Here is a 72,089-nt window from a genome sequence, read left to right as displayed (position 1 = left end):
ATGTTCTGGCCGATAGGTGCACTCGAGCTGAAGAGGGAAGGAAGTACCCCGACGAGGATGCCGGTGCGGAAACCGACTCCACAGAAGACGACACCGCCGCCCCGACGAAGAAGGGTCGGCGCCGTAACAAAAAGCGCAAGGGCAAGGGTGTGCTTGCCGTCGAGGGATACGACGACACCGGCGCTGCCAAGAAGGCCAAGGCAAGCGACCCCGGTAAGGAAATTGCCGGTTGTGCCACTTGCCGAGCATTGGTGGCTGCCGACAAGCCAGGAAGCTCCGACAAGTAGTACTACAAGATCCACCGCACCAAGGGCCACGACCTTCAAAACTGCCAACAAGTTGAGCTGCTTGCTGAGAAGCAAAAAGATGAGTATGAGAGGTGGGGCAAGGAGAAAGGCCAGGACGGTGCTGAAGGATCCGGCAAGAAGCGTGGCGGCCAAGGAGGCCACTGTGGCAAACATAACCAGCAAGAGAGGCCCACCCGGGGCCGCGACAAGAAGCAGGAAGACAATGATCATGACAAGGACGACGAGTTTGGCGACCACGAGTTCCAGAAAGCTATAGAGGCCATGTGCGTCGACGATGGCGCCTCACTACACACCTCTCACCACCAACTCAAGCAGTGGGCACGTGAGATCACAGCAGTGGAGCCATCACTCGATGCGCGAAAGCCACTAAAGTGGTCCAGCACGCCTATCATCTTTGACATCGAGGACCACCCTGATCTCACTATTGCGATCGGGTGCTTGCCATTGTTGGTTTCACCAACAATCCGCAACCTCAAGGTGACAAAGATGCTAGTTGACGGCGGGGCCGGTCTGAACTTGATCTCGTCTGCTTTGGTGAAAAGGCTGCAGATTCCTGATGGAGACCTCGAGAAGACGAGCACGTTTCAAGGGGTCATATCAGGAAGGAGTCAGCCGAAGGGCAAGGTCACGCTGCCCATGACGTTTGCAGACGAGTTGAACTACAGGACAGAGAGGATTGTCTTTGATGTGGCCAAGATCCCCTTGCCCTATAACAGGATCCTCAGTCGCCCCGCACTGTCCAAGTTCATGGCGGCATCACATTCCGCCTACAACACACTGAAGATGCCCGGGCTGATGAACATCATCACCGTCCCCTCCGACAAGAAGGATGCACTGATCTGCGCTGACCAACTTTACCGGGAAGCAGTTGCAGCAACTGCTGCCAAGGCACCTGCTCCTGCCGATGAAGCCCTGGGAGGGAAGAAGACCGGTGAGACCTCTCGCACCCACTCCGGCAAGCGCACCTCTTTGGGGTGCTGCACCCCCCTCGAGGATGTGTGGCACCCCGGCTCAGAGAAATCCGGAACGCCCCGTATTCCAGCCCAGAGATCGAGGAGAATTCTTCTGGAATACGGCACTGCTTAGCATAGAACAAACCAACCTTCTATTATTACAAGAATATGATTACAAGGTCTCTGATATTACAATGAATAACATCGGTACGGCGACACTACGCCATCCTCAGTTACTCTATGCAAGCAGCGGAACAACTCGAAGTAGCGGAATAACTCTAGCAGCGGAACAACAAAGACGGTGGTGAACTCCACTCCACGGGGACTCTGGCTGGAACGCTTATCCTAGCTCGCACGAACGGAAACCATGACAAGCAAGCAATCAAATCCGGCATGACCTGCAAGCTGGCATGACACGCCAGGTCAGTACATTGAATGTACTTGCTAGCTCACAAATAACCAGAAGCATTCAAGACAGACAACAGCATGACAATTACAGGTTAAGCAGGAATTAACATGATATCATCAGCATCACATGGCATAACCAACATAAACATGATATAGCTATCCCAACATGAACATATTAATCCGACAATACTAGCATGCAACATAATGACACCATATGCACCACTTACTCTGCTCGGTTACCTCGTAACCAACACATGCATCACTTACCAACCTTGGACATCGCATGATCATCTCAGGATCAAATCAAGTTTGGTATAAACAATACCGTAGTAATCAGTAAATGACCACAAGGAGCTTGATCTTTACCCACGATTCTCGTACAACATCACGAGTATACAACAACTCGGTATCCTCGATACCATCGTGATCCTTACAGCGATCAAAACCATGACCAACACTTACTCTCAAACCATGATCCTTACGGTGATCACAACCTGACCAATACATGGCCCGTGATCCTTACGGCGATCACAACCCGACCAACACTTGGCCAATTTATCTCACTGTTATTAAGCACATTATTTTTATTACTATTGACTCATGGTGTGACCTTCTCTCGACCTGGGCCCTTAACCACGGGCGTGGATATCGATAGATTAATATACACTCTGTAGAGGTTAGTACATTGTACCCACACTACGGAACCCATGGCCTCACACTCCCATTCGTGTGGACCAACGGCGTTCCGACAAAACTGATCTACTGCCATGACACTCTCCCGGCCACTCCGACTCGCTCCTCACTGAGCTAGGTCATGGGTGGCCCCGTGCCTACCTCCAGACACAACGACCACCGTCGTGGCCCGATCCACTCTGGGACCCTTGCGCAAAATCAAATCAAAACCGGGCACACAAGGTTATGCTCCGCCTACCTGATCAGGGTAGCACGCGCCCATAACCTTCCCTCGTTGGAGGCACCGGGGAGGCACAACAATAGACCTAGTTAGGACCGTCCCATACCGGTAAGCGTGGTTGCAGTGGCCATCATCGATTCAGCGGCACCATGACTCAGCCAACAGGTGTTCAAGTTCAATTTAATCTGGTTAACTTGAATGCAAATATGCTGAGTCATGATAAAATAACATGATGCCAACCATAATACATGAACATGATATCAATATTATCATGAGAGTATCTCATAACTTTCCACCATCTCAATAATAACTCATATCCTCTGAAAATGACATACTGACTAGCATAACCATCACCAACATCAACATGTACTACTAACCAACATAATCAAATGAAAGGTAATACTAGCAGGTATAACATGATCACAGGGTATAAAACAACATAGCATAATAGTGAACATGCAAATCTGAACTTCACCGGAACAACGATAACCATCTTTTCAACGAACAAACATTTATTAAATATTCAAGTTGAAAACCATGGCTACTGCATGATTATCATTCAAGTGGGTATTGTGGCTTGCCAGGGGATGAAGAAAACACCGGGTAGAAGTGTGGTGAAACCGCAGAAAGAATTGCCGGAAAACGTTCTCTCTCGGAGGGGGCTGAATAAGGGCAAGGGCATAAAGGTCATTTTCACGGTGTCAAACCATAGTGAAAATGGAATCGACAGAACAGGCTCGACGAAAGAAAGAAGTGAGCGTTGGTTTCACCTCATTTGGAGTTACGGACAAAAAGATATGGAGGTTTGAAGTTCAGGGACTTTTCTGCAAAAAATATATTGACAGTCGGGTCCCTGAGTGGATAAGGCAGAAACGCAAAGTTAGAAATACGCTTTCAATCAGTGAAAGCATAAACTATAAATGCGCCTTCACTTATCTGACGAGGCGTTGGACTGGTCAAAGGGGCAGAGGCGGGGCCGGGCATCAGGGTCGCCGACAGGTGGGGCCGCGGGTCCCATGCGCAGGGTCAACACCCACCTGGCTCGTGTCTTCTTCTTCGCATGTGCTCGACGGAGCAGAGCAGGGGCACGGCTCCAGCGACGAGCCCCGGCGACTCCGGCCACCGTTGCCGGCGCTCCGGGCACCGACGAGCTCGGGGGAGAGTGCCACGTCCATCTAGGCTGGACACGGATACCGAGAAGGGCCGAAGCGACGAGGACATGGACTCCGGCAGAGATGGCTTCAGGTGGGGTTGGGCATCGTGGCTAGGGTGGCTCCGGCGAGGGGGAGAGGGCATGGGGAGGATCGCCGGAGTGAGGGGGTCTCACTGGTGGTGGAAGAACGATGAGGGAGGGCTCGGGTCGGCCGGATTTGAGCGAACCCGAACGGTGGCCATGGCGATGGTGAGGGGCACAGGGGGCTTCTCGAGCTCGGGGAAGAGCTTGGGCGGGGCTAGAGGAGAGCGGGGAGGCCAGTGGTGAGCTCGGGCTGCGCGGGAGGGGCTTAAATAGCCGCGGGTGAGGAAGGCCGAGCTGGCACCACCGGCGACGCGTGTCTGGCGCCGCGGACGCGTGTGCTCGTGCATGGGCTCGGAGGAAGGCGACGGCGACGCACAGGGAGGAGTTCACGGGGAGGAGGAGGCCAAAGGAGGGCAGGGAGGATGCGGCCGAGCGCCATTAAACCATGTCGGAGCACTGTGCTCCCATGGGCGCTCGTCGGCGAGCGTCAGTGAGCTATCTTCCGAAGGGGGAGAGGGGTCCATCAGAGTGGCGACGATGAGAGCTACCTACTGGACATGATCACGGGCGCAAAGACAGCGAGAGGGGAAGGGGCCCGAGCACAAACGGCCACTGGACACGCTCATGGCATGCCAAAACGGTGGTCACCACCAGTGCTGGCATGTCCTGGAGGCAAACAGCTGGCATTTGATGTCTAGTGGTAAGTCCTTCGAAGATGGGTTTGAAATGAGGTGGTAACTTGGTGAAATGGGCTCTGGTCAAAAAGAAATAACCCTCTGAAGTTTACTGCAGTAAACTTCATCAGCTCAACAAGGTCAACTGAGATCTGCTTGAGGCCAAACAAGATGTCTGGGATGTTTAGGATAGGAAGGACTACAGTCCTGGGGAGTTGGAGGGTAACTGGATCAAGATAAATCATAGATGCTTTACAACTACACTTTTGGTCCAGAAATGAAGATCACCAAGATGCACTCACCTGGAGTGTCCACTTGAGCTCAAATTGGGCAACGCTTAGTCATTAGGTCATATGAAGATGCTGTCAGAAGATCATGCTAAATAGACAAACCAAAATAGCACTTGCTTCACAAACATCTTTTCTGGTCAGAAACTTGAAATAATTATGGTGACCAAATGGATCAATGGAATGATGCCAAAATGGGTGGAGGGATGTTTTATGGGTATAAGAATGATCTGGTAATTTATCAGGATTTTTGAAGCAATATAAAATATACTTGCTTCACAACCTGAAAATATTGCCAGAATCAAAGATTTGCCCTTGTGCTCACATAGTTGATTGGATGGTGCTGAAAATGGGTGGAAGGGGTTAATATGAGAACATTAAGGAGTGTGCAAAAGTTAAACTCATTTGGTTACTCCTAGCTAGTACTTCCTTCACAATGCCTTCTGTTTGACAGAAACTTTGAAAATTCAATGAGGAAGATTGGATAGGCAAATAAACTTGAACTTGTGCATGGGGCAATTATTTGGACATATAAACATGCCCAAAAATGTTGGGAGTCAATAGGAGAAATATAAATGACACTTCCTTCACAAAGTGCCATTCAGGGCAGAATAGGAAATGAATTATCGGAGGATTATTTTTGAACATGGCAATGAAACTTTTTGCCATATTTGATCAATATATGACCCAAACAAATTATGAGAATTATTTGGGAATTTTTGGAGTGAGGGAAATATAGGTTGCTTCACAACCTAGGGCAATTTGAGTTATTCCTTTAATAGAAAAGGAATATTCCCAATAAAAAGAATATTGGGATTTGGGCTAGGATGGAAATGGAAAGGTCTAGGGTTGGATATGGCAAGCCACTCTGGAAGCAAAGAAGAGGTCATCTTCTTCAGTTTCCAGACCACAAAGCCACAGAAAAGAAAAACTCACGCAAAAACCTCAAAAAAACAAAAGAAAAAGAAAGGGCCAAAAATCAGGCTGTCACAAACCTTACCCCCTTAAAGAAATCTCATCCTCGAGATTTGGTTGCTCAGGGAACTAGTATGAATATACTGACCTCAAGGAGACCGTTTCCAACTCGGGTATCCATCTTCCTCTATTGTTGTTCCCATTAAATTCTTATCTGACTGGCCCTGGGGTGGTTTGATTCACTGTATCCTCCCTTTTGACAGATCTTACCTTGCTTGCTCATGCTTATATAGGCGCCAATTTCTTTTTAGATCTGCTGACTAGCTGAGTGTGATTATCACGACTGAAATATATGTCCGTCTCACAAATCCAAAAGTGATTTCCGCTGGGTGTGCCACCCGGCACTAACAACCTTTCATGGAATGATGATCAGAATTCTCTGATGAAAACTCAAGCTCTGACTCATTGCGTTGGGTTTCTCCACTAAATGCAGGTCCTTTGGGTTCCAACAGGGAGTTAAAACATAACCGTTTTCTGACAGATCCTGACTCATTGCAGAAATTTCCGAATCATGTTAACCGGTTCCACTGCTGCGAGTATCGGATCCATACCAAATATTTGATTGTCTCCTATTGCGGCCAGCATAAAGGGTTTGGCTTGTATAATAATATCTGCAGACTTGACTGACGGTGGTTCTGACGGAGAAATTTTGTTCACGACAGTCTATCCATGATGATTCATATAAGTGAGGACTCAGGCTTCCACACTGTTATTCCTCATGCCGATTACTCATGTTGTAGGCATATCCATGTGGATCAATACTGACTTAAACTGTCCAAGGATATGCACCATCCGGGGTTTCGTGCAACAATTTTCATACCTGCATCACTAGTCTTGCTCCTTCATTATTGTTTTCTTGGTCTGGATCCTTGGTTGAAAGAGCCGGGTCATATTGCTTCTTCATATGACCATAGGTATTGTCGGTGCAATTTTTCGGCAATTGTAGTTTATCCTCATAACCCTTTGTCACACTGTGGTGTATACTGGCTTTCTTCTATTAACCATCCTCACGTGGTTATCAGATCCTCATCCGAGTGACTTGTAAGATCTTGATGGTATGCTCATTGCATATATATGAGGACCTGGTTCCGAGACATACATGTATTCTGACTGATTCTTCATTCTGCCCAAAATGTTGCGGATCTGATTCTTGGGATTCACTGCCATATGCTGTCAATTCACAGCGTACTACCTTGTACCAAAGTCTTACTGAGGAATATTTTCTGGCTTGTGCTCGAAACTTTCATCGAACAACTTGCTGAAGAAGACTGAATATAGTTCTTCAGAAGCTTACCCCCGTAAAGTCTTTGCTGGGAAAAGACTCGGTACCTTATGCTGGAAGCTTTTGCGGTTGCTTATTGAAGAAGGCAGGGTACCTTGCACGAGAAATCATCCACGTATCATACTGAGGAAGATAGATGAATCTTGCCTTGGAAGCTTCTCTGGTATCTTGCGAGGGAAGATTGGGTTGCTTACACCAGAAGCTTCTTATTGTGATATGCGGACCGATTTCCACATATATAACCATCTGAATATTTCTGATGTTGATTTCTTGTATGAAACAGGGTTATACTGGACTATCCTCCTTTCTGAGTATATGCCATATTTTTGCTTGCTTCCAGGTACATCGAGTTCCAAAATCATCCTCAACAGAAATTTAAACTTGTATCTGAGCCATACCTTTGATAATATTCTGTCAAACTTGCACACAATTTATCTTCTTGTTGATTTAATCATTTTGTTGTGACGAGTGCATGCTAATGCAAACTTGATACTGAAGGTCCATCCAGGATTTCTTTTGCATCCAGACAAGATATTCCCAATTTTACTACAGTCAGCTGGTAATTCCATTCTGTTTAGCTAAGTTTCCAAATATATGCATTTCTTGCTGACTCTTCGGGTCCAGTGTCGGCTGACGAGCAACTTTAATAGGGGAAAATTTTGCAACACTGAAGGCCCAAAGAAAGGAACAACAGAAATGACTAAAACAAAAGCACACAAGCATTCTACTAATATAATTAATCAAGCAATCATCACATATTACTACTAGTCACACAATATGCATGCACACCTAAGCACACAAATCTCGCGGAAACTCCGGTATTGCGGTCTAATATGCTATGACGATGTGCACGAGGATGAATAAATGTGTGGAAGAATCAGTGTAAACAGTGCTACACCAAGTGCTAGCTTAGCCAGGTGGCAACCTGAACTAGCTCGGAGGCGAGGACGTACTTGGTAATCATGTAGTGGGGCACGAAGGTCGCAACCACATTATTATCAAGCGGACAGAAAAAGATCCGTACTCGTCCAAGAAGTAGGATAGCGGGGAAAACCTGAGGCTGCTGACATTGCCCTTTCTTGATAACTAAGATCATTAAGGGTTGCCAACACGACAAAATAAAAGAATGATCCAGGATAGACGCATGTCCATCACCGAAATGATAGGCGGGACTGAAAGAAAGACATCGGTGCGATACCTGAGCACCATTTTTGCAAACAGCGTCAGGATCACTTGGCATCATTCTGCTGGGACAGAAATGACACCAAACACCAAAAGAAAAAGGAACTGGAGAAATGCAAAGGTTGAGTTGTAGTGGATCCGAACCGATGCCAGCTACACTCACCAGATAAACCGTTAGTACAAATAATAATCTATATGCATGCTATGTGACAAACAAATGCAGCAATCAAGTGCAACAAACCAACTGGGGTCAATACTACTACTTTCTAACGTTCGCGCGGTCTAGGGCGTCCTACAGCCAGACCTGCTCTGATACCAAGCCTGTGGCACCCCGGCTCAGAGAAAACCGGAACGCCCCATATTCTAGTCCAGAGATCGAGGAGAAGTCTTCTGGAATACGGCACTGCTTAGCATAGAACAAACCAGCCTTCTATTATTACACGAATATGATTACAAGGTCTCCGATATTACAATGAATAACATCGATACGGCGACACTTCGCCATCCTCAGTTGCTCTATGCAAGTAGCGGAACAACTCGAAGTAGCGGAATAACTCTAGTAGTGGAACAACGAAGACGGTGGTGAACTCCACTCCGTAGGGACTTTGGCTGGAACGCTTATCCTAGCTCGCACGAACGGAAACCACGACAAGCAAGCAATCAAATCCGGCATGACCTGCAAGCTGGCATGACACGCCAGGTCAGTACATTGAATGTACTTGCAAGCTCACAAATAACCAGAAGCATTCAAGACAGACAACAGCATGACAATTATAGGTTAAGCAGGAATTAACATGATATCATCAGCATCACATGGCATAACCAACATAAACATGATACAGCTATCCCAACATGAACATATTAATCCGACAATACTAGCATGCAACATAATGACACCATATGCACCACTTACTCTGCTCGGTTACCTCGTAACCAACACATGCATCACTTACCAACCTTGGACATCGCATGATCATCTCAGGATCAAATCAAGTTTGGTATAAACAATACCGTAGTAATCAGTAAATGACCACAATGAGCTTGATCTTTACCCACGATTCTCGTATAACATCACGAATATACAACAACTCGGTATCCTTGATACCATCGTGATCCTTACGGCAATCACAACCATGACCAACACTTACTCTCAAATCGTGATCCTTACGGCGATCACAACCTGACCAATACATGGCCCATGATCCTTACGGCGATCACAACCCGACCAACACTTGGCCAACTTATCTCACTGTTATTAAGCACATTATTTTTACTATTGTCGACTCATGGTGTGACCTTCTCTCAACCTGGGCCCTTATCCGCGGGCGCGGCTATCGATAGATTAATATACACTCTGCAGAGGTTAGTACACTGTACCCACACTACGGAACCAATGGCCTCGCACTCCCATTCATGTGGACCAACGGCGTTCCGACAAACCGAACTACTGCCATGACACTCTCCCGGCCACTCTGACTCACTCCTCACTGAGCTAAGTCATGGGTGGCCCCATGCCTACCTCCAGACACAACGACCACCATCGTGGCCCGATCCACTCTGGGACCCTTGCGCAAAATCAAATCAAAACTGGGCACGCAAGGTTATGCTCCCCCTACCTGATCAGGGTAGCACGTGCCCATAACCTTGCCTCGTTGGAGGCACCGGGGAGGCACAACAATAGACCCAGTTAGGACCGTCCTATATCGGTAAGCGTGGTTGCACTGGTCAGCATCGATTCAGCGGCACCATGACTCAGCCAACAGGTGTTCAAGTTCAATTTAATCCAGTTAACTTGAATGAGAATATGCGGAGTCATGATAAAATAACATGATGCCAACCATAATACATGAACATGATATCAACATTATCATGAGAGTATCACATAACTTTCCACCATCTCAACAATAACTCATATCCTCTGAACATGACATACTGACTAGCATAACGATCACCAACATCAACATGTACTACTAACCAGCATAATCAAATGAAAGTTTGCCAGCAGAACAAATTTACCATCTTGCAGATCCAGACACGATCTACGTGTTCGATAAATAACCTTGGAGTATTTGGAGAAGGAACCCGCCTTGCAATGAAGAAGACAAGACTGCATGCCGGACTCATCGTCATTGAAGCCTGGTTCAGGGGCTACTAAGGGAGTCCTGGATTAGGGGTTATCCGGACAGCCGGACTATATACATCGTCCGGACTATCGAAGCGTGAAGATACAAGACTCAAGACTTCGGCCCGTGTCCGGATGGGACTCTCCTTTGCATGGAAGACAAGCTTGGTGATCCGGATATCATATTTCCTTCCTTGTAACCGACTCCATGTAAACCCTAGCCCTCTCCGGTGTCTATATAAACCGGAGAGGATGGTCCTTAGAAGGCCGATCACAATTACAATCATACCATCATAGGCTAGCTCTTTGGGTTTAGCCTCTACGATCTTGTGGTAGATCTACTCTTGTACTACTCATATCTTCAATATTAATCAAGCAGGAAGTAGGGTTTTACCTCCATCGAGAGGGCCCGAACCTGGGTAAACATTGTGTCCCTTGCTTCCTATTACCATCAGCCTAAGATGCACAGATCGGGACCCCCTACCCGAGATCCGCCGGTTTTGACACCGAGAGCGACCTCCAGGTGGACATTCTTCATGGCGTCGGCGGGCAGTCGCAGGGCCACCAATGCTTGAAAGAGGTTCCGACCATGGAGGACGATTAGGGTGGCAGGCAATGAGGAGCCCGGGCACGCGGGCTAGAGGAGTTCGGTGATGTTGTCCACGAGCTTCTTGAGGACAGTGAACTTGTTGGTGGTGGCAACAATCATATGGTCAAACTGCGAGTCATAGTTGGCGTCGACGGCGGCCATCCACCAGCTGGTCTCCAACACCGTCTAGAGACGATCCTTGGCACCATGCTGCAGGCCAGCGTCGTGGACCATCTGGCACAGCCGCTGGCCACTCGCGTGCATCGCTGCCATGGGTCTGGAGTGAGCACTTTTGTGCTTAGTGTAGGCGCTTAGGCAAATGCTTAGGTGCGTACGATGTGGTAGATGCATTGGAATGGAGGGGCGCCTTTATATGAGGGCAAACTATGTTGCATTCACATCATGCGGCCTCTTTTCTCGGTCCTCCTCCCATTACTTCCCTCATGCATTAATTGAAGGAGGATGCACTGGCCGTTCAACATTTCGAGAGCCGCTACCCCCTCCCTTGTCTGCATTAAAGCCGTATAGGGAACTGCGTCACCCTCTATCAAATCAAACAGTATTGCGCCGCCCGATGCACGCCCGGCTAAACACGCCTCCTCGCCTCCATCAAACCCCTCCGTTCAACCCGCATGCAAATCGAGAAACCTACTCCGGCCACACGTTCGTTCATGAGCGGCCCGGAATTAAACACAACACCGGCCGAGCTCCTCCCGTCCACCCTCAGTTTAAATGAGGCCAGACGCCGGCAGACAGCGGGCAAGAATCGCACCCCCTCCGCCGCTCCCCTATCTCCTCCTTCACCATTTTCTCCACTCTTCCGATGGCTTCCGAGGAGCCGTTCTCCGCTATACTACCCGGCTGGGTGGCCCGCCGAGCCCTCTGGATACGGGCGAGGCTGCTCGGTGCTTCACCAACCTTGCTTGGCCCGACGGAGCCAGTTTCCACCCAAAGCAGGTGCGTGGTTCAGCAACTCACTGCTCCAGTTCAGCCCGATGAGGAGTGGCGAGTTGCTCCACGCCGGCACGGCGGCGAGCACGCCGGTACTGGCGTAGTCGTTGTTGTGTTGTACCACGCCACCAGTGTCTGCGGTGGCCGTGCCTCCCGTGTCTATGAGCGTGCCTCCCGTGCCCGCAGCAGCGCCGTGTAGGCAGAGACAGAAGCTGGGTGCATGGAGAGCAACAAGTCGGTGGCCATCTTCTTCGTGTCTGCCGCCATCATCGAGGAGAAGTAGAACACCGGAGGCTGTCGCCACTTGGGTCCCATGAAGGCCACCGCCGAGGCGACGACTGCGCATTCAGGTGGTTTCTTTGTTGCTTTGTCTCTTCCGAGGACCTTCGTCGACCCTGCAAGTGTCTGCCGGACATGAGGAAGACAAAGGGATCCGCGGGCGGCCATTTAGATTAGGTACTCCCTCTCCAGCTGGCGGGAAATATTTGTTCTAAGAATGGATAAATTGTATGTATCTATAACTAAAATAAGTCTAGATACATCCATTTCTAGGACAAGTATTTTCGGACGGAGGGAGTATTAATTATACCAAGAGAGCCGGATTAGCACCGCTTAGTTCATGTAAATGTAATGAAATCCATCATGTTTATATGAAGATCCGGCTTTTTTATATGAAATCCTTCATGCTTATATGAAATCAGTCCGTGCATGCACGAATTTCATCTGGTTGGTTAGAGTTGTGAAAATGTATGCCGCTGGCATTTGATGTCGTCCTCCGCGGAAGGAAGCGGGAGGAAATTTGTCGGCTGCTGTTGGAGATGCTCTTATGCTAAAAATAATAGAGTGACATCCAATCCATTTGAGTTAATTGCGTGTATGATTGTCCCTCTATAAAAAGTTAATTGTATGTACATTGTACACGTGACTTGCAGGGTGGCTACAACTTCATATAGAAAGTTAAAAAGAAACAAGTACATCCTTAATTTTGTATTCTAAGTACTCTGTGGATTCCACTGTTAGTACAGTAGCGAAAGAAGTATATATTAAATAAGTAATATATAATATAAAAATCTAAAGTTAAAGACAGAATTCGAACTCAAGTCATCGCGTTGCGAGCATCCAGCGCTAACCAGTCCAGCACATTTTTATTGTAGGCCATGCTGGAGATATATCTCCATGTCTACTCTTATACTCCATCCGTTCCTAAATATTTGTCTTTTTCAGATTTCAAATGGTCTAACACATACGGATGTGTATGTAGACATATTTTAGAGTGTAGATTCACTCATTTTGCTCCGTATGTAGTCACTTGTCAAAATCTCTAAAAAGATAAATATTTAGGAACAGAGGGAGTAGAAAACAGATTTGGTGATGATGGTGTGCGTGCCATCCTGCAATATAGGCCGTCGGATTTATGTCTAACAAATAGGAAGGAAACTACGGCAATTTTGCAAAAATATACCCACACCCCTCTCCACGTTCGAAAATAAGGCCTTCCCTCATTCATCCTTTTCTCTCACAAGATAAACTACTCATACAAATGCATCTTGATGTTCCGTGCAATGCACGGGCATCTAGCTAGTTTCTTTTAAAATAGTTACTGTAATAATTGGGTTGAAGTGATATATTTTATGTCTGCCCCGAATGATTTCAGATTCACTAGTAGTAACAAAGAAAAGGTTGTCTTGTTAATTAACAGAAAACATGGTGAAAAATATCACATGAGGTCGGTGAAAATGAGGCACACTGGGTTCAGCGTCATCGTCACTATAGTTGTGCGTGCGCGAGAGTCTACATATCAAGGGGGCTACTGAGCGAGAGACATAGACACAATGTTTGAGAGAGAAACCAATTGATTGATTACGATCAGATCGAGTTGTCACCCTTCTGCTGTAATTGTTGGGGTTGGGGGGAGGGGGAGGGAGAGAAAGACGTATCGAGAATATGCGTGGTAGGCACAGAGGCACAGCTAGCGAGTGTGTGTGTGTGTTTGAAAGAGGAGTAGATAGATTACTATTAAGATCGAGGTGCCACCCTACTCCTTCGGTGTCGGGTAGTGTGTGTGTGTGTGTGTGTGTGTGTGTTGGAGAGAGAAGCCAGTGGATAGATTAGTATCAAGATCAAGGTGTCACCCTACTCCTTTGGTGTCGGGAAGTGTGTGTGTGGGGTGGGAGGGGGTGGCAGTGACACTTACATATCTCTACTCTTATAAAAAACAGAGTTGTGATGATGGTGTCCCTGCCATCCTGCAATATAGTCCATCCGATTTATATCCGACGGGTAGGAAGGAAACTATGGCAATTTTGCAAAAAGATACCCACACCCCTATCCACATTTGCAAATAAGGCATTCCCTCATTCATCCTTTTCTCCCACAAGATAAAGTACTCATACAAATGCATCTTGATGTTTCGTGCAATGCATGGGCATCTTGCTAGTAGGGAGAAGGAGTTTGTGTGACACATATCTAGCTATATTAAGGGATAGGTAGATAGCATGTGTGCGAGGCATACTTAAAGCATCACAAAGTTAAATAAACGGTGTGCATGCAAGTGTTGGAAAAAATGAAGCGAGAAACATTGTGTATGCGCGCACGCGCGTGTGCGTGCGTGCATGCATGCGTGTGTGTGTGTGTGTGTATGTGTGTGTGTGTGTGTGTGTGTGTGAGAGAGAGAGAGAGAGAGAGCGAAATCTCAAAACAAAAGGTGCTCTCCTGGAATCCCATTTTATGTATTCATATGGTTCCGGAACTCGAGTTAACCTTAGGCATATGTGTGAGAGACATAATTATACTTTGAGACATTAGTGGTTGTGGGTGGGCGGAATTAAAGGGTTGGGCGTGTTCGACAGAGAGAGCGTGTGTGTTTCTGTGTGAGAGACTTGTAGGACGGGGTAGAAAGACGAATCCTAACCTTGACGGAGGGAGAGAAATACATGAACTGCGCGTGTGTGATTCCGATGCCCATAGAGAAATGAGATATGTACGCATGTGAGAGAGATTGCACAATTCATTCACGTATCACTGTCTAGCGATCGTGGACGTGCATCGCTTGAACATAAATCAATATCTACTTCGTATCGTGGCCAAAGGTACAATATCGATTCAACGCTAAAGATTGGACACTCACATATCACATTTTTTTCTATCTAAATAAACCTTTTCAGTTGTGCATGCCAAAGTTACAGTGATGTTTCTTCAAACAACCAATGTAGCTATCATGTACATGCACCATTTTTACTCTTGCATTCAAATTCATTAGTCTTGGATGATTTAAGGTTCTATTATGATGTAATATATGTAATATTCATATATGAATTCAACGGGTACGCAATTTATGAAATGGAGGCTATGTAATCATATGAGGTAACACTTTTAAGTGGCAGACTACGATATCCATTTCTTTTTGTGAGCCTCTACACTAACACGTCAATGCATTATGTTTAAAGTAAATAACCAATGGCACTAAATTATCTATTTACACGAGAAATACATAGGCTGAGTGTTTGATCCCTTTTTTTGTGAACGCGCCTCTACACCGGTATGATTGGTCACGCCCGTGTGAACGTCCAAGTTATCGGCGCATCATCCCGAGTTATTGTCTTTTTTCTGGGGTGGACTTCACACCAGTTATTAACTGCTGACGCGTGCACCTTGTACATAGTCTCACATGACCTTCCCGCTAGCACGGTCCAAAATTAGTTGAAGCTGGATACGAACGATCCTGCGGGCGGCAAAATCTCCCGCCTCCTTCTAAAATTTCCGCAACCTAGTCTTTAGCATGCAAAATTCCCCTTTTGTCCTTGGTGCACGGAGACCAATAGTTACAATACCGCCCTCATCTACATAATAGGTCGGGGCTGCTTTGGTAACTTCCGGTTCCCCCCACCACACGGCACCCCCATTTCCTCTCCCCCTCCCGCAAAAACGACTAACTCCACAGCACCAGAGCATCTTACATCACGCCGTCCGTACTTCATCGGCCTTTCTACCCCTCACCTCTCGAAACCCTAGACTGCTCATCCACCGGCGTACCAGAGCCCATTCACTGCCAACGGTGTCCACCTTGTCAGATCTGCTTCTGTGGCCGCATCTACCCCTCCCACCTCCCCTAGAAACAAGTAGACTGCTCATCCACCACTGTACCACAGCCCATTCAGTGTCGGCCTTGTCCATGGCACCGGATATGCTTCGCCGGTACTCTCATCAACCGCAGCGCATATGCAGCGGCTCATTCGTACTCCCCACCGGAGATGCTTCGTCCACACACCCCTGAGCCGCCCCACCGACGCCCCCGTCGATGGCCTCTGATCCTCTTCGCCGACACCTTCCTCAACCCTAATGGAGCCGCTTCACCGACACCATCGTCAACCCTACCGGAGTAGCTTCGCCTATACCATTCTCAACCCTATCTGGGCCGCTTTGCCAACTGATAAGTCCATGGCCTCAGATCCGCTTCCTAGCACCCTCATCCAACCTACCGGAGCATCTTCTGACGCCCCGTCCATGGCCGCACATCTGCATCATCGACACCATCCTTAACCCAACCACCAGGGCAGCTCCACCGACGCCCTCGTCCACGGCCACAGATCCACTTTGCCCACACCGTAGTCCACCCTACCAGAGCTGCTCCACAAACACCCTACTCGACGGTTCTAGATCTCCTTACCGGACTCCGACAGCCAGTGTAGCATCATCACCCTTGACGTTTCTAACCTGATTCCCACCGTCTAGCAAGATGCCAAGCACCCGCCACGGCCTAGGTACTTGTCACCTTTAAACCCGTCCAGCATCACCTGCCCGATGTACTTCAAATATACTAACAAGTCACTGTTACCTGTTATGCAGCTGGCAAAAACTACAAGGACGATGTTCTTCTGGATCTAATAGCTTGGCCAACAAAGATCCTGGACTGAGGCATTGCTATGATCTTGTAAGTGCATCTCTCTCTCTTGTGTTGTTCTGTGCCTGCCAGCATGCTTTGCTAGGATTTCCGACCAGTAATCCCTTTGTGCAGATAATGATTTCTACTACTGGCTGCTAAATTAGATATGTAGATGTCATACATGATACTACCTCGTACCTCCGTTCCTAAATAAAATTCTTTCTAGAGATTCCACTATAGGCTACATACGGAGCAAAATGAGTGAATCTACACTCGAAAATGCATCTATATACATCTATATGTGGTCCATACTGGAATCTCTACAAAGACATATATTTAGGAACAGAGGCAGTACATTACACAAAATCATAGGTGGCATGTAGGAATTGCAGTGCACTACATTAGGCTCCCTTAGAGTGCCTGCTAGTCCAGCACACAAAGTCATGGCTAGTTTATGCTACACACACAATCATTAATTGGTGTTTTAAATATACACAAGGGATATGCAGTGTATTATCATGTAGAGATGTCTGAAATTATCCGTGTCAACTTGCAGATAGGGTTACACAATGAAAAAGTACAAGATGTATGTGGCAATTTCATGGAACATTGCAAAAAAAAGGAGAGGCGGCGGTGAGCCTATAAAGTGTGATATGGTAGGTCACTCCTCCATTGCAATCATCATGACATGTTATTTGTATGTCAGTTCTATTGGCTAAGTTTCTTAGGGACAGTTATTACGAGTTATCCTAAGAAAATAAGCACCTGTGAATATAAGCTCCATGTAATAAGCCAGCCAGTTCTTTTCATTGCCTTCCTTTTCAGCTTATCTTTGGTATGATCAGTGAAAAGTCTAGATTGCATTATATTTTTTCATTTTTCTGCCCATATGAAAATTAATTTGACTTGCAAACATCACAAATTGAACCCAGTGCGGTAATTAATATGATAGGAAAATAGAACATCACTATTTGTTCAAAATGCAAATACAAAGATACCATCTACTTGGCACAATCTACTTTGGTCAATGTCTTCCATAGAGATCACATTGCCTAATTTAAACGAAGAACGCATGACCCACATTTAAATGAAGAACAATTATTTATTGAAATTCGATGGTCCAAGTAGCCGGTTATTGTCATATAGCAGCACCACCTGAAAGCATCATAAAGCAGCAGCAGCTCATAGCAACTCATCATACAGCAGCAGCAGCAGCAGCAGTGTGCAATTCAGCATATAGCAGGAGCAGCTCATAGCAATTCATCATATAGCAGTAACAGGAGCAGCTCATGGCAATTCATCATATAGCAACAGCAGGAGCAGCTCATAGCAATTCATCATATAGCAGCAGCAGGAGCAGCTCATAGCAATTCATCATACAGCAGCAGCATAAGCAGCTTATAGCAACTCATCATATAGCAGTAGCAGCTCATATAAATTCATCATACAGCAGCAGCTCATAGCAATTCATCATATAGCAGCAGCAGGAGCAGCTCATAGCAATGCATCATATAGCAGCAGCAGAAGCAGCTCATAGCAATTCATCGTATAGTGATCAGAATGAAAATTTGGCAAAAAATCATATGAGATCCTCACCTTGTTGGATGAGCTCATCCTTTAACAGCACCTCATGGCCACGGCCTGGGAGGAGGGGAGGTGCAATAAGGTGCCTTCTGCCGCAGTGTGGCATCAACCGTAGTTGTGCGACGCCCGCCAGAGTAGTGCGTTGGATGGACCACAGAGGAGCAGTTGCTGGAAACCGTGAGAATGAGGGACGGCGCCAGAGGGACGAGCAGCCGGGGAGATTTGCCCCTACCTGCCAGCCATGTAGCCTAGCTGGGCAGAGCATCATCGAGGACCAGGCCAGATGGGACCAGTGGCGATGGCTCGCTGGAGGAACCCTAGTGCTGCAGGAAGGGGATCGGGGTAGAGGGAAAGGGGAGAGGAGATGCAAGTGGGCAAGGCAATGAACGCTCGCGTGTTTGTTTTTACTTGAGGATCAGGTGTGACGCGGGCGTGCGCAGTTGCATTTTGAGTGTAATACTAGATCATGGATGGCGCGCGTTGCTGCGCCCATTCATTTTGACAACAAAATGGTAGGAATTTTCATCAAATACAAACCAAAAAATAATGATAAGTTAAATTTTCATGGTCTCACAAATAAAATATGCTTGTTGTCGTGTGCATCCATATTGAGAAAAGAACGTTGAAATGTTTAGAAAATAAGAACAGTACAAGCATTCAATATTTTGTAATTTTACATACACTCACTCAATATAGATGGTGCATCTATATTGAAACTTAGAATGGGTCCACTCATATAAATGTTATTTATATCACCTTCACAACACATGGTGACAATATTTTTGATGAACTACCCCAAAGAAATCCAGTGAACTTCAATAATAAACAAAGATGCGTTAAATTTTCAATATTTTGGCAACAATCCACTGCATAACTGAATCGCCATAACTCTGCAACCAAGGGTACATCATTTGGTTCAGTTTAAGAATATGCTTATTTGAAGAACACGCCCATATTCTACAAATCTCTCTTGTTATACTTGGTCAAGAAAGATCACAACATCAAGTTGAAGGTTTTCAAGTAACTCAGACAAAACACAAAAGAAAAGTATTGCATAAAAGCATTATAACTATACCACAATGATCGTCATAGGAGTGAAGCCCTTGTCTTTATCCTTTCAACTAATTGTATTGAACTTCGTCTCCATCCATTCACTGTCATTATAGATACTTCATGTTTGCTATATACACGAGGCACCCATAACTAATTACTGGAATACCTTTTATGCACCTGCAAATGAAATGGTAGTAAACAAGTTTGATCCTCCCTGTGAGGTTATATCATGTTTATGTCCCAAATGTGTACTCGTACCATATTTAGGAATTTCATATATAAATTACCTACAAATACTTCATTAGTAGATGTTTCTAGTGTGCAAAATAAGTTTTTTTATTACAAAATTACTACCCAATATGAACTGGTTTAGTAGGTAAGAAATGGATAATGGGGATATAAGAAGATGGTTGTTGATACCTTGCAACATCATGTCAATATTATATATCTTCCATACGACAATAATGCATTATAGTGTTTATGTCTAGCATAAGGCAATGGGGCTATTAGCCATTTGCTGAAGTTTACCACATGATCTGAATCCACTTCAAAAGTTATTTGGTTTGATTGTTGTCTTAGTAATCACACATATAATAATTACTTGGAGTTCCTTCCAATTCACCACCTGTTATGTACTTCTGCAAAAAAACATGGTAAGCATGCAAAGACATGAGAAAGAAAGAAAAGATTAAACATCAAGGATAATAGACTAACATAACTGCTACATCACTTATCCTATTTTTAATTCAATAATTTTGGTACAAAACATTGGTGGATCAACCTTAGTTTATTAAAAGTAATTGTCCTATTGTTAAGAAGTGCCAAGGTATTTGATACTTTCTCTATTAAGCCCATAATATTTTCCTTTGCGCTGCAATAACCTGAATATAGGTGAACGGGCCTGTAGCCTAGTGGTTGCGGCGACCTTAGTAGCACCCGAGGTCCTGGGTTCGACTCCCGGTGGGAGCGGATTTAAATAGGCCTGGGCAAAAATTTCTGGAATAAAAAGGACTGTGGGGTTGTTGCTCTACAGTAAATAGTCAAAACAAGAAAAAACTGAATATAGCATAAGAATTGAGAAGATTTATCATGAAATGTACCCCTCTGTCCCCACAAATAAGACTTGTAGTTTGAACTGCAAAAGCAACTTATATTTAGGGACAGAGGTAGTAGATCCTAGTGTCAAGCAAGAACAAAAAAATAGCCAAAGCTTCCGACAGACTCCCTTTAAATTAGACGCAGCATCATTAGCATAAGAAAGGTTAAGTTTTATCATCAAAATGTGGTTCGACTGTCAAGCAAGAAGAAGAAAAAAGATCCATAAGTTTGTGTGGAACTACCCTTACAGTAGACATAGAATCATTTTCTCTAGTTTGTTTTTTATAATTTAACAAAAACTTGGCAAGTCACGTCATTGCATCAAGTTCCATTTGACTATCTGAAATATTAATTATGAAGCATGATCTGTTTACCAGTTGAACTGTTAGAACTAATAACCAAGCCATTCTAACATCAAATAACAAAAGAAAAGAATAGTGGTGATTCTCGTACCAGGAGAAAAATTGCCTTGGAGAATAATTTTGGTTGTCAAGATGTTGTCTTGTTGTTCAACCAACCATGAAGTTATGCCAATTTAAGAGGACAGAATGGAAATAAGGCAAAATGTAATCATTAGATTTTTAAAAGAACATGATCCCTTTCTTGTATTATTTAGTTAACTGTATGATTTGGAGGAATTTAAGCCTCTCAGCATTGTGAGTACCAGGAATATAAAAATACGCATCTCATTAGTTATTTCTTTCTTTCTTTTGATTTGGGAGTTGAATCTACGACGCACTTCAGATTCTTGCGAACATAGATTTGTATGTGTGGATAGTTGTGACAATACGAAGGTTTTAGTACTCGTCTTAATGGTCTGGAATATCTCAAACTAAAAGAGAAGGTAGGCAAATACTCTACTTTCAGCGGTAAGCATATATTAAAAAATCCTAGCTACTCTGCATAGAGGTAACCTACTTTCTTCGTGGACAATCTGGACACAGGTGCCATCACACGAAGACATATGAGAAAATCCTACTCTATCTAGTAGTAAACTACTTTCCTCGTGGACATGGTGCCCATCAGACAAACACACAACTACCTACAAGTCAATAGCAACATGTGCTACTATGCTTATTTCTTAAGCGAGGAGAAGGTCGACTATATCATCCCAATAGTAGTTCTAGTAATAAGCTTAGAAAAGAGAAACTAAACAGAGAAGAACACTGCAAGTTGGGGACAACAAAAGAAAATACAACACAAGCACACAAGCATGACAAAAATGACATACCGATGAGTAACCTGAGCCTCGAAGTGATTGCTACCCTAACTTATCTACAGCTCCAAGATGACTTGAAAGAGGCAATTCATGATTAGATCTTGTGCAGGGAGGGTAAGAGAGGATGACACAAGAGGGGAAGAGAGTAGTTTCTACTCGGTGGCATTTAGAGGCAGGGGAGGGGGAGATGGAGGTGGGTGTCACTCACCTGCATCAGATAATGGCGAGGCCGAGGGCGGCAAGACCATGTTGCGGGGAGGGGTGCAGGGAGTCCAGGTCGAAGAAGACGCAATCGAGGTCGCGGGAGAGTCAGAGATTTGTAGTGGAGTTCGATCCGTGCCGAAAGGAATCAAGGTGGAAAGCCGACGACGAGAGGGGCTGCGAGATCGGAGAACATGGCGGCGGCGGTGGCGGCGGCGGCGGCGGCGGCTGGAGTAGTTTTCTCGTCAGCCTCCACGCTAGGGACGAAAGGAGTGTCGTATGAGGGCTGTTACAGGCCCAGTAGGCCCAATTTAATCCCAGAAGGCGAAAAAAGCCACCAGAGCAGCGGCCCAATAGGTGTTAGCGCTCGTTAGGATCGACCGATGCGACTGGGGGTGCGATTAAGAGACAATTGGATGGCCTGAAACGCCTAAAAGTGACAATCCAACGGTCAGGAAAGCTAATGTCCTGAGAGGGCAGGAAAAGCGCTCAGTTATAATGTATCTAAATAGGAGACAACAGAGTCATTCACTATTCCCATTCCCTTCAATTTTTAGTGAGGTTCTACCCGAAACACCCCCCTCCAAAGCGAAATAAGTTAAACCCAAGCCCATAACTCAAAAATGACTTCTTTACATCTTTTATGGCTTATTTTGACAATAAGCCCTGAAAAGGCAGAATCAAACTAGCCCTTAACCTGCAATTCAATTGTGTGTGCAATGATGAATCACTCCTGCCTGCTATAGTGTACATTTAGGCATCATCATACATGGCATAACCTAATACATGTGCATTCCATTGTAGAATCTAGAATATGCCATGTTTATGTTAGTTCATACGTTGCACATGATGTTTAAATGCCCCTTAAATCTGGTCAGTCAAGTGATGGTCTTTAAGCCTCCTTCTTTGCTTCTTTTCTTGATATGTAAGATTTGCTCACACATCTGTCCAATTGCTTGTTTGCATCAGCCAGTCATACTAGGACTGTTTGCTTTGATTACTTATTGTTCTTGACTAACACTCTAACAGAGCTTGTTAACGATTTAAACACTAAGGGCTGCTATAGTGGGGCCTTGTCTAACTCATAGGTGACATAAAGGTTTGGCTGTACACTAAATTAGGCTCTCCAAGAGTACCTGGAGATCCGTATGCCTAGTTTTTACATAGTGCAGACATAGTAAATGCTCATTTCATTGTGTGCAAGTGCAAAAGATGCGGCATGTTTCAATATGTGGGGTTGTTTTGCTATAATCTCATCCTTTTGTGTTCACAGACTGGAAAGTATGCATATTTATCTTCCAAGGAGACGAGTAACTAGTTTGTGTCACCTTGCAGAGGGGGTGCAATGAAGATAAGATTGAGGATTTCCAAGTACAAGATGTTAGGAAGGAGCCTTGCAAGAGAAGTAGGAGCTGCGCTAAGCCTCTTCCACCAGTTAAGGTAAGTCACTGTATCCAACTCAACAGTTCAATTCCTTGTTTGTTTCAGGCATAGTTGATTTGCTCTTTTCAATTGCTTTATTTGTCCTCAGCTAATGAGATGCCCAAACAATGATGCCTGATGTTGGGTACTTTTATAACTATTACTGGACATAATTAAAGGCCTTACCATTTAATTACTCTGCCGAAGTGTGCCTGAAGCTTTGAAGTCTATTAACCAACTATTATTGCATGAGGCTCACAATCTAGTTTATACTAGGCTAATGATTGCATAGTTTTGCTTGCTGTAGTAGGTTTGTATGAATCCCTCTGCTATTCATTATGCTCCCTGAGACTTTCATTGACCTACAAAATGGCCAACTACTTGCTTACTTATACGCAACATGTTGTCTAAATTTGTAACTTGTCTGTGTTTTGGATTGGGCCCCAACATCATGCTCCTCTGCTGAGCTAAGAGAGATTTCTGTATGCAGGCTGCACAGACTACCTTTTTATAATTTTTAAAATATCACGTGCTTATGCTTCATGACATGTAACATTATTGTTAGTCATGTTTTGCCATGTACAAAATAGTCTGTCTTGCTCGCTTCACTGTTGTAACAATATTTTTTCCCTAGTCATGTATACTTACAGAAACATTTCAGGATGAAGTGACATCAACACAAAGATCTGCGAGCAGTGCGGCATGGCCGTTACCAAATGATTATGGATTCGAATTGGAATGTGCTGATGTTCTCGAGCATCCACTAGAGGTGGCAAGACAATTTGTACATGATTCTCAACGTGCAATCAACAAGTTGAGAATGGACATGCAGGTATTAGATGCAGGAGTCAAAAAAATGAAACAAGACACTGAGGTAACCACGAAGGAATTGGAGATTTTGCAGACTGAAATTTGTGCTATCTGAATCTAGCCAATCCTATTTTTTGAAGAGATTATAGTTCAAATGGTAAGTTCTGTTGATGCATGTCCATGATGTATGAGCTTTACTTGTCTAGTGTATGTAATTTGTTATTTGTGTATGCTTTATTATCACTAGTGCCGAACTATAATGCCCAATGGGTATATTTGGCTGTAATTTCTTTATTGTATAGTGTAGGATTATTCTACGTTTCTATGCCTTAGTCTTTTTATTGTATAATGTATGTTTTTTAGAGGCGATAGTATAGAGTAGGATATTTCTTGAATAAGCTATATCGTTGAAACGGGGGCCAACACGCCCAAACATTTCCTGGACGCCATACAAACAAACAAACATGTGTAGTCAAAGTGGGCCTTAATTGGGCTGGTCAAAATAATATTAAGTGGATCCCAAATGATGTGGCCCACCATAACAACGACTCTTAGCAGGTCGTTAACAGGACTAAAGCTCGATAGGGCCATATAAATGGAAATGGCCCGCGGGCCTTTAGCAGGCCGAAATAAATGTCAATTTTGTCTTGGCCCTTTTACTTTACGGGCCAGTAAGAGGCCGAAAGTGTTATGGGCCAGAGGAGGCCCAATTTGCAAACTAGGCTTTTAGCAGGCCGAAAGCCGCGTTGGGCTGAAATGATGCCCTGCGGAACATGGGCCCCTAATGGACCTAAAGTCAAAGGCCCAACTGTTGTGCGGGCCATTAACAGGCCGAGGGACAAAATGGTTATGAGTTGGCCCATTTACCGAATGGGCCAAGGACATGACAAAGTCACAGCGGGCTAGAATTGGCCCAACTGTAAAATGGGACGAGAAAAGGCTGAAAGACGTTCCGGGCCGTTAATGGGCTGGAACTGACGATGGGCTGCTAACAGGCCAAAAGAAGCTCGGGCCGCAATTAGGCCCAAAAACGTAGCGGGTCGTTAACGGGCTTAAACTAACAATGGGCTGGAAATTGTAGAGTCTAGAATGGGCCTTCGATGGCCGATTCTGTGTAACTTGTATGGGCCATACTTGTAAATGGGCCTGACTCAAGTAGGCAGCTAATGGGCCGGCCCGCTTATTTTGACTGGCCTAGCCTTTTCACTGGAATGGGCCTCTGTTGGGTCGTGCCACGTGTTGACGTATCATAGGCAGCTCCTGTCCAATGAGTAGATGACATCTGTCCCAATGGTGAGGCAACACGTGTTTCCTCCTGCCAATGAGTATTTTACACGTGGAAAATCCCCATTGGTCGTGGCTGTTAGCGGGTTATCGGATCCAAAACTGGACCCGATAGCTTAACAGCATCCCGTTACGGTGGATGCCACGTGTCGGACACCCTTGACGAAAACACTTCTATGACGCGCGATTTATCGTCGTGGAAGTGGACACTTCCATGATGATAATTTTGGTAATGTCATGGAACACTTCTACGACAGCACAGGTATGACTATCTTGAATCTGTCATAAAATCGTCGTGGATGTTCATGCATGACAGAAAAGGTGACCTACTGTGACAAACACGTATCATCACGGAAGTGTATTTTTTTGTAGTGTATGGACCCGTAGGTCCGTGGTAAACTACTCATGCTTCATCGGAAGGGCAATGGTGTTGATGTAGAAGCCCTCTGTGATTGAATCCCCCTCCAACAGGACACCGGAAAAGGTCCCTAGATGGGATCTCACGGGTACAGAAGGTTGTGGTGGTGGAGAAGTGTTTTCGTGGAAAGAATTAGGTCGGGAGACCCACGAGGGGCCCACAAGACAACGGGCGTGCCCTACCCCCTGGGCGTGCCCTCCATCGTTGTGGACGCCTCGTGGCTCCTCCGACTTCATCTCCAAGTCTCCAGATTTGCTTCTGGTCCAAGAAAGATCATCGCAAAAGTTTTTTTCTGTTTGGACTCTGTTTGGTATTCCTTTTCCGCAGAACTCAAAAACAGGCAAAAAACAGAAACTGTCACTGGGCTCTAGGTTAATAGGTTAGTCCCAAAAATAATATAAAATAACATATTAATGCATATAAAACATCCAAAACAGATAATATAATAGCATGGAACAATAAAAAGTTATAGATAAGTTGGAGACGTGTCAAAGCACATGAAGCATTCTATAATGCCATACTCAAAAGAATTAAGTGAAGTGCAAAGAGCATTCTATAAATCAACCAAGGACTATCTCATACTAGCATGGTGCGTAAAAGAAAAGGAAAAAACACAAAAGACGCTCCAAGAATTTACGCATATCATGTGAACAAAACAAAAATCGAAACATACTGATACTTGTTGAAGAAAGATGGGATGCCTTCCGGGGCATCCCCAAGCTTAGACGCTTGAGTCTCCTTGAATATTTACTTGGGGTGCCTTAAGCATCCCCAAGATTGAACTCTTGCCTCTCCCCCTTCTCCTCATATCAATACCTCCTCGATCTTCGAACACTTCATCCACACAAAATTTAAAAAAACCTTAGTGAGATACGTTAGTATAATAAAGCAAATCACCACTTTAAGTAATATTGCAAACCCACTCATATTTTATTTTTCCATTATACCTACCTTTTTCTAACTTCACCATGGCTTATACCCACCGATACAATCCATAGATTCATCAAAACAAGCAAACAAGGCATCAAAAATAGAATCTGTCAGAAACAGAACATTCTGTAGCAATCTGAACATTGACCATACTTATGTAACTTTACAAATTCTGAAAAATTAGGACAAAATAAAAAACTTTGCATAGCAGTACCTTGTAAAAATTTCAAAAACTTTTGATGATCCAGTAAAAAATGTAAATTCACGGACTACAGCCAAAGTTTCTGTTTTTTAGATAATAGCTTAGGATGCCATGGGCATCCCCAAGCTTAGGCTCTTCTTACTCCTTATTCCTTCATCCATCGTGATCTCACCCAAAACTTCAAAACTTCAATCACACAAAACTCAACAAAACCTTCATGGGATCAGTTAATATAACAAAGCAAATCACTACTCTAAGTACTGTTGCAAGCCCATTCATATTTTATTCTTGCATTATATCTACTATATTCCAACTTTGCTATAGCTTATACCCTCCAATATAAACCATAGATTCATCGAAATAAGCACACAACGCAAAGAAAATAGAATCTATCAAAAATAGAACAGTCTATGGTAATCACGGAACTTCATATACTTCTGTAACTCACTTTTTTAAAACATTAGGACAACGTGGGAAATTTGTATACCAATCTTGTGTCAAAAATTCAGAACAAAAGCACGTTTATGTGATTTATGAAAAATATTTTTCTGATCGCAAAAGTTTTGTTTTTCGACAAGATCAAATCAACTATCACCCAATATGATCCCAAAGGCTTTGCTTGGCACAAACACTAATTAAAACACACAAAAAAATCATAATAGTAGCACAATTGTGCAAACACTCAAGAACAGAAAGAAAAAGACAAAAATAAATTTTATTCATTGGGTTGCCTCCCAACAAGCGCTGTCGTTTTATGCTCCTAGCTAGGCATAATGCGAAGGATCTAAGTATTGCCATCTTTGTTTCTAGATCCATAAGATGCCCTCATGATTGATTCATAAGGTAGCTTAATTCTAGTTCTAGGGAAGTGTTACATACCCTTCCTTAGTGGAAATTGAAATTTAATATTGCCTTCTTTCATATCAATCACGGCACCGATAGTACGAAAAAACGATCAACCAAGAATAATTGGACAAGATGGATTGCAATCAATATCAAGAACAATAAAATATATGGGCACATAATTCCTATTTGCCAGAATAAGAACATCATTAATTCTTCCCATGGGCTTTTTAATAGTAGAATCCGCCAAGTGCAAATTTAAAGAGCATTCTTCAATATCGGTAAGACCAAGCACATCACATAAAGATTTTGGACTTGTAGAAACACTAGCACCCAAGTCACATAACGCAAAACACTCATAATTTTTAATCTTGACTTTTATAGTAGGTTCCCATTCATCATGTAATTTTCTATGAATTAATTGAAACCTCTAATTCCAACATTTCTTCTAAAGCTTTCATCATAGCATCAACAATATGTTTAGTAAAAGCTTTATTTTGTTCATAAGCATGGGGTGAATTTATCATGGATTGCAACAAAGAAATATAATCAATCAAAGAGCAATTATCACAATTAAAGTCTTTGTAATCCAAAAGAGTGGGCACATCACTAGTTAAAGTTTTGACCTCTCCAAACCCACTTTTCTCAATTTTCTCAACAAGATTTTCACCCTCCAAATTATCGGGACGCCTTCTAGCTAAAGTTGATTCTTCTCCAGCCCCTTTATCATAATTTTAATCTTACTAAATAAGGAATCAATAGAATAAACACCAATCATTTTAAGATCTTCATCACTTTTATGAAAGCAATCACTGGAAAACGCTTTTTCTAAAAATTCTCTTTTAGCTCTAAGCATACTGGTTCCTTTCTTACTTTCATCCATAGAAACATATAAAGCTTTAATTGATTCCTCAACCTTAGGCACAAAAAATTTCATCTTGAGATTTTCTACATCACGAGAAATTCTATCAATACTTCTAGACATATCACCAATCTTATTCAACTTTTCTTCTATCGTAGCATTGAAAACCTTTTGAGTATTGATAAATTCTTTAATATTATTCTTAAGATCAGAGGTGTTCGCATTATTATTATTATTATTATTATTATTATTATTATTATTATTATAAGAAGGATTACCATAGGAATTACCATAATTATTAGAGGAATTACTAGGAAAAGGCCTAGGACTAAAATTACCTCCATAAGCATTGTTATTGAAATTGTTTCACGAGATAAAATTCACATCTACGACATCACTACTTTGCTCAATCACAGTAGGCAAAGGCACATCATCAAAATTAATAGGAGCACTTTTATTAGCAACCAATTTCATAAGAGCATCAACTTTTTCACTCGAAGAAGAAATTTCTTCAACCGAATTAACTTTTTTACTGGTAGGAGCTCTTTCGGTATGCCATTGTGAATAATTTGCCATAATATTGTCTAGCAATTTAGTAGCTTCACCCAAAGTAATTTCCATAAAAGTACCACCCGTGGTGGAATCTAAAAGATTTCTAGAAACAAAATTCAATCCCGCATAAAATTTTTGTATGATCATCCAAAGATTTAAGCCATGAGTAGGACAATTTCTTAGCATCAATTTCATTCTTTCCCAAGATTGTGCAACATGTTCATGCTCATGTTGCTTAAAATTCATGATTTGCGTCCTTAGAGAAATAATTTTTGCGGGCGAAAAATACTTAGTAATAAAGGCATCTTTGCACTTATCCCAAGAATCGATACTATTGCGAGGCAAAGAAGAAAACCAAATTTTTGCACAATCTCGCAAAGAAAACGGGAATAATTTCAACTTCACAGTATCATTGTCCATATCGTTTTTCTTTTCATATCGCATAATTCCACGAATGTGTTATGCTGGGACGCGGCATCCTCATTAGGAGTACCGGGAAATTGATCTTTCATAACAAGATTCAACAAAGCGGCATTAATATCACAAGACTCCACACTAGTGGAGGGAGGATCAATCAGAGTGCTAATAAAATCATTGTTGTTGGTATTGGAGAAATCACACAGCATGGTGTTCTCTTGAGTCATTGTGACTACGCAACAAGATTGCACTCAAAAATAGATCTGACGAGAAAACGATGAACGAAAAAGAGGGCAAATAAAACGGCAAATTTTTGTAAAGAGAGGGAGAGGAAAACGAGAGGAAAACGGAAAATAATGTAAATTGCAAGGAGATGAGATTTGTGATTAGGAACCTGGTAGATGTTGATGATGTCTCCCCGGCAATGGCGCCATAAATTCCTTTTGATGTCGGCTTGAACTACGTCGGTATTTCCCTAAAGAGGAAGGGATGATGCAGTACAACAACGGTAGGTATTTCCCTCAGTGATGAGACCAAGGTTATCGAACCAGTAGGAGAACCACGCAACACTACGTAAACGGTACCTGCACATAAAGAACAAATACTTGCAACCTGACGTGTTAAAGGGATTGTTAATCCCTTTCGGGTAACGGTGCCAGAAATTGTCAAGTTGACAGGATACAATTGTAGTAGATTGATAGATGCAAATAAATTCAGTGAGGTATTTTTGGATTAATAGATCTGAAAATAAAAGCGAATAAAAATAGATCTTGAAGGCAAATATGATAAAGAAGAGACCCCGGGGCCGTAGATTTCACTAGTGGCTTCTCTCAAGAAAAATAGCATATGGTGGGTAAACAAATTATTTTTGGGAAATTGATAGAACTTCAAATAATCATGACAATATCCATGCAATGATCATTATATAGGCATCACGTAACGTCCAAGATTACTAGACCGACTCCTGCCTGCATCTACTACTATTACTCCACACATCGACCGCTATCCAGCATGCATCTAGTGTATTAAGTTCATGGAAAATGGAGTAATGAAATAAGAACGATGACATGATGTAGACAAGATCTATTTATGTAGAAATAGACCCCATCTTGTTATCCTTAATGGCAACAATACATACGTGTTGGTTCCCCTTCTGTCACTGGGATCAAGCATCGTAAGATCGAACCCATCACAAAGCACCTCTTCCCATGGCAAGAAAAATTGATCTAGTTAGCCTAACTAAACCAAAGATTCGAAGAAGAAATATGAGGCTATAAGTAATCATGCATATAAGAGATCAAAAGACTCAAATAACTTTCATGGATAAAATTATAGATCTGATCATAAACTCAAAGTTCATCGGATCGCAATAAACACACTGCAAAAAGAGTTACATCAAATAGATCTCCAAGAGACCATTGTATTGAGAATCAAGAGAGAGAGAGAGGGGGGGGGAAGCCATCTAGCTACTAACTACGGACCCAAAGGTCTACAATGAACTACTCACGCATCATCGGAGAGGCACCAATGAGGATGATGAACCCCTCCATGATGGTGCCTAGATTGGATATGTGGTTTTTGGAACTTGCGGCGGCTGTAATTGATTTTCGTCGACTCCCCTAGGGTTTCCGGAATATTTGGGTATCTATAGAGCAAAGAGGCGGTGTGGGAGGAGGCCGAGGTGGGCACAACCCACCTGGCATGCCTGGGCCCACGGGCGCGCCCTGGTGGGTTGTGCTCCCCTCAAAGCCCATCTCGGATACTTTCTTGGCCCATCATGTGTCTTCTGGTCCAGAAAAAATCACCAAAAAGTTTTGCTGCGTTTGGTATTGATTTCCTGCGAAGTAAAAAACAAGCAAAAAACAACAACTGGCACTGGGCACTATGTCAATAGGTTAGTCCCAAAAAATGATATAAAGTTGCTATAAAATGATTGTAAAACATCCAAGAATGATAATATAACAGCATGGAACAATCAAAAAATATAGATACATTGGAGACGTAGTTCAAGCCAACATCAGTGAAGGAAATACCTACCGTTGTTGTGCTGCATCATCCCTTCCTCTTTGGGGAAATACCGACGTAGTTCAAGCCAACATCAGTCCTCAATATATGGTTTAACATAAGCATTAGAAGCATAGTTTGTATAGCAATATTCAAGTATGCAAAAAAAATTAGATTTGTAAAGAGTGGCATCATACTTTTCAATCAAATAAGCAATTTCATAAGCACCCTTAAAAGCAGCAAATTCTTCAATTTGTTCAATATCAAAGTAATTATAAGCATCTTTGGCTTAAGAAGATAAGATTCCATTATCCTTAAACTCACATTGGAATTGAAGGTGTTTTTTGGGCCTTCAGAACAACAAGTTAAATCATATATTTCACATAAATTCCAAGCATAGCATTGCAAACGATTAATTTGATACCGTAAAAGTTTCCCTTTTTGAGATAAGTGGTGTCGCACAAAATAAGCATGCTCCTTTAATGATTTTCCCTCAACTAAGCTAGTTGGGTTTTCAGCACGAGCATCAATGGATCGAAGAGGATCCAAGTAAAAAGCTTCAAGAGTGTGGTAGATTTTGAGTGGTTCTTCAACCACTGGGTTAGCAGGTACAACTAATTTTTTGGTATTTTGTGTTTCCTACCCATAACTAAAGATAGAAAACAACTTATAATAGAAAATAAAAAGTACTTACTGAAAAAGCAAAACAAGCACACACGAGATTATTCACAACACGCTATTACTCCTCGTCAGCGGCGCCAGAAAGAAGTCTTGATAACCCACAAGTATAGGGGATAAATTGTAGCCTTTCTCGATAAGTAAGAGTGTCGAACCCAACGAGGAGCTAAAGGTAGAATTTATATTCTCTCAAGTTCTATCGACCACGATACAACTCTACGCACGCTTAATGTTCACTTTACCTAGAACAAGAATAAAACTAGAAGTACTTTGTAGGTGTAGTAGGATAAGTTTGCAAGATAATAAAGAATGTGAAAATAAAAGTTTGGTGATGTTCTATTAAAAGTACAATTAAGTTAGTATAGCGAGTGTGGGGAAGTGGTGGAAGGATTTGCGGAATTGTCCCTAAGCAATTGATTACATTACTAGACCGATAGCAAGTCTTTATGTGGGAGAGTCCACTTCTAGCATGTCATCCCTTACTTGGAATTCTATGCACTTATGATTGGAACTATTAGCAAGCATCCGAAACTACTAACGTTCATTAAGGTAAAACCCAACCATAGCATCAAGATATATATTGGTCCCCCTTCAATCCCGTATGCATCAATTTATATGTTAGGAAGAAGTTTTCGTCACTCTTGCCCTCCAATGCATAGTTCTATCAACATACAACTAACCCTATGGTGTGATCCACACGCGCGCTCATATGATGGGCACCAAAGGACAACAACATAACCACAAGCAAATTAAACCAAGCATAGCAATTCACCAATTACCGATAGGACAACAAAAATTTACTCAAGCATCATAGGATGGCAACACATCATTGGATAATAATGTGAATCATAAAACACCATGTTCAAGTAAAGGGTACAGCGGGTTGCAGGAGAGTGGACCGTTGTAGATAGATGGGGGAAGGTGATGAAGATGTTGGTGAACATGACGGAGTTGTTGGAGTAGATCACTGTCACATGATGATTGCCCCGGTGGCGTTCTGGCACCATCGGGGGAGAGGGGGAGAGAGAGCCCCCTCCTTCTTCTTCTTCCTTAACAGATTGGATCTCTCTCTCTCTCTCTCTATCTATCTATCTATCTACCCATCTATCTATCTATCTATCTATCTATCTATCTATTTATCTATCTATCTATGTTTTCTCTTCTGTTCCGCGACCCTGTTTTCTGGCCCTTCACCGTTTCTTAAATTCTTGAAGATCCGTAACTCTGATTGGGCTGAAATTTTAACACAACTTTTATCCATAAATTATTTTTCTTGCGGCAAAAGAAGGGTAGCAACCGCCTTATGAGGTGCCCACTACCCACCAGGGCGCATGGACCCTCTGGCGCGCCTTGGTGCCTAGTGGGCCCCTCGATCAACGTCTTGCGTTCATTCTTCTTCCAAAAGTTTACATATATTCCAAAATAAATGTCCATACATTTTTATCGTGTTTGGACTTTGTTTGATATGGATATCCTGCGAAACCAAAAAATACAACAAATAGGAACTGTCGCTAGGCACTGGATTAATTGTTAGTCCCAAAAATAATATAAAATGTTGCCAAAAGTGTATGAAGTTGTTTAATATTGGCATGGAACAATAAAAAATATAGATATGACGGATACGTATCAAATTCTTCCTCCAAACAGCCTCTCACAACGAAGAATAGCAATGGCGGTGACTCTTTGTTTCGCACAAAGATATGTGGTAAGTTGTACATACCTGAATCAAGGGTTGATGGTGATTCATAATCGGAAGGAGAGGCAGATGGGAACCCTATGGTCCCCACATGGGTCACACACATGCCCCCCTCCTTGGACATGTAGCAGGGGCGTGTGGGTCCCATGGGTCTCCATAGGGGTCCACCTCTTGCAGGTAGCCTTCCCTTTCAATGACTTGCAAGAAAGTATTTTTGTTGGATTTTTCTTAGAATTTTATATCTGCACAATAACAAACACCATTCTGCAATTCTTCTGAAGACATCGCCTGTCTCATTCAATTTAGCAAGTCTATAGGGCAAGACTAACAAAAAAGTTCAAAAAAATAGATATGTTTAGAACGTCTCACTGGCTTGGGAGTTGTAGGGCTCAATGTCAATAGTAGGCGCATGATTTTGGTAGTGGTGGTTCTGGGGAGAGAAGGAGGGAGTGGGACTAGCATTTGAACTACGGGGGAGATATGTTTCCTTGTAGTTGGATGTTTTCAGGTTGGGGTTATCCTAAGTGGTGGATAGAGGGAAGCACTTGAGTAACCATGGCAGGAAACCAATCCAACTATCCAATACCCTTATGCAAATTGAACATAACCCAGATGGTTAGATTCCTCGTGATGAAACTTATCTACCAGGGGTTTAAGTTTTAGACTTGGCACTTGTGCTCACATTGATTCGATTATATTTGAGTTTTGCTGGCAATGTTCTTTTAGTTCTGTCGTGACTTTGTCAATACCAAGAATTACCTGTTTAGATTCTTCTTTTTCTTCACAAACTGTATCAGCATTGGATTTCATTCATTAAGCATAGAAATTGATGTAGCCGTGAAATTACAAGGGAATAAAAGGAAGAGAATAACAAATAACGACAGCTGTAAGATAGAAAAAGAGACGATGTGTTGAGACAACAACATGGCAATCATCGAAAAGAAGGAAGAAATGGAGGACCATCTTCTTACAGCGTCCTCACCAGCGGAGGTTGCTCCAAAAACACCACCATCATAGAAGAAGGGCTCCAATCACCCAAAACCAAATAATCTGACCGCACACAGTCGAAAGGCAACAAGTAACCGGATGCACACCTGGATGAAGGACCACATACAGTCAAGGCTACAACACAACAATGGTACCCACCAACAAAATTGAAGGCCATCATGGAGTGGAGTCCACACCTGAATTGCTTTGCCCTACACACCCACCACCGCGATAGCAGAAAGCAAACTCGGACACCTTCAGGCCACGCCAGGAGACGATATAAATAAATAAGAGGCAGAACACCCACACCACCACAACCGAACACACTCGGCCATAGATGACGCCAAGCAAAGAGGCTCCAAGTCGATGCCTCCAAGGAGGGGAGCGACACACAAAATGTTGCCATCGACAGATTCAGATGGATTTGTCGTTTCCCCGGAGGTTCACAAACCAGGACAAAGTGTCATAGCAATCGATGCCACCATGGAGGTAAGTGGCACTAGAACGTTTCACCACTGTCAGTTCCGGCGAAGAGCTAGAATTGAGCTATTGCCTGGAACGCCAGACATCACCACCGACTGCGCCCAAAATCACACATATCAACATTTTTGCCACCCCAACAATCTGACCCCGCACACCACTAGAGACATATCATAGCAGTGGGCACCGAAAAGTATGGTCGAAAGCTGGATTTGGACGAAGGTGGCAAAATCCACAAACACCGAAGCGTGCGACAATGAGGGGCCACACACGCCCACGACAAAACCTCCACCCGTTGCCTGGCCTCCACCTCCAGCAAGCCAACAGACCGTCGCCCGCCGACAAGACCCCACCCCTACACCAAAGTAAGCCGTGACACCACAATCGTCCCAAGGCCACCACCCTAGGTTCCGAGCTCCCCTACCATGAGGGACGGATGGAGGCCCCGTCCCATTTGAGAATGAGGCCCACTAGCACCGGAGACGAGGCCGGCGACAGTGATGGCGAGGGTGATGAAGTAAGAGCCCAACGGCGGCTAGGGTTTGGAGTCCTCAAGTCCCCGGAGGAGACGACATGGGAGCGAGACGAAGCGATTAAAGATCCTCGCTTATAAAGAAAAGGTTGTGTGTTAGCGGGCGTGAGCGAATATATGTTATCGTCTGTGTTTTATTGTGTTTATATAAAAACAAGACATTTATTTATTTATAATAAATTGTTGTTGCCTGCCTTATCATTTTCTACATCTGACTGAGCTACTGATACCTTTTGAGCTATGCTAAAATTATTTTTTAACGGAAATGTGCTTTGTAACTAACTTAACACCTCATCATCCATAAAAAGAAAATAACACCTTCGCCTCCCCACAAAAAAGAAATTGGAGAAGTGGGGTATCGATCCACAAACACCGAAGCGTGCGACAATGAGGGGCCACACACGCCCACGACAAAACCTCCACCCGTTGCCTGGCCTCCACCTCCAGCAAGCCAACAGACCGTCGCCCGCCGACAAGACCCCACCCCTACACCAAAGTAAGCAGTGACACCACAATCGTCCCAAGGCCACCACCCTAGGTTCCGAGCTCCCCTACCATGAGGGACGGATGGAGGCCCCGTCCCATTTGGGAATGAGGCCCACTAGCACCGGAGACGAGGCCGGCGACAGTGATGGCGAGGGTGATGAAGTAAGAGCCCAACGGCGGCTAGGGTTTGGAGTCCTCAAGTCCCCGGAGGAGACGACATGGGAGCGAGACGAAGCGATTAAAGATCCTCGCTTATAAAGAAAAGGTTGTGTGTTAGCGGGCGTGAGCGAATATATGTTATCGTCTGTGTTTTATTGTGTTTATATAAAAACAAGACATTTATTTATTTATATTAAATTGTTGTTGCCTGCCTTATCATTTTCTACATTTGACTGAGCTACTGATACCTTTTGAGCTATGCTAAAATTATTTTTTAACGGAAATGTGCTTTGTAACTAACTTAACACCTCATCATCCATAAAAAGAAAATAACACCTTCGCCTCCCCACAAAAAAGAAATTGGAGAAGTGGGGTATCGATCCCCATACCTCAAAATAACACCTTCGCCTCCCCACAAAAAAGAAATTGGAGAAGTGGGGTATCGATCCCCATACCTCAAAATAACACCTTCGCCTCCCCACAAAAAAGAAATTGGAGAAGTGGGGTATCGATCCCCATACCTCTCGCATGCTAAGCGAGCGCTCTACCATCTGAGCTACATCCCCGTTATGTTGACGTTGCACCTTACACATTTCATTACTTGGCTAGCATACGCACTACATATTTTTCCCGGCCTGTGGCCTGCGTTTTCCCGACTTCCGCAACGCAATGGACTCTGCTTCCGCTTCTTCGTCCTCGTCGGAGGCGGAGGAGGAGGAGCCCGGGCGCGCTCCGCCACCGCGCATGACCACGGTCTCGCGCCACTACTTCGGCGGCTCCTCCTCCGAGAGCGACCACGACCTCCGCGTCGACATCATCGAGGTTAGTCCGTCTCACCTCGTACCCCACCCTCTTCACCATCACCAGTGGACAGTGGTGCTCGATCTTTACACGGCCAAGAGCCACCACTTACGTCCGTCGTCGCCATGTCTTTCACTCTCTGTGACGGTCAACGCTTCCGGGCAACTCGTCTGTACGAGCGACAGCAGTGGGGAAGGACGGACTCCGTGGTTGGTGCAGCTCAGCCGTTCGGCGAAATGCTGCTGCCATAGGACAGGAGTCCAGGACTAGTGCACGGATGTCTTCCAGCGCTAGTGCTATCTTTGTTCAATTTGTCTGCCTTGACGAACTGCATGCTTATCAACCGGTGTGCAGAATATAGAAGAGGATTACGGGATGTTCGTCTGGCCATGCAGCGTCATCCTCGCGGAATACGTGTGGCAGCAGAGGCCGCGCTTCTCCTGCTCCAGAGTTGTCGAGGTACTAATCATCCTTATAATTCTGTACGGAACAAGTTCCAGTGCTTAACACAGGGTACTTCTCCATGCTTGAACCTTTGGACAGTCATTATTCTCTGTGTCGGTGCATTTTTTTTTACAATGGAAACAGTAGGAAAGACGTGTCGGTGCGATTCATATTCCTACGTCGTGAGTTCTTTGTTTGGATGGAATTGACTATAATTTGCCATTTTAAAAATGAAAGATTTCTCTGTGTTACAAGTGTGGCACTTATTTTCCTGTTCTACAAATGAAAAGATTTCTTGTAATGTGAATGTCGCCGTTCTTAAAAAAAAATTACGCTTTTCTGATTCATGTCTATGGCTTACAGCTTGGTGCAGGAACCTCGCTGCCAGGTATAGTAGCTGCAAAAGTTGGAGCAGGTGTTACGCTGACAGACATTGCACATAATACAGAAGTTAGCTCAACCCCATCCTGGCTATACCGTTTTGTAGTTCAGTATTAGTTGTTGATGGCTCAAAACTAACTGGTTTCAGCTTTTGATTTCAATGAGTAGGTGCTGGACAACATCAAGCAAGTATGCGGCCTCAATAATGTGAACTGTACGGTATGCTTTGATCTGAAGTTATTTGTTACAGGTTGCATCTTTCGAAAGCAGCTTTACATTTTACAAGTAGTAGGTCATACTTAACCATGCAGGTATTAGGACTTACTTGGGGAGATTGGGATGAACCTGTTTTTGATTTGCACCCTGATATTATTCTCGGAGCCGATGTGCTTTATGATTCAGCAAGTAAGCTACTTATCTACTCCTCTTGGCTTGCATTCTTGTCACTTTGGCTGAGACACGTAAGTTAACATACCGCTGCATCTATGTTGGTAAGAATTTGATGATCTCTTCGCAATGGTTACCTTCCTGCTGGAAAATTCTCCTGGGGCAGTGTTCATCACCACATACCACAATCGCAGGTTCCAAGAAATTCTTCAACCTTCTCCACTTGATAAAACTGCTTCGAGCTACTCCCCTAATAAATCGGCCTGATTCTTTTGTGCAGTGGTCATCACTTGATTGAATTTTTGATGGTGAAGTGGGGTTTGAAATGTTTGAAGCTTCTGGATGGCTTCTCTTTCCTTCCCTCTTGCAAGGCTGATTCACTACGGGGAAATATTCAGCTCGTGGAGATTGCACTTGAGAAGGAAAAACCTAAATGATCTTCAGGCAACCAACTGGAGTACATTAGCTTCATGTTAGTTATTAGATAGGAAATGCTGCATCTGGTGTTCCAGCCTTTGCAGGAGTTGGCTGAGAGCACAACCAACAAGGACATGATAATGCAATGTTTGGGCCTTCACTACATATGACTGTACATTAGGTAACTCCAGAGTCTCATGAAATCATCCACAAGAACTTTACGCTTGAAAGGATTTGTTTATGGGAGTACCTAGAACTCATCTAGATGAGATATAATTTGGTCTCATTCACTTTGAAAACAAGAACATATACAATCCACGTCAGCACACACACATCTTATAGCATCACATCCAATGGCTATAAAAGGTGAATGAGACCAAATTATATCTCATCTAGATGAGTTCTAGCAAAGCTGTTTGTTTATTTGAAGGGAAGCAGTCTCTCTTTTTTTGGGTTTCGTCATTAATTGAACCAAGCAATAGCTTTGGCAAGCAGAAACACAAGCTTTGTTCAAGTCCAACCGATCATAAATTCATAATCACAGATGTGCATTGCTTGTACACTCATTGGTTGAAGCATTGCCTTGTTTAAATTCATGAATCCACTTTCATCCATGCGTTTCAGGGTTGTTCCTCTTGAATAGTACAACAATCTAATGTGAACCTTGTATGCTTAAATCTGGTAGAGCTTTTGTTTCGATAGACGACAGAAGATGTGCTAGTAGTTGTCTTGGGAAGTATTGTGATTTCATAGCATGTGTACAAGAAACATCTAGGAGAACAGAAGCGAAGAAGAAAGGTAGTCAGGAACCAGGTAGAATTATAAGTGAATGGACTTTTTTTTTTCAAAGATAAGCGAATGAACTGGTCCGCCTCCCAATTCCCGACAGAAAAAAATTAAGTAAACTCCATTCATTATTTGTATCAAACTAGCATACATTTCTCAATCATTGTTCTGTGGGGGGAAACAATCAAGTTATACAGTAAAGGAGTGAAGCACATAAGCTCTCTATGAACTTCAAATGATTTCGATTCCAAAGCTTGCTCTACAGTTGAGTAGACTATTAAGTTTGAAAGTATCAGAATAATGCTTCTAAATTGTCAGAAAAAGGGAACAGACTCCCTCACTGTGGCCACTACAAGAGGATTCATATCACGCCGGTAAAGGTGAATTTATCTGGAGTTAGCTCTCAAATTCTAAATAAAATAGATGGCATCTGTGCGAGGATCAGGCCATGGCCGATGAGACCTGAGCTTCAGCTCTGAATTGTAAAATTAATACACAATTGGCCGGCATGAATTCCTCTGCACAAATTAATAAAATAAGAATCAGATGTGCATGTGCATGCGACAAAGAATGATGTAAGAAAACAGTATTCGTTATGAGCATTTCAATGGAATTGATAAGCACGCTGAGTCAAAGTCCGGAAATATGCTCGCCCAAGTTCATCGCTATCTTTGAAAGCAAAAGGTTATCACTGACTACCTTTTGGTGTCAGCAGATTCCTCTCAAGTTTTTGTAGTCCTCAAAGCTAAGAAATTTATCCTTAACTTTGAGCCAGTCACCTGGTTTCTGCATGAAGATTGCTATGTATCCTTCTCTGTCGGCCTACAAATGAAAAGGAAAAACCATATACCGGTCAGAATATGGTAAATGTCATCGGAGAAGCCAAGGAGCGAAAATTCGAGGAATTGAATGGGTGAAGCATTTGGGTTAAATCACTGTGGAGAGTACGCCTTTTGCATCTTACGTTCTAAATCAAATTTCTCCTTAACTAATGAAAAATTCATGTCTCTTTCTCTGTTTCAGAAAAAAGGAATATAGTAAACAAAGCAAACAAATGTGCACAATCAACATGTTGTTTGAATCAACAGACTCTTCACAGGCAAGGTTTCGTCACACACTTCTGGACAAAACATGAAATACTTCAACAGAGGTAATGGAATAATATACAACATTACAAAAGTGCAAGCTTATCCATGTTGAACTGATTTTTTTTTACTAGAAACATGTTAAACTGAAATTCGACGAGATATTCCTCTCAAGGTTGCACTCATGTTTCGGTGCTACTCAGCACTCACTTGGGAACAACACCAACAGTGAGTTTACAAAGAAAAACTAACTGAAACATCTCTCAGATACGCATGGATCATAAAGGCTGGACCAGAAAACTATCTTCAGTAAGAGACAATCGGTAGTGGTACCAACCAACTACTCCCTCCGTTCCTAAATATATGTCTTTCTAGAGATTTAACTATGGACTACATACGGATGTATATAGACTTAGTTTAGAGTGTAGATTCACTCATTTTGCTCCGTATGTAGTCTCTTATTGGAATCTCTAAAAAGACATATTTAGGAACGGAGGGAGTAGAAAAATATAGGTGGTTCAATTTATGCATGTAGGCGTCACCATTGCTACGATATGCCACCAACAACGACAAGCCACACTAATAGCAAAGCATCAAAAGTGTCCTTCTGATAGAGGTACTTACAGAGGTATTAAGCAGATCGGGTTGTTTCATCAATCTATCATTAATCTCCAAAAGCTGCCCTTTCACGCAACACCTACGGAAATTGAACGTAGACAACACTTCAGTGTAAAAATACAATGACGTCAGGCATAATCAATTGCGAGATCTAGCGGACCAACCTCACCACAAAAGTTTTATCCTTTGTGCAGACTTTACATAATGCTGAATTTTCTTGCAAATGTTGTGCATTCTGTAATAGGAAGCAGACATCAAATGATTCTGCCAATTAATCAATTAAACAGGGAAGATACGTCAATCAATCAAATTACCCTTTTGCGTTTCCCTGTGACTTTTATCTCACTGCGATCTGTCTTGCCAACATTGAAGTCAATGGCAGTTATTCCCCCTTCCTCTTTCAGTGCAACATGGGCTGGAGCTAAACCAACCACGCACAACCTAAAGTTTGAAGGAACATAAGAAACCAAAGAGAATAAATTTCCTTCCTAATCACCAATGTCAAGTTGCTAAGCAAAAAAAGAGTTATTAGCATGTGTCGACTAGAGTTGCATTAGAAATAAGTAAGCGACATTAAACAATGCATCTGTCCAAGGCAAAGATCACTAGATTGATATTATTTATGCATACATTGAGCAACTTTTTTCTACTGCCTAGAAATAACCCAGCTTCAGATAGTACTAGTGAATATGCAAAGTTCACCAGAAGACCATTTATTATCGCTAATCATGAGAAAGCAAATTTTGACCTGTTTAAGTTCTCAATAAAATAAAAATAAAATAAACCTACCCATTTGGATGTCGGTACACAAACTGGTCATGTCCTGGGTTGAGATAATCTGCCAAGAAAACGAGAAGAGATGGGTTAGATGACTGAAAGTAAGAGTACACGATTTAAGTTTAACCATTTTGGTTACATTTGACAATAGGCCATTGCAATAATTTGTTAACTAAAATTACAGCAGCACAGTGCAGAGTTGCACACACAGAGACACAAAATAGGGTCCTATTTTCTTTAGATATTTTACAAGAAAGAAAAAAAAAGGCATTATTCAGGTTGGGATGGACAAATTATTTGATAAAAAAATTTAGTACTCTGATACTCTCACAACAACTTTGTAAAGCATGTAACCAGTTCAACATATGCACAAACAATCAATTCAGTCAATAAGCACTACAGAAAGATTAGAGCTTCCGGCGCCAAAGAAAGGAAGCAAGCTCCACTTGAGAAGTGAGGATCTAATACTCCTTCCACTCCAGAAATCAAACGCTACCGATGGAACAGAGCTCTAAGCACGAAATCTTCCAGGTACATCATTTAGAGGCGCAGCAAAGTTGGAGTCTTTCTTTTTACCGGCGACGAAGTAGCGCGCGAAGTTGGCCTCGACGGCGGAGGGCGGGGTCGCCGGGAGGCTCCCGGCGTCGGGCGCGATGAGGGCCCGCGTCTCCTCGTCGAACGAGGCGGCGTCCCGCGGCGCGTGCCCGTCGACCTGGGGCGCGCATGCCGCCGCGTCCTCTCCCGCCATCCGAGCTGCTGGCTCCTCCGTCGGGCGGCCGCGGCGTAGAGGTGGGGGAGATGGCGTCCGGTGGCGGGCGGCGGCGCGGTTTGTGCGCGCGTGGGAAGGCGCTGGAGTGGGAGTAACGTGGCGAGCTTGGGTTTGTGCCCCGGGCGTTTGTGTGAGCGATTCATGGACTGGGCCGGCTGCGTGGGTCGGGCCTCAAGCGACAACAAACAAAGCCCGTTCAGGGACGCCTCTGCTAGTCTCATAATTTTTTTTCTCTATAAATTTGGCTCTTTGAGGGACTTCAGGCACATCTGACCTCCGGGCAAAACTATTTCGGAATCTGGCCCCGTGGGGAATAAGCAACATGTTCAGTGTCATGTGTTGTGGCGCCGACCCCGAAATAGTTTTTTTTTTAGAAAACGTCGGCATTTATTGATTAAGCAAACAAGTTACAAAGAGTCTCCCGGATACAATCCGGAGCAGACTGAAAAATGCAGACTCGAAGAGTTCAAACTAGATCTAGCTAAAACATGAGCTAAAACATTGCAATGCCGACGAACATGCTTGAAAGTCACGGACGAAAGAGCTCCAGTTGTCATCCTGATATCAGCAACAATTGATCCCACAAAGGAGCGGGCGTGGGAGGAAGAATTCAGTCTTTGCACCACAGAGAGACAGTCCGACTGAACGATCACATCAGAGTAGTTCTCCCCCCGAACCAAGCGCACCGCCCGATGAAGAGCCCAAGCCTCCGCCACTTCAGGATCAGTAACACCAATCAGGGGTCCAGAAGCAGCAGCTATGCATCGACCGGAATGGTCCTGAACCACCACACCAGCGCAAGACTTGCCAAACTCCCGTGAGACAGCAGCATCAGAGGAAACCAGAAGCGTACCTAGCGGCGGCGGAGACCATAGAGAACTGGAAGCAGGGGTCTCACACCTAGTTGCAAGAGTAGGCTTGTATAGGTGCTGGAAGACCATATCTATATAAGCCTGAGCCCTCGCAGCCGTGCGCCGGGGGTGAGTGAGGAGCTTCAGGTTCATTTCTTGCAGAGTTCCAGGCCTCCCATATATGCCAGATGGTGATAGTGATAATTGTAGCATCACGCTCGGAGCCGCGGGAGAGATAGTCAAACAACCACGGCTTCGGCGACGCAAAAGACAGCTTGATCCCCGTGGACTCCTTGATACCATCCAAACTGCTCGAGCATGTGCACAGAACAGCAAAGCATGTTCAACACTCTCCTGTCGGCCACAGAAACAGCAGTCCGTCCGCGTTGGAACCTGGCGGCGAAGCATTTGCTCACTCGAAGGCAAGTAGTTATGAGCAAACCTCCAAAGCACAATCTTCATTTTGTTAGGAGCCTTGACCCTCCACAGCTCCTTCCACAATCTTTCCTCCAACTGCCAATTAGAGTGTTGTCCCCTGCCATTACAGCTGCGGGCTGTCAGGAAGCGAGACGTCCTAGCCATAACAGCAGATTTAACTGAGTACTCGCCCAGCCTGGTGAACGGCCAGCGAGCAAAATCAAAGCCACCAGAACTGCAGATAGGGAAAATTTGTTGGCCACATCAAAGGCCATCGCCGAATCTTCATTCCAAGTCCCACTCTCCTCATCAATCAAACAGTGGACCTTGGCCGAGGTAGGTATGGGGTGAAGGGGCCGAAGCAGCGTTGGAGGGATCGAGGGGATCCAGTGATCAATCAGAATGTGAGTGCTCCTCCCATCCCCAATACCCCACCGAATCCCTATCTTCAGGAGATCACGACCATGCAGAATCGCACGACCCCGAAAATAGTTTGACGTTGAACATGTCACATGTTCGGCATCATGTGTGGCACCGACCCCAGGGGTCAGATTCCGAAATAGTTTTGCCCAGGGCAGACGTGTCTGAAGTTGCTCAAAGAGGCCAGGTTGTCAAAAAATACGCTAGTCTCGTCTTGCCGCTGGCGCTGGGGACCGACCGTAGGCGGTTTGCAGAGCAGAGCTGAAGCTGGAGGGTATCCACCTCCAGCAATGGAGGAACAAGGTTGACTGGTTGTGATCAACTGACAATGAGGTCATCGGTAAGAAAAGGAACCTTTTATTTTGCATGCATCAGCATGATAATACGTCAGTGTAACACTTACACCACACAAGCACAAAAGTATACCTCTGTAGATGTAATATAATACTCCCTCCGTTCCAATTTACTCGTCATGGTTTTAGTTCAAAGGAACGGAGGGCGTACCTTTTACATCCCTAAAGTAGTGATCTAAAAAGGTCTTTTAGGGATCTAAAGGGTCTTACTTTACAAAGGGAGTATAAAACAACATGAAAAACTCCTGTGATCCTGTGATGACTTGAGCGAAGAAGAAAATGAACACTCCTGTGGTGACAACAAATTGCATACTTCCACTGCTTTTATCTACCCCATAACAAATTTCAGCTCTTCCTCCGTGAGCTGCGATGGAGTGACTTTGATCGGCTCCTCTGTCAGGGCCGACGGGGCGACTTCAATCGGCTCCACGGCGAAGCCGGCCTGCTGGCACGCGGCCTTCAGGAGCTCTGCCTGTGCGTCCCCATCTGGGCACAGAGCCACCACCGCGCCACCACTGCCCGTGAACTTCGACGCAGCACCGACGCTCCTCGCTACCTCAACCATCTTTATGTTCACCTCGCCAAGCGCGTCATCTCCAAACATTTGCCTGTGACCACCCACACAGGACTGGTTAACTAGCTTGTACTGCTGTGAAGGTAAAGTTCGTACACATACATATGCCCTGTTCGTTAAAGAGGCTGTTTTCCAAGCCTCGTCGGCGTTGGTCTCACCTCCGCAGATCAAAGTTCCTGTTCATAAGCCTCGCGAGCTCTGTATAATTCTTCTGCAACAACACATTGTGGCCATCATACGCGAGCTGCGCGACTTCTTTCATCGACGATATTATGAACTCGTCTCCGTCGAGCCACCTTTGCCTGACGCTGCTGTGGACCTAATCAGTTAGACAAGGTTCAAATGTGGACATCAGAAAGATTGTTCAAGCAAAAAAAGTAGTGGAATTTGAATGCAGGTTGAACAAACCTTGCCAGAGTCACTCGGGTTCTCGGCGTAGATGAGATACAGAGGGGGGAGCAGATCAACGTCAAGCGGCGTGTACACTCCATGGCCCAGCTTATCCATATGCTCCTGGCTAAAATCCTGAGGAGCAAAACACAACTGAAAGATTCAGCTAAACAGAACAACAGGTGAAGGTGAACATGGTTGCTTAGCTGCCACACATTATACCATGTAAACAAGGCCGCCGTAGACCTGCGCGACGCGGTCCTGAAGCCCGGCGACGATGCCGAGCTCCTTCTCGGCGTTGAGGATGAGGTTGGGCCTGACCTCGACCCTGATCTTGTCCCTGACGCCGTAGAAATCCAGGAGGCAGCTGAGCGCGGCGCAGACGATGGCGCTGGAGCCGGAGAGCCCTGCCTGTGGGAAGCAGAGGAAACAAACCAACTCTCAACGGCCAGCGTTGGAAAAGCATAAATCTTTGAGGGGTGTAAGGAATGGGGGGACCTCCCCGGCATCACGAAAGTACGGATGAATCTGAGGGATGGGGGCGGCTCGGGGTGGGGGACCTGGCGGGGAATGTTGGTGTCGTATGACAGGGTGAAGTTCTTGTCCTCCAGGGCGATTCCGTTGTGCTTGCAGTGGTTGTGGAAGATCCTGCAGATCGCCAGCAGCAGCCGCACGCCGCCGTAGTACCCGCCGCCGTCCAGGCGATCCACCTGCAGACGGATTCGATGGGAAAATAGAGAGATTGGTCGATCTGACAAACCCGGTGGAGATTAATCTGGAAGAAGTGAGATTGGTACTACTAATGTTCCTGATCATCATCTGTCCCGCGCGCGGTGCAATGGATCGATTCGCGTGCGTTTGCTAGATCTGTCCGTTCATGCACCGGCGTTGACGTATCTACTATATCCATTGCGAGGGAGGGGGGAGGGGGAGGGGCGCTTACGAGGGCGTGGAGGGAGGGGAAGGCGACGAGGTCGTGGCGCGGGTGGGGCTGGACGAGGAGCTGGTCGGAGGGGCGGAGGCGGACGGTGGCCCAGAGGCCGGCGACGGCGAAGGAGACGGCGCGGCCGCCGTAGACGTCGCTGGGGTTGCCGAGGAGGCCCACGCGCGCGTAGGCCCTGCGCTCCATCTCCATCTCCGTCTGCATCACCATCACGGACGCCGCTCGCCGCCGCCGATGATCCGGCCGGGATGGCGGGGGTTGGACTGATTAATAGCAGGATAACAACGTCAGCTAAGCAGACGGGCCCAGTCGTCGTCACTCGTTTCCGCTTTGGACACAGGTGTTGTTACTCTCGCCCGCTGGATTCTGGCAGGCTGCATCAGTACTACTAATTGGATAAAGAATGGCAATCACAACATTACTATCTAGGGGTCGGGTTGGGCTAGCTAAGCTGCTAACCTGATAACGGCGTCAGCTAAGCAAGGGGTCAGGTTGAGGTTGAGGTTGAGGTTGGTGAGTGGTCACACGCCACCGCTTTTCCTTTCCGGAAGCTACTGCCGCACGAGTCGAGTGTACTGTACCCGCCGGAGTTTGGCGGATTGCTCTCCTCTGTGTCCGGAGGAAGCCTCCATTCTACTACTCTCTCCGTCTCGTCTCAATTATACAGTAGTACTACTAACCTTTAGTATAAAAGTTGTGCTAAAGTTAAAACATTTATTTTGGGGCAGCTGTGACGGATCAGTACCGTTATTCAGAATTTTTGCAAGTCAGTACCAAGATTGAGACTAATCGTTGCAATACGGGCTAAGCGTCGTATAACGTTGTATTTACGCTGTATCTGACAACCCGGCCCCACCTGTCAGTTGACAAGCTGGCGAACCGGCGTGCCTGGCTCGGTCAGTCTACCTGGTCGAACCCAACTCACTCACTCCCCTCGAACCCTAGCCCTCGCCCCGCTGGAGCTCTCGTCTGCCGATTCGCCGCCGACCGCCGCGCAGTCCCCCGCGGCCACTGCACCATGGTGCACGAGGATGAGAGCAGCGACTACTACTCCAACCTGCAGTACATGAACTCCCGACGACAACAACATGTTGTACCGAGTGAGTGGTGTAGCTAGGGTTAGGGTTAGGGTTCCTGCTTTGGGGGTTTGATCTTTGATTTGGGGGGTTTTGGTTCATTTTGCTCCTGCAAATCCCTGCCAACATTGAAGACCAAGACTACATGGGCATTGAGACGGGAACCATTGTTCCCTGCGAGCAGCATGGGCTGCCATGTGAGAGGCGTGTAGCCTTTGAGGGATTTGAGATGGGCAGGAGGTTCTTAGCCTGTCCTCTTAAAGTAAGATTATGCACTTTCTATGTTCTTTGTATTAAAATGAGTTTGTAGTAGCCCCACGGTATTTTAAATTGGTAGTAGTTTGGTTCAAGTAAGATTTTGTTCTTGTGATTGCCATTCTTTATCTAGTTAGTAGTACTGGTGCACTGATGTTGATCAGTGAAGTAGGCATCTGTTAAATTTATATGTGGCCAGGAGCTTAGTTTCCAGTGCACATCATTGTTTAAGCTTTGATCCTATAGTTTAGTGCTTTATGAGTGCTTTATAGTTGTTGTACTTTTTGTAATGATTAAATAAAGTGGATATGTGATTGGGTTGCAGTGCACATGTTGTGTTGTTCTCTAGGTCATTGATAATTGTAGTATATGATTGAAATACAGTTAGTTAGTTCTGTTGTTCTTTAGTTCTTTATTTAAGATCATATTCTTTAATTGTAATATTTAGTGTAGTTGTGATGTTCTTTACAATCATATTCTTTAACAAATATAGGTGCTGAATATATTGCAGGAAGGTCAGAACTGCGGTTTTGTTCAATGGGTTGACCCAGAGTGGCCTCCTACAATGCAGAATGCATTGTTGAAGCTATGGGAAATGTATCAAGACAGCAAGAGTGATAGGAGGAAGCATAACCTGGAGAGTTCACTCACTATTCACCATTTGACAGAAGAAAAAATAAACTGGAGGCCAACTATGACAAATGAGTTGAAGATGTTCATCGACTTTTGAATGCCCAAGAGGATAGGGTGCTGGATTTCAGATATTTGCAGTCTAAGATGGAGAGTGCAAAGGAGAGGAAAGCTGAGGTGACCAACTCAGTTGTCTCAGATATGAAGACAGAGATGGAGAAGAAAGAGGCAGAGATCTTCAAGCTGCAAGAGAAGTATGCAGTCCTTATGAACCTGACAAAAGCCCAAGGCACTGTCATCAGGAACGTGAAGTTCAACCATTTGAAAGAGAAGGAAGTGCTTAGTGCAGCCATGAGGAACTTGCAGTTCCAGGTTGACGAACTAACTAAGTCTGTGGAGAAGCGCACCCAAGATAATCTCAAGCTGAAGCATGATGCTGAACTCACTAAATCTCAGGAAAAGCTCACCCAAGAGAATCTGAAGCTGAAGCAGGTTGATGAACTCACTAAGTCTCAGGGAAAGCTCACCCAAGAGAATCTCCAGCTGAAGGATCACATTGGTGATTTGAAAAAGGGACATGATAAGCTCATCCAAGAGAATCTCCAGTTGAAGGATCACATGGGTGATATGAAAAGGGGACATGACAAGCTCACTAAAGAAAGGGCTCAGCTGAAGCTTCAGATTGCTAGTCTGTTGAAGGCAGAGGAGAACAACAAGCAGAAAATGAAGGCGATCCAGGCCATCTTGGATGAATGAACAAGATGAAGAGGCTGCTTAGCTGACCTTTTGTGAAGCAGTATCAATGGATCTATTCTGTATATCTGTATGGATCTTTTAGTTTGAATTATGGTTCTGTAAGAATCTATTAAGTATGTTGCTTTAAGTTATGAACTATGTTGAACTCCAGTATGTTGCTGTAAGAATCTATTATGGTTATGTTATGTATGGATCTTTCAGTTGGAATTATCTTGCTTTCATAGATGCTTCATAGAATGGTAAAGTTATGAAGTTTTATCATCTTTGTGTATTTCATATATGGATGTAGTTAGATAGATAGATACTCCCTTCGTCCCAAAATATAAGAACGTTTTGCAAGCTAACATAGCTTGCAAAATGTTCTTATATTTCGGGACGGGGGGGAGTAGAATGGAAAAACTAAACCCTAACACTTTGGCTATTTTGGGTTCCGTCGATGTCAACAACCCCTAGAGACTAAAACTTTGGCTATTTTGGGTTCTGTCGATGTCGATAACCCCTAGAGACTAAAACTTTGGCTATCTTGGGTTCCGTCGATGTCGACAACCCCTAAAGACTAAAACTTTGGCTATCTTGGGTTCCGTCGATGTTGACAACCCCTAAAGACTAAAAGTTTGGCTATTTTGGGTTTCGTTGATGTCGACAACCCCTAAAGACTAAAACTTTGGCTATTTTGGGTTCCGTCGATGTTGACAACCCCTAAAGACTAAAACTTTGAAACATATAGCATGTCAACCCAAAATAATACTCCCTCCATTCCAAAATAGATGACTCAACTTTGTACTAAAGTTAGTACAAAGTTGAGTCATCTATTTTGGAACGGAGGGAGTAATTGTTTTGAAACTCTACCAGATAGCATGTCAACCCAAAATAATAATTGTTTTGAAACATATAGTACTTGCCCCCTCATCTCTTGGGCATCTTTGACATAGTTTAGAAACATGACTCATACATAACAGAAAGAGTACTCTAACAGATAGCATGTCAACCCAAAATGATAACTGTTTTGAAACATACATAACTGGCCCCCTCATCTCTTGGGCATCTCTGACATAGTTTAGAAACATGACTCATACATAATAGAAAGAGTAGTCTAACAGAAAGCATGTCAACCCAAAATGATAACTGTTTTGAAACATACATAACTTGCCCCCTCATCTCTTGGGCATCTCTGACATAGTTTAGAAACATGACTCATGACACTCATGTGTTTCCACTTGCAGTAAAAAAGGCCATCCATCCAGAATGACCTGTAGGGCCAGTAGAAGTGGAAGCACTAGAAGCGGAAGCCCCAGCAGCAGATCTTGGTGCAAAGAAAGGCCTTGAATGCCTTGCAGTCCTTGCAGAAGGTGCTATGATCTAGCAGGTGCAACCTGTGATCTAGCAGGAGCATCTTGTGATCTAGCAGGTTCAGCCTGTGATGTTGCAGGTGCAGCCTATGCCCTTGCAGGTGCAGTACCTTCATCAGCATTCCTTGATCTTCTAGATGCCTTGAAAAAATGAAGGAAACATACAATAAATACAAAACATAGTACTAGTTAACAAGGTGATTACCATATGCTTATTTTTCCTTAAAGCCAGCTCTGGTTTCAATTGTTTGCTGCAGCTGGTGTACCTATGGCCTTGGAGCCCACAGTTGCTGCATGTTATAGTGGTCATTCTTGAACTCTCCTTTGGCTTTGGAACCTCGGATCTGCCCTTTATCCTCTTCTCTTTATTTCTTCCCTTCTTCACATGAAATTTAGGTGGATCTATGTCTTGTCCTGTTGTCTTTGCCCAATCATGTTCACCAAGAACATGATATATCATTGGTTCATATGCTGCTAGGTAAAAAGATTTTTTGAAGAATTTGCCCACATAGTCCTCTGGAAAACCTTTTGCCTTGTTAATTGCTGACATTGCATGGTTGCATGGTGTGCCACTCAGGCCCCACTTTCTACAACCACATGTATGAAGTTCCAAGTTGACAGCATGTGTTTGCTGCCCACTAGTTACTTGCCATAGATTAACACCAGCTTGAATGGGTTTACAGAATCTAGCCCTTTCCGTTTCCACCTCTAGCTTCTCAGCATAATGGGGTGTGACTCCCACAGAGTTGCCTTTGCACTCTCTATTTCTATGCCACCTCACCATCTGCTTATTCTTAATACCATCAACCATAGTCCTAATAGGTTTTTTCCTATAATCAAGGATGTACTTGTTGAACACCTCATATAGGTTGTTAACAACCAAGTTTGTCTTACAGTTAGTATCAAAAGCATGCCTAGCCCAGAATCTTGCAGGTACTCCACTCAGCCACTTCCAAGCTTCCTCACTCTCATTTTTAGATCATCCATTGCAATGTTAAACTTATGTTGGTTATAAGCATAACTAGCATTATCCATGCATTTCTTAAGATCTTCTCCCCTAAACCCAGCATTCTGGAAGTTTTGATACAAGTGTATAAAGCAAAATCTTTGGTGACAGTTTGGAAATACTTGATTAATTGCATTTAGTAGCCCCCGTTGACATAGCATATCATACTAAGCTACTGACATGATAGTATAAGGAACAAATATGCATAAAGATAAACAAGAGGATGCATGCATACCTTCTGTCTATCAGACATGATAGTATAAGGACCAAATTGTCCAACTTCTCCTCCTAGACATATCTTCAGTTGGTGCAGAAACCAACATCAGTTTCTTGTATCCTCAACAATCAGGGGCGGAGACAGGGGGCGAGCGGGGGCTAGACCCCCCCCCCCAACGATCGGCCCCCCTCAAAGAAATATCGTAAGGCTAGTACTAATACGTGTATATGTTATGCGCTAATGGCCAAAGATAACTGCCTGATTACGTTATTTAAGCCCAAATTCACGTACTTGTCCATGCACCGAAGTCCATGCACCGAAGGAACAAAAATAGCCCATCTACTGATCTACCTGATGCCCACGTATCATAGATGATAGATCATGGACACGGTCGTTCGCTCTGCTCTCGCCTCACAATTTTAGATGGGTCGATCTATCTCGCCGCCATAGCATTAGGACGTCTGCCGCCGGTCCCAAGTCGCTGACCTTGCACTTGATTGCCGGCTTGTTGAGGCACCGCCGCACCAGAGTAGGGGTGAATACGGCGGCTGCCGCTGACCGTCCTTGGTCCGCTTGTGGCAGTCCACCACAACCAGATAATTAGGTAAGGTACATACGCGGTATTTTGCTATACAAAAAAGTTTTGCTAGTTGATGTAACCCTCTTTTGCTTTCGTTTGGCTATACTTAGTTACTCGTTAGCTGAAAAAAGAAGAAATTTCTTTAGGCCAATTGCCTCAATCTCAAATCCAAGCTAGTACGGAAAATTTGGATCGAGATGGTAGAGCTATATACGTTTTTGTTAGAAAAGTAGCCAAACATATGTGTTTGCTTATAAATTTGAAGTATTTTCTAGGAAACTATGGATTCAGATGACTTGTCATTGACGTATTTCCAAACATATGTTGATACTATATTTTGGTCGATATATCTATACTTGTGGTCGTCATCGCTCGCCCCCCCCCTATGTTCAAATCCTGGCTCTGCCCCTGCCAACAATACCAAATGCCAGTGGGAAAATGTTGTTGTTGCCATCTCTGCCAATGGCAGCAAGTATTTGAGCTCCATGACGGATTAACAGTATTGTGCAAAGTAAATATGCACGATGGCATAGCAGACCAAGTGTTAAGCTAGCCTATTACAAGGCGTTTCGACTGCCCAAAAGAATAATTGTTTATCACACGGATAACAGGGTGCAGAACATAAACCGGCCGCCGGATCATGATTCTTCTGCATGTTGATTTGAAGATTGTGGATCGTCTTGCGCCGGTTCACCCTCCTCTTCTCCACCTAGTGGCTGGAAGTCAATGGTTTCCCAGTCGATCCCAGTTAAGGCTCGGAAGACAGCTTCAGCGCTTATAAGGGTGGACGGTTCAACATCAGGGGCATAAGTATGCTTACGGATTGGTGGGATAAGATTTTGCACTTCATAAACAGATGCATCAATCTGTTTGTTATCTGCGTCATAAATCGACCGGTGGAAAGACAAATCAGTCTCTTCAGCCAGTTTGCTTGCAAGTGGACGCATTTCCTTCGTCAAAGCCCTGAGGGCATCATTATCAAAGTCTGAACCATCTTCTTTTTGGCTGGGATAGCCGTTTCCAATGTCTTCCGGATCAAGATCAGATATCCAGGCTTTGACCCGAGTTAATACAGACAGAGCACCGGCTCTTGCAGCTGATCTCTTCACTTCCTTGAGCTGGGAAGGTGTCATGGATAACTTTGCCAATGTTTCCTTGATCAAAGTTGGGGGAGGTTTATTATATGAGACTGTGCAGATGACCCGTTGAGCGCCGGTATATAACTGTTCTATCAATGTATAGGCAGCCTTCAGTTTCTTGTGCATATCCGAGCCAAGATGAGTAACACGGCTACCTACAATGATTAAAATATTATTATTAAACCAGCAGTTTCAAGGATGTTTAAGTACAACTCATGAAGAGGGTATTTACCAAAGACAGCAGAGGCCATAGCATTGATTTGTCGCTTCAGACCAGTTAGCTCTTTGGTCACCGGTTTAAGGGCCGCTTCAGCATCTTCTGCCCGCCTTATCAGAGTTGTCCTTTCAGCATCCCATTTGGCCCGTTCGCTTTTAAAACCATCCTTAAATTGTTCCATGGATGATAAACCGCCGGTCAGCTCTTCCTTCACCTTGGAGTTTTCTACTTGTTGGGACTTAATATTTTCTTGAAGGTCGGCGATTTGAGTTTCCTTCCTGTTCAGATTATCCTGCAAGAGATAGTTAATGAGTTGGTAGTGAACTTTGAAGTCCCAAGAACATAACAAGTTATACACTTGGCACTTGGGGGCTAATGAGGATTGCTTTTTATCAACTGACATTTGAAGTCCCAAGCACACAACAAGTTCTATACTTTGCACTTGGGGGCTAATGCATATCGAACCTTCATGACAGGAAAGGTACCAGTTCATCCTAAAGGTATAAACTGGCCCTTGGGGGCTACGCCAGCATAAAGTTCAATATTATTTTATTACAAGGCCCGGTTCACAATAATTTTATGAACCGGACCTTGGGGGCTACTACTGGAGTTGATATTCTAAGCTAGTTGTAAGGAAAGAAAATTTGTGAAAAGGAATGGATATTTACCTCATATCGCTCTTTCATCAGACCTACTAAACTAGCTTCATAGTCACAGCTTGTATACAGACGGTTTAAATATCCAGAGTGGATGTCCTGAGCATTGAGGTGAACATAGCTCGATAAATCTGTTTTCCACTTGCCCTTGTACACAGCAGAAAATTCTTCCTTGGCACTATGCTTTGATAAAGCGACAGGGTTGCCAGGAGCAGTATGACCAAAACCGGTAATCACAACATCATTTGTGGTGCCATCAACAGTTTTGGTTGGGCTTGGCGGTTTAGCAGATGTTCTTGCTGGGCTTGTGGATCGGCAGATGGGCTTGGCGGATCAGCAGGCTGGCTTGTCGGATTTATCTCTCCCGATTCAACAAAAGTGTCCTGAGCCTGAGGTGCCAGATCATCCAGGATAGTATCAGCATTTGGATCACGAGCCTCTGAGGTCTTCTCCGGTTCAGTGGCCGGATTATCATCAGTTAGTTTAGTCAACTTGGCTTTCTTGCTAAGTCTGGCTTTATCGCTGAAGAAAACAGACGTAGAGGTTAGTACAATAAACCAACACAAGGCATAAAGGGTTAAAAAATAATATGCTTACCCAAGAACAGTCTTGAGGGGAGGCATTTGTGTGGCTGATGACTCGCTGGAGGATGAATTGGAGGTTCCTTGATAATTTGAATCAGACGGATTAAGAGGATATCGGAAGTAACCCGCCTTGGGATAAAGTGTATTAGAAGTACAAGAGACCTCTTGACGAGGTTTGCGAACCGGAGAGTTCGGTAAACCAAAGGAGGTAACTACTTGGCCATTATGCCGGGTTGTGCGGCGAGCTTCATGCTGATGTGTCTTCAAAGAAAAGTGTGGATCCGAATAAGCAAGAGGATGTGAATATTTTACTTTCTGGACTGCTCGACGGAGTTTTTGTACTGGCACATGATTTGAGTTAGAAGATAGAACAATTACCTCTGCATCACCAGCGCGACTAGCTTCCACATCATCTTGATAATAATCATTGTTAATGAGATGTATGAAAAAAGAACCAAGAGAGTCAAGTTCTACCTCTGACTCTAGGTCATCAAGCTCTTCATCATTGGGCAGGTCAGAGACCTCGGTGGTTTTCTTCTTTGCTGGCCTCTTTGTAACCCTAGCCTTGACGCGAGGCGCTCTCGCTAATTTATCCTGCGGCTTCACCGGTTTATCTTGTGATTTCCTCTTCCAAAACGGATCATCACCCTACGCAGATGTACAACAAGTTATAAAGGAATGTTTAAGAAGGGTTGGATTAAGGCAAAAATAAAGGCAATTCCTACAGATGGCGCTTTGTTGGAAGCACATAAGGGACTAAGCCCTACTCTGCTACATGCAGCCACCGGTTCATCAAGCATTTTCTTGACAGCTTCTATGACTTCATCATCACTGAGCTGGATGTCAGTATGACGCTGAGGGTCTTTCAGATCCCCTATGTATTCACACATTAAACCGGGGCGCCGGCTTAAAGGCAAAATGCTCCAAGAAACCTAGCATCAAACGAAATCAACGCCTGTCAAACCGTTTGCAACGAAAGCTTTGAGTTTTGATAGCTGAGGGGCATATTTTGATCGTTCCTTGCCAGTTAATCGTTGAGGAACCATATGAGTTTTGGTAAGACGGTACGCACGATAACCCGGTAGAGGATTTTCATCGTCCGGAGCTGTATTGTGGCAGTAAAACCAAGTATGATTCCAGTCTTTGGGGTGTCTATGATGTTTGGCGTGAGGAAAGTCAACATCCTTTCTCTTCTGGATTGAAACGCCACCAAGTTCAGTGTTGGGCCCTTCCGTAAATTCAGTATGGCGGTTTAAGTAAAAGAAGTCCCGGAATAGATCCAAAGTGGGTTCCTCTTGCAGATAGATTTCGCAAAATACTTGAAAATTGCAAATATTGGACACAGAGTTCGGTCCAATATCTTGAGGGCGGATCTGGAAGCTAGCAAGCACATCACGGAAGAATTTTGATCTGGTAGGACTAAACCCTCGATTTAGATGATCAGTAAGCACAATCACTTCTCCATTCTAGGGCTCAGGAGGATTTTCTGGACCGGGGACCCTCCAGTGGATGGTTTCTTGACTCACTAAAGCGCCAGTTAAAACATACCCACTCAGTTGCTCTTCAGTAACCCGGGAAGGGACCCAATTGCAAGCATAGAATTGTTTGGCCATTTCGATGAGAAGCTGGAAAAGAGGATCAAATCCGGTTTATGATTTATGGCTGATATGTATAAACTGGCATCAGGCTGGGGGAAGGAGATATCAAAACATATGTACATGATAAACTGGTTATTGACGTTAAGGTCGAGTTGGCGGTTTAAGAGAGGGATAATGGTACCTGGCGGGTTATCATTTTCTAAAGGTTAAACCGCCTACAATGGCGTGGAAGTTATAGATCTGAGAAATTGCTAAATATTGCACAAAAAGGTTCTGCAAGTTGACATTACAATTCTGGACCTACTGTAGTTCTAAAAAGGAGGAAATTCCAAAGCCCTAAAAGGTGATAGCGGAACAGCTAAAAACCAGATGGGATCTGTTTACTGAAGAAGGGATGCTATGATGAGGAAAAATGGACTTTAGCTACAGCCTCACAGGGAGAATATCAAGTTTTATCAAGTTCTAATGCGGCAGCAAGGTACAAGTGAAGAACACTGACGAATGCCGACGAACACCGAAGAACATTGAAACCCTAGAAGTAGATCTGGGGAAGAGGGAAATAAAACTTACAGAGGTTGAAGGAATAGCGGAGAGGCGTCGCGTTTTTCTGATAAAATCCGGTTGATGCAGCGTCCGTTGTTGGAGGAGAGGCGAAAGTCGACGGCGGCTGCTGCGCTCAAGTACTGAGGCGACGCGAGGAAGACGATAAGGAGAAGAGGCACGAAAGGGGAAAAGGAAAAAATGACCCCTGGTCCTATTTATAAGGCGAAGGGATAAGTGACAGGCGTGGGAAACGAGGAACCCAAAAAATGGATGTGATATAGCTGTCGCCTCGATCTTTGGAGGTTCATTAATAAAAGGGAAGTATTTACATATTTTAATAAGCAGGTGACGTCATGGCGATTTATTATGATCTTGTAAGATGATGTCACAGCGGTTTACAAGGTTAACATGAAGATGTTCAAAATGGAATTTTTCTAAGATGAAGATTGACATGAACAGGTTCAAATCAATCTAGGGCCTAACGTTGGGGATATAACTATGGAGTATAAACCGCCCAGGAGGGGCCGGTTATACTCATAAGGAATAATCCGTATTGAAGCCAATGAAGACAAGGAATATGGCGCTTTACTATAGAGACTTAAAGGCCCAGAGCCCAAGGGCGGATTAGGGCCCATAGACGTAAACCGCCATGAGATATGTAACTTGTATTGTAAGATAGGAAAAGGTAGAAACCGAGCCGGACACATGTATGAGCCGGCCTCAGGATTCTGTAAACCGCTGGGCGTCAACCTATGTATATAAAGGGACGACCCGGCGGCGGTTCAGGGACAAGAAACAACAACTCGAGAGCCAGGTAAAGCGGATTCGCTTCATGATCATCGAGACCCCATCAATTCCACGACAAGTGGTGAGCTTAATAAAGTAGTCATCAAAACCTATTTTGTATTGTAAGACCAAATTCAGTAACTATATGAAACTATCAAACTATTCTATATATGTCATCTACAAGAATTTATACACAATTTTATATATGTCATCTAAAAGCAAGGAGCTAGTTTATTCACTATATAACACTACTAAACATACTTAAGCTGTACAAAACAATGCTATATATGTATGTCGCCTACTAAATAAAACATATAATATTGGGAAACGTAGCATGCAATTTCAAAAACATTCCTACGCTCACGCAAGATCTATCTAGGATATGCATAGCAACGAGAGGGGTAGAGTGTGTCCACATACCCTCGTAGACCAAAAGCGGAAGCGTTTGCTCAACGCGGTTGATGTAGTCGAATGTCTTCTCGTTCCGACCGATCGAGTACCGAACATACGGCACCTCCGAGTTCTGCACAGGTTCAGCGCGACGACGTCCCTCAAGCTCTTGATCCAGCAGAGGGTCGAAGAAGTAGATGAGTTCCGTCAGCGCGACGACATGGTGACGGTGATGGTAATGTGACCCAGGCAGGGCTTCACCTAAGCACCGCGAGAATATGACTGGAGGCGTAAACTGTGGAGGGGGCACCGCACATGGCTTAGAGCAATTGGCGTGTCTTCTAGGGGCGCCCCCCGTGTATAAAGGACGGAGGGAGAGGAGGCCGGCCCTAGGCGCGCCCCAAGTGGAATGAGAGGGAGTAGGAGAAGGAAAGGGGGGCGCCACCCCCTTCCCTAGTCCAATTCGGCCTCCTCCCTTGTGGGGGGTGCACTAGCCCCTTGTGGGTTGGTTAGCCTCCCTCCTATGGCCTATATGGCCCATATCTTTCCCCCGGGGGTTCCGGTAACCCCTCCGGTACTTCGGTATGTACCCGATACACTCCAGAACCCTTCCGGTGTCTGAATACTACCTTCCAATAGATCAATCTTTACCTCTCAACCACTTCAAGACTCCTAGTCATGTCCGTGATATCATCCGGGACTCCGAACAACCTTCGATCACCAAAACACATAACTCATATAATACATATCGTCATCGAGCGTTAAGCGTGCGGACCCTACGGGTTCAAGAACTATGTAGACATGACCGAGACACCTCTCCGGTCAATAACCAATAGCGGAACCTGGATGCTCATATTGGTTCCCACATATTCTACGAAGATCTTTATCGGTCGATGTCAACATACATTATTCCCTTTGTCATTGGTATGTTACTTGCCCGAGATTCGATCGTCGGTATCTTCATACCTAGGTCAATCTCATTACCGGCAAGTCTCTTTACTCATTCTGTAATGCATCACCCCGTAACTAACTCATTATTCACATTGCTTGCGAGGCTTCATATGATGTGCATTACCGAGAGGCCCTAGAGATACCTCCCCTATACTCGGAGTGACAAATCCTAATCTCGATCTATGCCAACCCAACAAATACCTTAGGAGATACCTGTAGAGTATCTTTATAATCACCCAGTTACGTTGTGACGTTTGATAGCACACAAGGCATTCCTTCGGTGTCCGAGAGTTGCACAATCTCATAGTCGGAGGAATATGTATTTGACATGAAGAAAGCAGTAGCAATAAAACTGAATGATCATTGTGCTATGCTAATTGGATGGGTCTTGTCCATCACATAATTCTCCTAATGGTGTGATCTCGTTCATCAAATGACAACACATGTCCATGGCCAGGAAACTTAACCATCTTTGATCAACGAGCTAGTCTAGTAGAGGCATACTAGGGACACAGTGTTTTGTCTATGTATTCACACATGTATCAAGTTTCCGGTTAATACAATTCTAGCAGGAATAATAAACATTTATCATGATATAAGGAAATATAAAATAACAACTTTATTATTGCCTCTAGGGCATATTTCCTTCAGTTTCCCACTTGCACTAGAGTCAATAATCTAGTTCACACCGCCATGTGATTTAGCACCAATAGTTCACATATGTATGTGATTAACACCCATAGTTCACGTCACCATGTGGCCAACACCCAAAGTGTTTACTAGTGTCAATAATCTAGTTCACATCGCTATGTGATTAACACCCAAAGAGTACCAAGGTGTGATCATGTTTTGCTCGTGAGAAAAGTTTAGTCAACGGGTCTGCTACATTCATTGTCGTATGTATTTTGCAAATGTTCTATGTCTACAATGCTCAGTATGGAGCTACTCTAGCTAATTGCTCCCACTTTCAATATGTATCAAGATTGAGACTCAGAGTCATCTAGATCGGTGTAAAAGCTTGCATCAACGTAACTCTTTACGACGAACTCTTTATCACCTCCATAACCGAGAAATATTTCCTTAGTCCTCTTAGGTAACTAAGGATAACTTTGACCACTATCCAGTGATCCACTCCTGGATCACTATTGTCCCCCCTTGCCAAACTCATAGCAAGGCACACAATTGGTCTAGTACATAGCATGGCATACTTTATAGAACCTATGACCGAGGAATAGAGAATGACTTTCAATCTCTTTCTATCTTCTGCCGTGGTAGGGCTTTGAGTCTTACTCAACTTTACACCTTGTAATACAGGCAAGAACTCCTTCTTTGACTGATCCATTTTTGAACTCTTTCAAAAAGCTTGTGAAGGTATGTACTCATTGAAAATCTTATCAAGCGTCTTGATCTATCTCTATAGATTTTGATGCCCGATTTGTAAGCAGCTTCACCGATGTCTTTCTTTGAAGAACTCCTTTCAAACTCTCCTTTATGCTTTCCAAAAAATTCTACATCATTTCTGATCAACAATATGTCATTCACATATACTTATCAGAAAAGTTGTAGTGCTCCCACTCACTTTCTTGTAAATACAGGATTCACCGTAAGTCTGTATAAAACCATATGCTTTGGTCACCTTATCAAAGCATATATTCCAACTTCGAGATACTTGCACCAGTCCAAAGATGGATCGCTGGAGCTTGCACACTTTGTTAGCACCTTTAGGATTGACCAAACCTTCTGGTCGCATCATATACAACTCTTCTTAGAGATATCCATTTAAGGAATGCAGTTTTGACATCCATTTGCCAGATTTCACAAAATGTGGCAATTGCTAACATGATTCAGACGAACTTAAGCATCGCTACGATTGAGAAAGCCTCATCACTATCAACCCCTTGAACTTGTTGAAAACCTTTTGCCACAATTCGAGATTTGTAGATAGTAACAATACCATCACCGTCCATCTTCCTCTTGAAGATCCATTTATTTTCTATGGCTCGCTGATCATCGAGCAAGTCAACCAAAGTACACACTTTGTTCTCATACATGGATCCTATCTCAGATTTCATGGCCTCAAGCCATTTATCGGAATCTGGGCTCACCATAGCTTCTTCATAGTTCGTAGGTTCGTCATGGTCAAGTAACATGACTTCCAGAATAGGATTACAGTACCACTCTGATGCGGATCGTGCTCTAGTTGACCTATGAGGTTCTGTAGCAACTTGATCTGAAGTTTCATGATCATTATCATTAGCTTCCTCTCCAGTTGATGTAGGAATCACGTGAACGGATTTCTCGGATGAGCTACTTTCCAAATTGAGAGAAGGTACAACTACCTCATCAAGTTCTACTTTCCTGCCACTCACTTCTTTCGAGAGAAACTCCTTCTCTAGAAAGGTTCCGTTCTTAGCAACAAAGATCTTGCCTTCGAATATGTGGTAGAAGGTGTACCCAATTGTTTCCTTAGGGTATCCTATGAAAACGCACTTCTCCGATTTGGGTTCGAGCTTATCAGGATGAAGCCTTTTGACATAAGCATTGCATCCCCAAACTTTAAGAAACGACAACTTAGGTTTGTTGCCAAACACAGTTCATACGGTGTCGTCCCAACAGATTTTGACGGTGCCCTATTTAACGTGAATGCAACTATCTCTAATGCATAACCCCAAAATGATAGTAGTAAATCGGTAAGAGACATCATAGATCGCACCATATCTAATAAAGTGCGGTTACGACATTCGGAAACACCATTACGCTGTGGTGTTCCAGGTGGCGTGAGCTGTGAAACTATTCCACATTGTTTTAAATGAAGGCCAAACTCGTAACTCAAATATTCACCTCCATGATCAGATTGTAGAAACTTTATTTTCTTGTTACGATGATTCTCCACTTCACTCTGAAATTCTTTGAACTTTTCAAATGTTTCAGACTTGTGTTTCATTAAGTAGATATACCCATATCTGCTCCAATTATCTGTGAAGGTCAGAAAATAACAATATCCTCCACGAGCCTCAACACTCATCGGACCATATACATCGGTATGTATTATTTCCAATAAGTCATTGGCTCATTCCATTGTTCCAGAGAATGGAGTTTTAGTCATCTTGCCCATGAGACATGGTTCGCAAGTATCAAATGATTCATAATCAAGTGATTCCAAAAGTCCATCAACATGGAGTTTCTTCATGCGCTTTACACCAATATGACCAAAACAGCAGTATCACAAGTATGTTGCACCATCATTATCAACTTTGCATCTTTCACTGGTACGCATCGATGCTATACAAATGGTTTAACCCCTTTCTGTGATGGCATTTGGAACCGTCACCAAGTGAGTGTGGGCGATAGGGGGGTCCTTCGCACACGACCCGGAAACCGTCGGGGATAGGCCCTCCTAGCACACACGCTAGGCAAAATGAGGTCGTGTGCGACCCGTGAGCGAGCAAATACGGTTATACATACAGTAGTGCTAAAATACAATTGTACAGGCGAAATCGTTTCCGGTAAGTACATCCCACACAGTCAGTCCCCGCTAAATGTTTCCGGTCGTATGTACATCACACAGTCAATCCAAGGAGTACGTTTCTGTTCTTATGTACATCCCACACAGTTAATCCAGGGAAAATGTTTCCCTTTGTATGTACTTCCGACACAGTCAATACAGGGAAAATGTTTCCGTTCGTATGTACATCCCACACATTCAATCCAGGGAAAACGTCTCTGTTCGTATGTACACCCCACACAGGTTTATGTATAGGCTCATGTGTGATAGGTGTAACTATCACACATGCTCGCGTTGATTCATCGTTTGCTTTTATCAACTACATCACACATGATTTGATGAAGAAAACTGTGTGACATTGGGCTATCCATCACAAGCGCTTTTACTTCTAGAACTGTTTGCAAAGTTCCATGACCCATTTAGCAGGTTTATTAGTTTACAATTAATAATTCCAATATTATGCAAATTCACATTTCATATCGAACAGTTGTTTGCCAATTTCATATCCAGCACATAGATATATTTTAATATCACAGTATGATAGCTACCGGAAACAACACATTACAACATATAGATAGTTCAACTTCATAAGAACAATATTACAACAATATATTCATTTCCCTAATCGAGATCATCCAGGCTCGCCTTATCCACCTCTGCTTTCAGTTTAGTAAGAACCTATTTTGCACTGGCTAGCTGGCAAAGTGCTTCCTCCTTCACCAACACCATCTTAGCAAACTCTAATTTAAAAAATCTAAGCTCATTCTCCACCTTCATCTTTTTATCTCGCATCTTCAAATATTCTTCAGCATTGACAACACTTTCTCTAAGCCTACCTCTGGTCTCTTCCTAATACATGCTCCAGAGCTTTGCTAGGCACATGTTCAAAGACTATGGCCACTCTTGATCAACCCACTGCAAGTAAGAACACTTTCATTTCCTATAATATTTAAAACTAGATCAGTAACAATTGTAGGGAAAATGAGTTTATAGCAACAAAGTAAATCACTAGTACTTATTTTGAAAAACTGAAGAAACTGGTTAATTATGACATATCTTCTCAAAAAGATCAATGTGCAAATGAATTATTTGCTATTGAGACAACAACCAATTTCTGAAACATTAGAAGCTATAATTAACTACAACAATGCTACAAGTTATTACTCATGTACTATAAATAACAAATTGAACATTTTAAGAGGAAGGTAAATATAACTACAATAGCATAGCGACAGTGTGTGGATGACAGCAAATTGATACTAACAGGTGTGTACATGCACAAATTTAGTAACATAGGACTAATAGCACTAAGGCCGTCCTCTATGTATGCCAAAACCGGTGTAAAGACAACTGTTGCTACATCTCGCACTGGTAACCTGCACTGGCGAGCCGATGCAGCGGAAAAAAAATCAGGGACCCGAACTCCAGAGTACTTAATGGCTCCGACGCCCAGTTCCTTCGTGCCATAAATATTTTGTATTTTACTACTTGGCTGCTTGGATGTGTGGACAAGTTGGCTCCACAAACTGGTGAAGCAGTGCCAAATAATTTTCTAATGGCACCACTGATGAGATGGCAACATTTTCAGATACTAGGTAAAAACTGTGACACTATCTTAGGATGCGTTTGGTTGAAGGTGTGGTATGAATGGGCTGGGACCGTGAAAAGTTTCTGAATCACATCTAACAAATGATTTGTAACAACGAAAGAGGGTCTAACCTTCTCTGCACATGCCAAAAACTTCCTCCCACTGTCCATAGATTCAAACGCAACTAGCTTCACGCATGGAGATTGATGGTGACAACGAGCAGATAGATCTTCAGCCACCCCGCTCCATTCGTTGCAACTGATGGTCCTAGGGAACTACAAGAGGAAGAAATGACTCAAATCGACCGTCGGGCCGGTAAAAATCCTTCATTCCAAGTCTTAGCCCGAGAGAGAGAAGAGAGGCATACCGGGTGGTGAAGGAGTCGAAGGAGGAACCGCTAGAGAGGTCTTTGAAGAAGACCATGGCGACCCCGGTGGTAGGATGCGAGACAACGAGAGCGAGGAAGCAAGCGAGAAAGCGGCTATAGCTTAGGAAGGAAGGAAGGAAGGAAGGAAGGAAGGGGAAACAGGGGAAATGTGACTTGTGGTCGGGGAGAAAAGGGGATGGGGTGGGGGGAGGGTAGATATTTCGGCAGTAGGCCAAAATTTCCAAAATATGGAGGGAAACTTTGCGCGCGGTGCCGCTGGACACAATTCACTTTGAACGATAGTGTGCATCACAAACGATTCTTCTACTTAACGCACCTGGGATGAGTTTGATAATTCAAATTTTGGTGGAAATTTCCCCGGGTACGTCATTGCATAATTTAACATCGCTTGCTAATTTGGGCACACAAAAGAGCGTACAACACCCAGACCATACTTACTGAATCTAGCAATTTTAGTAATTAAATAGAGCCAGTTCACCTAAACATTGCTCTAACAAAAGACCAGCATTAAAAACAAAGCCTAAGTATGAATAATTTTAACAAATCCGTCGCCGCGCCGGCCTATGCATCACCGGTGTGATATGAGACGTCAATGACTTGTCCTGGAAACATGTCGCCATTGGTGGACTCCATGTCCCCCCTGCTGAAGTCGACCAGGTCCTCGTCCTCGTCCTCATCCTCGGTGCCGCCCTCAAGGTTGCAGTACTCATAGTAGTGGCTGCGCCAGAGCTCGTGTTGATACTCCACTGCCGATTTCTTGATGGACAAACTCTTCTCTACCTCGACATGGGCCACGCGCAACTCCTCCTCCCGGCGCTCCTCGATTTGCGCCGCCTCCTACATCTCCAGCTCCCGTTCAACGACCTCATGAGGAAGCAGGTGCTCCATGGCCATCACCGCCTTTTCAAACGTGGGTTGCATGCTGGATTTCGAGGTGGCATGGAATATCTTGGCGTGGATGGCCTCGACCCTGGCCAGGGCAAAATCGGTGTCACGGGCGACAGTTCGAGTGCTCTCGGTGTTTGCAGCCGCCGTCGCAGCAGCAGATGCAGCCGTCTCAGCTGCTGCAGCTACCCTGTCGGCTGCTGCAGGCGCCCTCTTGGTGGAAGCGGCCACGGTCAATGCGGATGCGGCGACACTCTTGGTGCAGGCGGCAGCGCTCGAGGGGGGGGGGACGCGGCCATCGTACGGGCCTTCACGAAGCGTTTCCACGGAGTCATCTTTGCAAGAAGGGGGTGCTGGAATGGGGATCGGGATTTGTGGATTCGGGGGTTGCCGGCACTAGAGCAGACAAGCCAGCGAAGCTTAAGGAAGAAGACTTAAATAGACCCAGAAATTTTCATCGCAAATGATTCCTGCAAAACAACTATGCGTGATGTTGTAGATATTTTTTATTAGTTGTGAAAGACGAATTTGGGGTAAAGTGGCAACGGATGGTGTTTTAAATGTACGAGAAAAATTGTAGTACTAATACAACTATCATGTCAAAATTTGGAAAAGTTCAGGGGTCATTTGACATTTTAAGACATTCAATTAATTTTCTAACCATTTAATGACCGTATTTGAAATTTGAACTACATGTACATGCAACAGCTAACCATAACAGTTTGAAAAGTCATATTTTGTGTACTTGTGTGCGATTTAATTCCATGAGTAGTAAATTGGAAGGAATTTTCTAACATATTGGTCTAACACACACCCCACACAAATCGGAGCAACTCACTAGAAGGCTCGTGGTTTCGAGAGGGAACAATGCATGTTTGATGACGATCATGAGATAGCTTGCTCTTACGGCCTTCAAATTTTTTTCAACGTGTAACATGCACTAATACAACTGTCATGTGAAAAATTGGAAAATTTCAGGGGTCATTTGAGCTTTTGAAGACATTTAAATGATTTTCTAGCCATTTAATGACCATAATTCAAATTAGAACTACATGTACATGCAAAGGCTAACCATAACGGTTTGAAAAATTATATTTGCGTACTTGTGTGCGAGTTAATTCCATGTGCAGCAAATTAGAAGGAATTTTCAAACATATTGGTCTCACGACATGGACACTACATGCATCGAGTGCCATGGCATTTTAATTCCAAAAAATTAAAAAAATATCAGAAAAACATGAAACCTTGCTTGATGTAATGTCATGCCACCAAAATGATGTGGTAAAATATTGTCCTGTTTGACGAAATTTCCGACACACACCCCTCACAAACCGAAGCAACTCACTAGAAGGCTCGTGGTTCCGAGAGGGAACAATGTATGTTTGATGACGAACGGGCGATAACTTCCTCTTACGGCCTTCAAAATTATTCTACGTGTAACATGCACTAATACAACTGTCATGTCAAAATTTGGAAAATTTCAAGGGTCATTTGACCATTTGAAGACATTTAAGTGATTTTATAGCCATTTAATGACCGTAATTCAAATTAGAACTACATGTACATGCAACGGCTAACAATAACGGTTTGAAAAATCATATTTGTGTACTTGTGTGTGAGTTAATTCCATGTGTAGTAAATTAGAAGGAATTTTCAAACATATTGGTCTCACGGCATGGACACATGCATGGAAGTGCCATGGCATTTTAATTTCAAAAAATTTAGAATGATCATAAAACATGAAACCTTGCTTGATGGAATGTCATGCCACCAAGATGATGTGGTAAAAAATTGGCCTGTTTGACGAAAGTTTGGACGCACACCCCTCACAAACTAGAGCAACTCACTAGAAGGCTCGTGGTTCCGAGAGGGAACAATGCATGTTTGATGACGAATGGGAGATAGCTTCTTCTTACGGACTTCAAAAAATTTCTACGTGTAACGTGCACTAATACGACTGTCATGTCAAAATTTGGAAAAATTTCAAGGGTCATTTGACCTTCTGAAGACATTTAAGTGTTTTTCTAGCCATTTAATGACCGTAATTCAAATTTGAACTACATCTACATGCAACGACTAACCATAACGGTTTGAAAAATCATATTTTTGTACTTGTGTGCGAGTTAATTCCATGTGCAGTAAATTAGAAGGAATTTACAAACATATTGGTCTCACGGCATGGACACATGCATGGAGTGCCATGGCATTTTAATTCCAATAAATTAAAAAATGATCAGAAAAACATGAAACCTTGCTTGATGTAATGTCATGCCACCAAGTTGATGTGGTAAAAAAATTGGCCTGTTTGACAAAAGTTTGGACACACACCCCTCATAAACCGGAGCAACTCACTAGAAGGCTCATGGTTCCGAGAGGGAACAATGCATGTTAGATGAGGAACGGGAGATAGCTTCCTCTTACGGTGCCTTAAAAGTTTTTCTATGTGTAACATGCACTAATACAACTGTCATGTGAAATTTTGGAAAATTTCAGGGGTCATTTGACCTTTTGAAGACATTTAAGTGATTTTCTAGCCATTTAATGACCGCAATTCAAATTTGAACTACATCTACATGCAACGGCTAACCATAACGGTTTGAAAATCATATTTGTGTACTTGTGTGCGAGTTCAAAAATCATCAGATGATGTAAATATCTGGTGTTCAAAAAAGAAAATGTAAAATCTGGCAAGGCACCAGCCCCACACGATTGGCACTCTATTTCATGCCTCGAGGTTTGGAAGGTGAGTGGCGGGCTTTATTAATCAGACACGATTTTACATTGGGAACCGTCAGCTATTATGTTCACACACGGATTTTGCTGCGAGAATCTTGTGTAATTCACACTACAGTACTCATAAATTCCGGCGAGCGACGTGTGTACTGTTCCCATCGATCTAGATTCTGGCCGCCAATAAATACTACCTTGCTCACGTCGTCCCTCCTGCATTCTCATCTAGATCCTCCCCTTGCTCGCCCTCTCTCTCTCTCTCTCTCAAATCTCTGCCATGGCGCCGCCGGTCTGCCCACGCACCGACGAGGAGTCACTGCACCCCTAGGACGCTCACTCGAAGAGCAGCGACGAGGACACCTACGCGCCGCCGGATGAGGTTGCGCTGGACCCCCCCAACTTTGGATTGGTTTTGGGGCTAGTATGATCTTTGTCTTTGGAAGTCACAAACGCGAGCTGAGAATGCCAGGCAAGTGGCTTTCAAGCAGGAGATGGCAGAGGAGGATTCCAGGTACTAGGCGGTCTATGAAGCCCATGATGCTGCCTGAAAAAAGGAGGCGGCGGAGCTTTGGGGCGGGCGCGTCATCGTGCGGAGGAGGTGTACGAAGACGGGTACTTCGCGAGGAAGGCCAAAGGCGCTAGGCGCCTCGTTGCTCTGTGGAGCTGGGCCGGTAAGCTCCAGCGTGCCACTGATGAGGAGCCCCGGTGGGTGCCCAACGAAATGTCAAGACCGTTTGCGCTCGCCCCCCTGCAAGAGGCAGATCGGCACATCAAGCACTGCGAGGCGGAGGAGGTGGAGTACTGCCTCCACTCTGGGAAGACGCTGCGCACCAGGGAGCTGCTGGCGAGGGTCTGCGGGAATACTGGCCCCAGGAGGGATTATTAGTTTTAGTATTCTTCATTTTCAATTTTATGCATTTCCCTAGTAGTTAAGTATCATCACGTATATGTGATGATATTATATATATATTCTATGATGAACTAATGAACAATTAATATTATATATATTATGAATTCCATTTTCTATCTGTTTTTGTACACTAATTTGAATCTATCTGTTATCATCCACATATACATAATGGAAAGCGTATAAACACACATTGAAACAGAACATATAAGAACGGAAAACAGAGTACACACATTGAAACAGAGCAATAAACAGAGCAATACTATGATTGTTGTGAATACATAGTTATCCACGTCAAAACGACTCAACAAAATAAAATGCATCCATGAGACCATGACCAGCAGCCCTTGCCTACGGTAGCTCTTGGCTCTGCTTGAACTCGTGCAGGCGTTCGTCCAAGCGGTCGACACGCTCGCGGTACATCTGGAGCGCGATCTTGAGCTCCAAGTTGGCTATTTCATCGGAGATCACTACCTCGAGGATGCGACGACCATGTTCACTACAAGAAATACATCAACTTACGACCATCAGTATTGGTCACTGAATGGTCATTGTTTTCCATTTGCGACCTTTTTTTGACAAAAAACATATGGTCAAAAGCTGGTCGTCGTAAACTGAAATTAATGACCTTCTTCGGCATAAGGTCGTAGACGTTTACGACCAAAGCAAAAGGTCATGGATCCTACGACCTTTTGTTTTAGTCACTGGCTGTCTGCCCAGGCCATGTCGGATCCGATGTGGCAATCTGACGTGGAAAAATTGCGACCAATTGAAAAGGTCGTTGATAAGATTCAGCCCGGTCCAATTCGGTGTCTATATGGGCCGAGCCCAACAATTCAGCCTTTTCAATATATATTTTTTTGTTAATTTTTGCTAGGTACATGGGGCTGGCCCAACAATTTGGCCTTTTTATTTCATGGATCATGGCCTTTTTGTGATCTATTTCGTTTTTGGGCCTAAGCCTTTTTATTTTCTTGGCCATCGCCTTTTCACAATTGATTCTTTTAGGTATTTTGTTCATTTTTTCTGAATTGTTTGATTTGTGGCCTTTTTAGGGTGCAAATAGTATTTCTTTCATTTTCGACATATCAACAATAAAGTATCAGCAATAAATAACCGGTATTTTGGTCAAGAGAGCCCCAATCACACAAATTTTCAGAAATGACGACCAAAATGAGTATATTATATATATATTACAATCATCCAGGAATTTAGAACAACTACAAAAGTGCTGCTATGAAGTACTATAACAGCCATTCACATCATCCAGGAACATATAATTAGCTACAAAGATGAAGCATTCCCTTTGTCCAACTTCTTGAGCCTAGAGCTCCTGTAAAAGACAGGAAATGATCATTATCATGTCTGTGAATTCAGAATGAAAGCAATATCCTCGAACATACAACAGCTGGGAAAAGAATATTGAACAAAATAATAAACAAATACACAAGCAGCTAGGGGTCGATCCTAAAGCATGAGGGCACGGATAACAGTAACAACCATGAGTAAATATTAGCAAATATTATATTGGTGGAAAAAAGTTAATACCATCAAGCTCTAAGAAGACTCCAAGAAATTGATGGCTCACAATACAATCATGCTTTTGACAACAAACACTACTAGAATTAAGGCGCAGAACATATTCTAAGCAGTGTCAACATCATGGCAGTAACAATTAACAGTAGCAGCTAGCAGGACATCAATCAAGCACAACTAAGCTACTAATGTTCACCAAATTTAAAAGTTTGTCCATATAGTTAACAAAAGTACAACACCACACTTAGGAACTCGGAGCAAGAAAAAGATCATGTTGCTTAGGAGCTACCACAAATGATACTGATCAAGGGCAAAAACAAGTTGGTATGATATCATTTATTCATTCATTCTCATCATGATCATACATTGAATTCATTAAAGGTTATAGATTCATTTCTTGACATAGCATTGGAAAATCAAGAATAGTATATGAACCAAAGTGTCCAGATAAGTAGATAACACATGGAGGTCACAATCACATAGCAAAGGAAGAGTGGGACAGACCGAGGACTTACCCTCTAGACAGAGCAAAGACTTCACGCTTCCTCATGCTTCCTCTTTCTTGGTGGACAAATCAATGACTTCACTTCCTCTTCCTCATGCACCAACAAGAAGACCATCTCAAACACCTTGGTGCCAACAACATGCAAAACAGCACAACCATCCATACATTAAGGACTAACTTTAGATTAGTGGGTCCATTGACATAAGGCAATAAGAAACT

At 43.8% G+C, this 72,089-nt stretch overlaps 3 protein-coding genes and 1 non-coding gene across 4 annotated transcripts; 1 reads left to right on the top strand and 3 right to left on the bottom strand.

The window, feature by feature from the left end:
• Positions 1-37,173: 37,173 nt before the first annotated feature.
• Positions 37,174-37,246, bottom strand: TRNAA-AGC. The gene has a single exon. It is a non-coding gene; the product is annotated as a tRNA-Ala (tRNA).
• Positions 37,247-37,310: 64 nt separating this feature from the next.
• LOC119323868 (methyltransferase-like protein 23) lies at positions 37,311-39,630 on the top strand. Its single transcript, XM_037597577.1, has 7 exons — positions 37,311-37,502; positions 37,836-37,940; positions 38,289-38,375; positions 38,475-38,525; positions 38,618-38,711; positions 38,803-38,887; positions 38,974-39,630. Exons 1-7 carry the CDS (start codon positions 37,350-37,352, stop codon positions 39,128-39,130), a joined length of 732 nt encoding a protein of 243 aa, XP_037453474.1. The 5' UTR covers positions 37,311-37,349; the 3' UTR covers positions 39,131-39,630.
• A 372-nt stretch (positions 39,631-40,002) lies between these two features.
• Positions 40,003-43,229, bottom strand: LOC119320029 (protein Abitram). The gene is made up of 7 exons (XM_037594175.1): positions 42,953-43,229; positions 42,389-42,437; positions 41,914-42,040; positions 41,764-41,834; positions 41,606-41,678; positions 40,596-40,718; positions 40,003-40,414 (listed from the first exon to the last, which is right to left on the bottom strand). The coding sequence occupies exons 1-6, from the start codon at positions 43,122-43,124 to the stop codon at positions 40,605-40,607; spliced, it is 606 nt and encodes a 201-aa protein (XP_037450072.1). The 5' UTR covers positions 43,125-43,229; the 3' UTR covers positions 40,003-40,414; positions 40,596-40,604.
• A 1,941-nt stretch (positions 43,230-45,170) lies between these two features.
• On the bottom strand, positions 45,171-47,486 carry LOC119323422 (probable glucuronokinase 2). The gene is made up of 6 exons (XM_037597084.1): positions 47,094-47,486; positions 46,711-46,860; positions 46,373-46,561; positions 46,169-46,285; positions 45,919-46,079; positions 45,171-45,794 (listed from the first exon to the last, which is right to left on the bottom strand). The coding sequence occupies exons 1-6, from the start codon at positions 47,301-47,303 to the stop codon at positions 45,515-45,517; spliced, it is 1,107 nt and encodes a 368-aa protein (XP_037452981.1). The 5' UTR covers positions 47,304-47,486; the 3' UTR covers positions 45,171-45,514.
• Between the last annotated feature and the right edge of the window lie 24,603 nt (positions 47,487-72,089).

Source organism: Triticum dicoccoides, chromosome 6B (assembly GCF_002162155.2).
Source record: "Triticum dicoccoides isolate Atlit2015 ecotype Zavitan chromosome 6B, WEW_v2.0, whole genome shotgun sequence".
Taxonomy (NCBI): Eukaryota; Viridiplantae; Streptophyta; class Magnoliopsida; order Poales; family Poaceae; genus Triticum; species Triticum dicoccoides.
Note: the sequence above shows the minus strand (reverse complement) of the source record. Positions and strands in the feature narration are given on the sequence as shown.

Bases quoted from the DNA above. Each gene is read 5' to 3' on its own strand.
- LOC119320029 (XM_037594175.1), bottom strand. From the start codon at position 43,124: ATGGCGGGAGAGGACGCGGCGGCATGCGCGCCCCAGGTCGACGGGCAC. The intron at 42,438-42,952 runs GTAAAAAGAAAG...TTTTCTTGGCAG, and splicing joins CGCGCGCTACTTCGTCGCCG to ATTATCTCAACCCAGGACAT. The intron at 40,719-41,605 runs GTAAGTACCTCT...TTTCATTTGTAG, and splicing joins CCGATCTGCTTAATACCTCT to GCCGACAGAGAAGGATACAT.
- LOC119323868 (XM_037597577.1), top strand. From the start codon at position 37,350: ATGGACTCTGCTTCCGCTTCTTCGTCCTCGTCGGAGGCGGAGGAGGAG. The intron at 38,526-38,617 runs GTATGCTTTGAT...TTAACCATGCAG, and splicing joins TCAATAATGTGAACTGTACG to GTATTAGGACTTACTTGGGG. The intron at 38,888-38,973 runs GTTCCAAGAAAT...TCTTTTGTGCAG, and splicing joins ACCACATACCACAATCGCAG to TGGTCATCACTTGATTGAAT.
- LOC119323422 (XM_037597084.1), bottom strand. From the start codon at position 47,303: ATGGTGATGCAGACGGAGATGGAGATGGAGCGCAGGGCCTACGCGCGC. The intron at 46,562-46,710 runs GTCCCCCACCCC...TGCTTCCCACAG, and splicing joins ACACCAACATTCCCCGCCAG to GCAGGGCTCTCCGGCTCCAG. The intron at 46,286-46,372 runs GTATAATGTGTG...TTTGCTCCTCAG, and splicing joins ACGGCGGCCTTGTTTACATG to GATTTTAGCCAGGAGCATAT.